We start from the raw sequence: 69,762 nt of genomic DNA, 5'->3' as shown, positions 1-69,762 counted from the left end.
AGACTAGCATCTGAAGACTAGCATCTGAAGACTAGCATCTGAAGACTAGCATCTGAAGACCAGCATCTGAAGACCAGCATCTGAAGACTAGCATCTGAAGACTAGCATCTGAAGACTAGCATCTGAAGACTAGCATCTGAAGACTAGCATCTGAAGACTAGCATCTGAAGACTAGCATCTGAAGACTAGCATCTGAAGACTAGCATCTGAAGACTAGCATCTGAAGACCAGCATCTGAAGACCAGCATCTGAAGACTAGCATGGAGGAGAAAAGCCTGCTTTGGATGAGCAAGGAAGAACAATAACAACTAGCTATATCAGATAAACATGTTCACGAAAAGCAGGGAGAGAGCAAGCTAGTAGTAGTAACATTATTTGAAACCTGACATGCGCATGTATCTGTGTTATATTTAAGCAATAAGGCACCTCAGGGGTTTGTGGTATATTGGCCATATACCACGGATTGGGGCTGTTCTTCTGCATGATGCAACGGAGTGCCTGGATACAGCCCATAGCTGTGGTATATTGGCCATATACCACGGATTGGGGCTGTTCTTCTGCATGATGCAACGGAGTGCCTGGATACAGCCCATAGCTGTGGTATATTGGCCATATACCACGGATTGGGGCTGTTCTTCTGCATGATGCAACGGAGTGCCTGGATACAGCCCATAGCTGTGGTATATTGGCCATATACCACAAAACCCAGAGGAGCCTTATTGCTATTAAAAACTGGTTACCAACGTAATAATCAAGTAATATTGACTCATACACCATGGCTTGCTATCTGTCTCATGTTGTACCGATCATCAACAAGACTGAATTCTGTTGAATTGTCAACTGGTCTAAATTCCTGTTAGGAAGATGTTGCTGTTCAGAATGACATGTTTATGATGATGTTCACAGGAATCTCCAAATGCTATGTTGAACGAGCACCACGGATGAAGGAGGGGGAGGAAAACAGACTGCTTCTTTCTACCAACTTCACCAAGTCATACAATGTTTGCGTCATGAACAATTGTTACATCAAATAAATATAGAATTATTTTAGTTTATTCTGTTTTTTTTATGCTGGATGTAATTTAGCAGGTCTATAGTATAATGTATTGTTTTTAAATGTTTATTAAATATCTATTCAGTCAAATTATTTTATGTTTGCTAAAATAATGGTTTTGTACTGTTACTTTTTACATACTGAAAGTCTCATTAGTTTTGAGCTAGACTATGATCGGGGAAATGTCTACTGCCCTTTTTTAAAATGTTGATGAATGAAATTAGCACCGTTTCTAATAGTTTGTTGCTACTGTCTGGTGAGGAAGTGGGCAATATGGAATTAATGAGAAATCAGAACTTGGACAACGTCAGGGAATAAGTATACACTGAACAAAAATATAAATGCAACATGTAAAGTGTTCTCATGTTTCATGAGCTGAAATAAAATAACCCAGATATTTTCCATACGCACAAGAAGCTTATTTATCTCAAATGTTGTGCACCCTGGTCCTTTCTCCGCTGCATCGGTAACAGTTTATAAAACATTGGAATTCAGCCTTTGTGGTTTGGAAAGTATAGTGACTACTATTGCTTTAATTTATTCATCAAACAAATGGGGTTTTGGAAAAGTAGGTGCTTAGCTTAATACTTCAGACAAGGACAAATTATGGCTAGCTAATTGAAAATAAAAAATACCTTTGTGCAATACAAATGCTTAAAATATAAAAATCATAAAATGTGACGTTAGCTACCAAATAAGTTTTCGGCAATTATACAAAAACTACAAAAACGCCATTCCTTCCCAACAGGCTGAACAGGTGTAATGAACGCATGTAAAAATGCCCATAAGTGTTCAAATCGCCCGTAAACAGACACTGCACAGGTAAAAAAATAAATCACGTGTACAAAAAAAATACATTTGACACGTGAAACAAGCAAGTGAAAAATTATAATTTCAAGTGTTAAGACGTGTTCCGGTAAAACGATTTGAAACTCTTGGCCTTCAATATCTGACAGCTCGAGTTCTCACGTCTGTGGTTCGAAAACATGGCATCATAGTTCTGTCAAGCCGCTTTGCTGACAACTAACCATCTCGCGACCCGGGTATTCAGCCAATCAGCCGCTGCAGTTGAGAGTAACTTTGGGCAAAACAAAAGATTAAAGTGCCTTTGCACGGGGTATGGTAATAGGTGCCGGGCACATCCAGCCAACTTGACAATACTAGGAAGCATAGGAGTCAACATGGGCCAGCATCCCTGTGGAACACTTTCGACACCTTGTAAAGTCCATGTCCCTACAAATTGAGGCTGCTCTGAGGGCAAAAAAGGTGCAACTGAATATTAGGGTGTTATTAATATGAAATACCTGTTATGCTGATGACATAGCATAAACACTACCATGGATACCTGCTATGCTCATGAGGAAACGTTATAATCATTACCATAGCCACAGGAAGTAGAGGTGCTGGACTCAAGTCACAATAAGGACCCAGTGACTGAGGTTTGGATGAGAGAGGTAGGCTGGGTTTGTCCTCACTGTCAACCTGTAAACTCTGGGTAGAATCCCAGTTCTAAATAGAAGTCTGAGATCAACCTCCTGGTCCTCCCCTGTGCAGGCCACACCCCCTCCCATTGTTACTGTGTGTATGAACATATTTTGAACAATGGCTTCCTAAAATGCTGTGGTGCTGACTAACACACTAGGAAAGGTTGTGGTAGATGTGGGCCGTCACAGGAGAGTTCTCAGCTCTTACACTCTGGAAAGGGTAACACAAGCTTCCTCTCTGGTTCCATTCCCCAATAGTAAGTGGATCATACTTGAATTGTGGTAGTAATATTTTCCCTGGACTTTGGCACCATAGAAAACACATTACAATTATACATTGACAAAATAAAATGTTATTCTATTTAAATATGAAAACATGTCCTTTATACTGCAAAACATTATTTGTATGTATTGTAGAACATACAGGGGGCTAGCTAATTGGCATGTAGAGGTGAAGTGACATGTAATTGAGTAGATACATAGACATTTAAATTAGTTTGAATGACATCAATTAAACAAAAACATTGCATTGTCTGTATAGATAACCCAAAGTTTGACCAGCACAAATTCATGTAGAATATTTATTTTCAATTAGCACATTAAGTTCAATGCAGTCAACCAAATACTAGATGTGTTATTTTCGTCATTGAATGTAAGACAATTTAATAAACACGTAGTTGTTTCAAAGTATGTGTATCATTAAACAAAAGTTATAGTAGTAAAAAAAAATCCACCCAAACTAATGACGAAAACTGATCATCACATCATCTCTATCTGATACATGTTGTATCTACTAACTCATTCCCACAGAAAACTGATCACACAATCTCTATCTGATACATGTTGTGTCTACTAACTCATTCCCACAGAAAACTGATCATCACACCATCTCTATCTGATACATGTCGTGTCTACTAGCTCATTCCCACAGAAAACTGATCATCACATCATCTCTATCTGATACATGTTGTATCTACTAACTCATTCCCACAGAAAACTGATCATCACACCATCTCTATCTGATACATGTTGTGTCTACTAGCTCATTCCCACAGAAAACTGCAGAGGGATGCAGTACCACCCAGTCAGCCATCAGACTCCATTGTTACAATGTGAGAAGCCTCAGAGGGCATTCAACCCTAAGGGCAAATTCAAGGTACTCTCAATATCTTTACAGTAGAAGCTAACAAAACACACCAAAACTGACAAGGTGCACACTGATCAGTAAAGTAAAGAGAGGCGAACATTCTATAAAACGCCCTTTCCTCTGCACAGTTCTCTTACAGTGAGAAACAATAGGATCCCAATAGTGTTTTATTCTTTCTTAAACGTTATCAAATTCACTGTTACCACTTCCTTTATGAGATGAGAAGGAAGTGATGGTGACTTTAATCTTAGCTTGTTTGAGAGAACTGATGAGGCTTCTCTCCTGTATGTATACGCTGGTGACATTTTAAGGTATCCAATCGGGTGAAACTCTTCCCACAATCAGAGCAGAAGTAAGGCTTCTCTCCTGTATGTATACGCTGGTGACATTTTAAGGTATCCAATCGGGTGAAACTCTTCCCACAGTCGGAGCAGAAGTAAGACTTTTGGTCTGTATGTATTCGCTGGTGACATTTTAACTTCTCCAATTGGGAGAAACTTTTTCCACAGTCAGAGCAGAAGTAAGGCTTCTCTCCTGTGTGTGTTCTCTGATGAACTGTTAGCTCAGATGATGTTGTGAAGCATTTTCCACAGTCAGAGCAGGAGTATGGCTTCTCTCCTGTATGTACACGTTCATGTACTTTTAAGGTATCCAATCGGGAGAAACTCTTTCCACAGTCAGAGCAGAAGTAAGGCTTCTCTCCTGTGTGTGTTCTCTGATGAACTGTTAGCTCAGTTGATGTTGTGAAGCCTTTTCCACAGTCAGAGCAGGAGTAAGGCTTCTCTCCTGTGTGTATACGTTGGTGTTTTTTGAAGTTGCTCTGTTGAGAGAAATTCCTCCCACAGGCCGAGCAAGAGTAAGGCTTCTCTCCTGTATGTATACGTTGGTGTTTTTTTAAGTTGCTCTGTTGGGAGAAACTCTCCCCACAGTCAGAGCAGGAATAAGGCTTCTCTCCTGTGTGTACTCTCTGATGAACTGTCAGAGGCCTTGATGTTGTGAAACTCTTCCCACAGTCAGTGCAGGAATACAGATTTTCTTCTGTGTGTATTTTTAGGTGTATTTTTAGCTTTGATAGAATTGGGAAAATCTCCTCACAATGTGGGCAGTGGTGAGACCTCTTAGCTCTGTGATCTTCCTGCTGTTGCTCTCTGGATGTAGAGAATGTCTCAACATGGTCTCCTGTGTGAACAACAGAAAAACCAATCAGTTGGTGTGATATACACTGAGAGTCAAAACATTAGGAACACCTGCTCTTTCCATGACAGACTGACCATGTTAAAGCTGTGATCCCTTATTGATGTCACTTGTTAAATCCACTTCAATCAGTGTAGATGAAGAAACAAATTAAAGGATTTTTACGGCTTGATACAATTGTGACATGGGTTGTGTACGTGTGCCATTCAGAGGGTGAATGGGCAAGACAAAATATTGAAGTGCCTTTTAACAGGGTATGGTAGTAGGTGCCAGGCGCACCGGTTTGTGTTAATAAATGAAATGCTTCTGGGTTTTTCCATGCGCAACAGTTTCCTGTGTGTGTGTGAAGAATGGTCCACCACCCAAAGGACATTTAGCCAACTTGAAACAACTGGGAAGCATTGGAGTCAACATGCGCCATCATTCCTGTGGAAAGCTTTCCACGCCTTGTAGATTCCATGCCCAAACGAATTCACGCCGAGGGCATAAGGGGGGTGCAACTCAACATTTGGAAGGTGTTCTTAATGTTTTGTACATTCATTGTACATGTCAAACAAATACATTTGATGCACTTTTTACATCAGCAGTTGACACAAAGTGCTTATACAGAAATCCAGCTTAAAACACCAATAAGCAAGCAATGCATATAACCACAGTGGCTAAGAAAAACACCCCAGAACGCTGGAACACTAGGAAGAAACATAGAGAGGAACCAGTCTGAGGGGTGGCCAGTCCTCTTCTGGCTGTACCGGGTGACATACAGTGCATTCGAAAAGTATTCAGACCTCTTCTCTTTTTCCACATTGTTATGTTACAGCCTTATTCTAAAATGGATCTTTATTTTATTTTTTATTTTTTTTTACAAATCCTCAAATCTACACACAATACCCCATAATGACAAAGCTAAAAACAGGCTTTTCGAAATGTTTGCAAATGTAAAAAAAAAAAAAAAAAACAGAAATTCCTTATTTACATAAGTATTCAGACCATTTGCTATGAGACTCAATTGACCTCTGGTGCATCCTGTTCCCATTTATCATCCTTGAGATGTTTCTACAACTTGATTGGAATCCACCTGTGGTAAATCCAATTTATTGGACATGATTTGGATAGGCACACACCTTTCTATATAAAAAGGTCCCACAGTTGACAGTGCATGTCAGAGCAAAAACTAAGCCATGATGTTGAAGGAATTGTCTGTAGAGCTCCGAGACAGGATTGTTTCGAGGCACAGATCTGGGGAAGGGTACCAAAATATTTCTGCAGCATTGAAGGTCCCCAAGAACACACTGGCCTCCATCATTCTTAAATGGAAGAAGTTTGGAACCACCAAGACTATTCCTACAGCTGGCCGCCTGGCTAAACTGAGCAATCTGGGGAGAAGGGCCTTGGTCAGGGAGGTGGCCAAGAACCCGATGGTCACTCTGACAGTGCTCTAGAGTTCCTCTGTGGAAATGGGAGAACCTTCCAGCAGGACAACCATCTCTGCAGCACTCCACCAGTCAGTCCTTTATTGTAGAGTGGCCAGACGGAAGCAACTACTTAGTAAAAGGCACATGAAAGCCCGCTTGGAGTTTGCCAAAAGGCACCTAAAGGACTCTGACCATGAGAAACAAGATTCTCTGGTCTGAGGAAACCAAGGTTGAACTCTTTGGCCTAAATGCCAAGCATCACGTCTGAAAGAAATATGGCACCATCCCTACGGTGAAGCATGGTGGTATCAGCATCATGCTGTGGGGAGGTTTTTCAGCAGCAGGGACTGGGAGACTAGTTAGGTTCGAGGGAAAGATGAAAATAACAAAGTACAGAGAGATCCTTGATGAAAACCTGTTCCAGAGTGCTCAGGACCTCTGACTGGGGAGAAAGTTCACCTTCCAACAGGACAACAGCCAAGACAACGCAGGAGTGGCTTCGGGACAAGTCTCCGAATGTCATTGAGTGGCCCAGCCAGAACCCGGACTTGAACTTGATCAAAATTTTCTGTAGAAACCTGAAAATAGCTGTGCAGCGATGCTCCCCATCCAACCTGACAGAGCTTGAGAGGATCAGCAGAGAATAATTGGAGAAACTCCCAAAATACAGGTGTGCCAAGCTTGTAGCATCATCCCCAAGAAGACTCTAGACTGTAATCACTGCCAAAGGTGATTCAACCAAGTACTGAGTAAAGGGTGTGAATAGTTAATATATATATATATATATATATATATATATAAAAAAGCTGAAATCACATTTGCACATATACACATTTTCAAAAATGTATCAAAACCTGTGTTTTTGTTTTGTCATTATTGGATATTGCATGTAGATTAATGGAGGGGGGGACAATTGAATCAATTTCAGAATATGGCTGTAACATAACAACATGTGGTAAAAGTCAAAGGATCTGAATACCTTCCAAATTCACTATATTTATTCATATCAGTAGGCTGTACAATACAGGGGAATAAAACTACTCTAAAAGTCGATAAGACTTGAAAGCTAAAAAAGGTACAAAAGGGTTACTACACTCAGAACTTTAAAACACTGGCAGATTGTCTACTTCACTTTAGTCTCCTCTCTGAAAACTCCAGATACCCCTGTGAATAAAACAAATGCTGGCAATACTGGTGTCAAACCATGCAAGTCTGAGTAGCATGAAATAATATCTACCTTCTCATTGAAACAGTTCATAATGAAACATTTCTTCTGCAACTTTTCATACACAGTGGGAAGTTGGAATGAACAATAAACTTAGTTAGATAAAACCTGCTCTTACCATGAGAAAGAGATTTCCCAATCTTCTCCTCCTCTTCTTCATCTTTAATGTTGACATTCAGCTCCAGTGTTTGACTGCAGTCTTCCAGCTTCACTGATGCCATCTCTGGATCCTCCAGTGCAAACTGGGCTCCACTGTCACAATCAGGACCCAGTGACTGTAGGTTTGGACTCCGTGTGGAAGGAGAGAGGCAGGCTGGGTCTGTCCTCACTGTTGATGTTACCGGCCTCAGACTTAATCCGAGTTGGCCTGTAGTAACAAAGAGAAACGGACACAAAAGTTAGTCTTGACAGTTCTGGCACTTACTTTATTCTCTTAAAAATATGTAGTTTTTTACTTCTTCAATTATCGAATTTCAATAAATCAGGTTGCTATGCATTGACAACAAAACATTAATTCACATTAGACGAGTGCACACTTTAAATTACACAACGTAAGTGCACTTAACCTATAGTAGATTTCCTACATTTACATAAATGCATAAATTACTCAAGCCATTAACGTTGCAGTGTTTGAGGAAGCACTATGAACAATTTTCTTGAATAACGTCGTCTTCACTGTATTATTTCACCCACAAAAAAACGATTGTTTCTATCTATGATGTGAATGGGAAATACAATGTGTCTGAATATTATTACACATGTAAAAAAAAAATACAAAAAAAAAAGATAAACATTGTATTCAGCCTCACAACCGTAGGGCAACGTGAAATTGTCGCTCTCTGGTGCATATATATATATTTATTTATTTTCGCTCTCTGGTGCATCTGCACTGCCGGCACTGAAGTCCGTTGACGCGGACAGAGCTGGTGCCGCCATTTTACAAGCTCGCGAATTTTACACAAAACCAATAACATGTAAAAGGAGCTCAGAAATCGCAAATAAATAATTTATTAAAAAGGTAATTTCATAATCTATGTTCATTGACTCAGACAAACCCAAAGTCTCTAGCTGTCGACGTATAAATTGTTTTTAGTCACGTTTTCCACTCACTCGGTTTGAAGCAAAAGAACACAAAACCTTTACCAAACGTGATAATTTGTTACCTAGCACGTTATGACATGTTATTTTGATATTAGACAGTTTAAAACGTGCAATTGCATACCTGTAGTAATACATTTAAAAACGGACACAAAAGGTATCTTGACAACACAGTTCTAGTTCCGGAACTTCTTGTTCCCCCACTACAACCAAAGATGTTTTAAGTTAAGTTGTAACGTCACAAGCACAGTGAAATGCCTTTCTTGCAAACTCAAAACCAAATAATGCAATTATCAATAAGCATATATTACTAGAAAAAACACACAAGAAATAAGAATAGGAAATACACAAATAAGTAAGCATACTATATATACAGCAAATAGTTAAAAAGTCAGTTCCAATACCATATTTAGATGTGCAGGGATACTGGAGTGATTGCGGTAGATATGTATAGGGGTAAGTGGCCTAGGCAACAGGATAAGATAAACAGAATAGCAGCAGCTTGTATGTGAGTGGGTGTGCGGGTGTGTAGTCAGTATAAATGTATGTGCATACTATGTGTGAAAGGAGAATGTGAAAATCTAAAATTGCACCATCTATTCCTGCACCTATACACTATCCCCCAGAACCCACCACTTTAGCCCTAAATGATCCTACAACAGGCTATCCGCCTTGGAGGATGGAACCCCTTTCCTCAAAACTGACTGTAGATCTTCTGTACTAAAATCTCACACTCAAATATTCCTCTGCTGCTGCAACTATCACATGTACCTTCTGTGGTTTCCACTCCACCAGTGCAGTGCAGTTCATCACCATGGCTATAAACGCAACATATCCAACCTTACTAAAGCTCATCCTCTCGGGATCTTTCTCTCTTCAGACCTACTCACTGGGAGGCTCCGTTGCCCTTGGGCTACCCTCTACTCTCTTTATTGTCTCAGCATAGGAAACGTTCTGCCCCACTCAAACTGACCATTTCAACCTGTCTTCCTCACAAGGCATTTCAGATCCTCAGCTGCATTGGCAACCTCACTGTTGACACACAGTGCTTTCTGTATCCCAACTGTACACTCCCTCTGACTTTGCCCTCCTGCACTTTCCTCACATCGTGGGATCCCTCTTCTACACACTGCTGCAACATGTCCAAATCCTTGGCACCTAAAGCACCGTAGCGGAGCGGATTCAGAACATAGGCCCTCACGGAATACCTAATCTAACCTTATCAGGTAGCAACTCTGTCAAAGCTCAACAAGACAGACATGCTTTTCTGAGTCTCACCATTGCCACCGGGTCTACGTCTTACCAAACGGCTGGCAACACAAACACTAGGAATATTCCTTTTCATTTGATCCCCCTCTAACCCACTGATCACCCCTTTGAGGGGGCCATACTCCGGAGAGCAAAGCACGCCACAGGTTGAGACCCGAGTCGCGTGACTTGAAGCACCCACTTCCTCTGGGTGGTGGATAAGCAAAAAAAATCTAATCAATTCCACTTATCGAGACTTTGTAACACAGATATAACCATTCCCAGTTTGTTCTTTACACAACTTGACAAAACGTATGGGTGGGCCAAAAAGCAAGAATCGACGCCTTCCAAAAGTCTCACTCCTACCTGTCTAAAATCATCTCTGGTAGGATTCTCAGGGCAAATGTTGGAAGTCTCAACTACACCCTGTGGTGTAAAGTATTATTATTTTTTACAACTTTTACTTCACTACATTAAAGAAAATTAGGTACTTTTTACTCCATACATTTTCCCTGACACCCAAAGTACTCGTTACATTTTGAATGTTTAGCAGGACAGGAAAATGGTCTAATTCCCACACTTATCAAGAGAATATCCCTGGTCATCCCTGCTGCCTCTGATCTGACAGACTCACTGAACACAAGCTTTGTTTGTAAATGGATGTCCAAGTGTTTAAGCGTGCCCCTGGCTATCTGTAAAAAAATAAAACAAACAAGAACATGAGGCCTGGTTGGCTTAATAAGGAATTTTAAATAATTTACACTTGTACTTTTACTTCTGATACTTAAGTATATTTAAAACCAAACACTTTTACTCAAGTACTATTTTACTGGGTGACTTTCACTTGAGTCATTTTCTATGAAGGCATCTTTACTTTTACTCAAGTATCTCAATTGGATACTTTTTCCACCACTGACTACACCTGTCTACCGCAGGTAGGCCCACTTAATCCTGGACTGGCTCAACCTCCGTTTCGAGATCATCAAGGTTCTCAAGAGAGCATGTAGACCTATAAATATGATTACTCAGTTTGTATTCAGGAGACAAAAGGTGCAGTTGAAGTCGGAAGTTTACATACACTCAGGTTGGAGTCATTAAAACTCGTTTTTCAACCACTCCACAAATTTCTTGTTAACAAACTATAGTTTTGGCAAGTCGGTTTGGACATCTACTTTGTGCATGACAGGGAATTTTTCCAACAACTGTTTACAGACAGATTATTTCACTTATTGTACTCACTGTATCACAATTCCAGTGGGTCAGAAGTTTACATCCACTAAGTTGACTGTGCCTTTAAAAGCTTGGAAAATTCCAGAAAATTATGTCATGGCTTTAGAAGCTTCTGATAGGCTAATTGACATTTGAGTCAATTGGAGGTGTACCTGTGGATGTATTTCAAGGCCTACCTTCAAACTCAGTGCCTCTTTGCTTGACATCATGGGAAAATAAAAATAAATCAGCCAAGACCTCAGATTTTTTTTTGTAGACCTCCACAAGTCTGGTTCATCCTTGGGAGCAATTTCCAAATGCCTGAAGGTACCACATTCATCTTTACAAACAATAGTATGCAAGTATAAACACCATGGGACCGCGCAGCCGTCATACCGCTCAGGAAGGAGATCCGTTCTGTCTCCTAGAGATGAACGTACTTTGGTGCGAAAAGTGCAAATCAATCCCACAACAACAGCAAAGGACCTTGTGAAGATGCTGGAGTAAACAGGTACAGAAGTATCTATTTCCACAATAAAACGAGTCCTATATTGAAATAATCTGAAAGGCCGCTCAGCAAGGAAGAAGCCACTGGCCCAAAACTCCCAGAAAAAAGCCAGACTATGGTTTGCAACTGCACATGGGAACAAAGATTGTACTTTTTTGAGAAATGTCCTCTGGTCTGATGAAACAAAAATATAACTGTTTGGCCATAATTACCATTGTTATGTTTGGAGGAAAAAGGGGGAGGCTTGCAAGCCGAAGAACACCATCCCAACCGTGAAGCACAGGGGTGGCAGCATCATGTTGTGGGGGTGCTTTGCTGCAGGAGGGACTGGTGCACTTCACAAAATGGATGGCATCATGAGGAAGGGGAATTATGTGGATATATTGAAGCAACATCTCAAGACATCAGTCAGGAAGTTAAAGCTTGGTTACAAATGGGTCTTCCAAATGGACAATGACCCCAAGCATACTTCCAAAGTTGTGGCAAAATGGCTTAAGGACAACAAAGTGAAGGTATTGGAGTGGTCATCACAAAGCCCTGACCTCAATCCTATAGAAAATTTGTGGGCAGAAATTAAAAAGCGTGTGCGAGCAAGGAGGCCTTACAAACCTGACTCAGTTACACCAGCTCTGTCAGGAGGAATGGGCCAAAATTCACCCAACTTATTGTGGGAAGCTTGTGGAAGGCTACACAAAACATTTGACCCAAGTTAAACAATTTAAAGGCAATGCTACCAAATACTAATTGAGTGTATGTAAACTTCTGACCCACTGGGAATGTGATGAAAGAAATAAAAGTTGAAATAAATCATTCTCTCTACTATTATTATGACATTTCACATTCCTAAAATAAAGTGGTGATCCTAACTGACCTAAAACAAGGAATTTTTACTAGGATTAAATGTCAGGAATTGTGAAAAACTGAGTTTAAATGTATTTGGCTAAGGTATATGTAAACTTCTGACTTCAACTGTATGTATACACCTTTGTTCGAGGTGTCACTCGGGACACAAATCTCTGAAGCGCCATTCTTACGCTTTCGCATCATTGCACTACATCTCAGCTCCAGGTCAGATTATCTCCTGGTTGAATAAGTTGGTGTCTTTTTTAAGTCCCCAGTTGAGCAGCGGCGGTTCGCCCAATAGGAGAAGGGGGTAGCGGCATCTCAATACGGCGACCGGAGTATGAGCGAGTGGGTGTGTCGAAAGGAAAGTAGTGGGCTTGTGGAAAGGAGTGAATCGAAAGCGCTGTGCTATAGGTTAGACTGAGTCGAAAGCGCTGTGCTATAGGTTAGACTGAGTTGAAAGCGCTGTGCTATAGGTTAGACTGAGTCGAAAGCGCTGTGCTATAGGTTAGACTGAGTCGAAAGCGCTGTGCTATAGGTTAGACTGAGTCGAAAGCGCTGTAGGTTAGACTGAGTCGAAAGCGCTATAGGTTAGACTGAGTCGAAAGCGCTGTGCTATAGGTTAGACTGAGTCAAAAGCGCTGTGCTATAGGTTAGACTGAGTCGAAAGCGCTGTGCTATAGGTTAGACTGAGTCAAAAGCGCTGTGCTATAGGTTAGACTGAGTCGAAAGCGCTGTGCTATAGGTTAGACTGAGTCAAAAGCGCTGTGCTATAGGTTAGACTGTTTGATTGCACTGTGGGGGGTTTCTCTCTTCCTTTTCTTACCACACAACTACCATACATTCAGGGTTGGGGACTAACAAATTACATGTTATCCGTTACATGTAAAGGGATTACAAAAAACGGTAACTGCAATAAATTACCAGCAAAAATATTGTAATCAAATTACCGATAGTTTTGAAAAACTAGAGGATTACTTTTAAATTCAGAAATTATTTTTGCTGGAAGAAAAAAATAAAATTTTCTCAATGACATTCAAATCAGCATTGGAAAAAAAGGCGCATGTTTAAGTTTATTCCACCTGAGTGAGTCTGACCACAAGTCAGAGACCACTATGATGACACACCAAATTATCCAATTTGAATAAACGCTTGGAGGTAAGGATGACAGTAGTGGTGTAGTCTACAGTGATACGGATATCACTTATTATTGTTATCTACATAGCGCATTGATGTGAATCACACTGCTGCTCTCTCATTTAGCTATTTGCGCCTTACGGATTGTGGTTGTTGAGGATGACTGTTCACAAATCTAAATGTGTATTTGAATCCAATAATGGTTTAATTCAAGAAGTTTAAGCTGCCTATCAATCATTGATTTTGAAACCAGTGGACAGCCAGTGAAAAATTCACTCTTGCAACAGCAGCATAGTGTGGATCCAAGCCTATGGAATAAAAGTGGGGCTTTTAATGCTCAATCTAATTCATGCTGATAAATAAAAAATCCATAGGCCTAATGGACACATGCTCAAACTTGCACACTTGTGATAGACTTAAAAAGGGGCTATCTGTTTAGGGACTTATACATTCTATATACACAGTACCAGTCAACGTTTGGACACACCTACTGATTCAAGGGTTTCTTTATTTTTACTATTTTCTACATTGTAGTATAATGAAGACATCAAAACTATGAAATAACACATAAGGAATCATGTAGTAACCCCCCCAAAAATGTAAATAAATAAGTGTTAAACAAATCTAAATATATTTTATATTTTTCAAAGTAGCCACCCTTTGCCTTGACAGCTTTGCACACTCTTGGCAAAGCATGCCATTCCACGAGCGCAGCATTTATTTTTCAACTCGAATCAATGAGTCCTCTGCGACAATAAAAAGTAGGGCTGGCTAATAAGTCCTTAGCTTTGGTGTCATGCTCGGGTAAAACTATTTGGCTAATCTATACTTCCATTTTTCCAAGTCCTATTCTTGAAGATCAAGGGGTATAACATTTATTGGAATGGCTGGAATTCTGATAGACTTTGGTTTTTAATGTAAAGATATAATTTAATCGTATTATTATATGTAGTAGAAAGCGATGGGTTAGAAGAAGCCTACATAACCAACCCATAAAGTAAAATTTAACATCCATATGTGGCCAGCTATGTAAACTTTAACATTGATTTATCCTGCAATAGATGTCATTCAATTGGCAACATACATTTGTATAATTCTAATGCCTCTTAAGGGGAAAGTAATCTAAAAGTAACGGAATATAATCAGATTATGTTAACGAGTTTGGGTAATCCCAAAATTAAGTTACTGATTACAATTTTGGACAGGTACCTTGTAAAGGATTCCATTTAGAAAGTAACCTACCCAACCCTGCATACAATGAGCTACCATACCGCAAGAGTTTGGACTTCTGTTTTTAAGCCAGAGGATGAGTCTGGGTTGTATTTCACTGTTAGTTTTACACAAATAATTGTACAGTTTCAGCTACAAAACTGACAACTCTTTATTTAAAAAAAAAATAAAAAAGATTGATGGTGTGCTTCATGTGCTGTTGGGCTCCCGAGTGGCTCAGCGGTCTAAGACACTGCATCTCAGTACTAGAGGAGTCACTACAGACACCCTGGTTTGAATTCAGGCTGTATCACAACCGGCTGTGATTGGGAGTCCTATTGGGCGGCGCACAATTGGCCCAGCGTCGTCCACGTTTTGCCGGTGTAGGCGGTCATTGTAAATAAGATTGTTTTTCTTAACTGACGTGCCTAGTTAAATAAAGGTTAAAAAAAAGTGCAGCTGTCACCCTGAAAATGGCTACTAGGTAGCTACTTCATACTAGGTTGCCATGGCTACTAGGTTGCCAGAGTAGTGTTTGTCAAGCGGGAGCGAAGGGCACTGTGTCCCTTTGTTGTTGACGTTCATGTTTACCCCATTGAGTAGTAGACTGTATACTGAACAGAAATAAAAGCAACATGCAACAATTTCATTGATTTTACTGAGTTACAGTTCATAGGAGCAAATCGGTCAATTGAAAGAAATGAATTAGGCGCAAATCTATGGATTTCACGACTGGGAATGCAGATATGCATCTCTTGGTCCCAAATACCTTTAAAAAAAAATGGGCCTCACAGTGGGCTTCAGGATCTCGACAAAGTATTTTTGTGCATTCAAACTTCCATCGATAAATTGCAATCATGTTCGTTGACCGTAGTTTATGCCTGCCAATAACATAACACCACCATGGGGCACTCTGTTCACAACGTTATTAACATCAGCAAACCGCTCGCCCACACGACAGTAGCAGAATTTAACCTAGCATTAGACTGGGTCATAAATTATGGAGGTCTAATTTACGAAGATAGAGCCTGCTTTTACCATGATTAACACATTTCCCAATCTTCTCATCCTCTTCTTCATCTTTAATGTTGACGTTCAGCTCCAGTGTTTGACTGCAGTCTTCCAGCTTCACTGATGACATCTTTGGATCTTGCGGTGCAAACTGGGCTCCACTGTCACAATCAGGACCCAGTAACTGCACGTTTGGACTCGGTGTGAAAGGAGAAAGGCAGGCTAGGTTTGTCCTCACTGTTAATCTGTCAACTCCGGATTGGATCCCAGTCCTAAATAGAAGTCTGAGATCAACTTCCTGGTCCTGTGCATGCCACGCCCCCTCCCATTGTACTGTATGTATGAACAGACTTTGAACAATGGCTTCCTAAAATGCTGTAGTGATAACTAACCCGATAGGAAAGGTTGTGGTAGACGTGGCACATTACAGGTGAGTTCTTCGATTATGTTGAACGGCTGTTGGCATACAATAAATGTTGCACTACCGCCACCTACTAGACTGGAGTATAACTCTTATACATTGCTTGAAAATTATTTCATAGTTTTGATGTCTTCACTATTATTCTACAATGTAGAAAATAGTACAAAATAAAGAAAAACCCTGGAATGAGTAGGTGTGTCCAAACCTTTGACTGGTACTGTACATTTATGTTAATCCAGTAGCATGAAATAACAACTTTTCATGCACAGTGGGAAGTTGGAATGAACAACATGCATTTAGTTAGATAGAACCTGCTCTTACCATGAGAAACAGATGTCCCAATCTCCTCCTCCTCATCTTTAATGTTGACGTTCAGCTCCAGTGTTTGACTGCAGTCTTCCAGCTTCACTGATGCCATCTCTGGATCCTACAGTGCAAACTGGACCCCACTCTCACAATCAGGACTCAGCAACTGTAGGTTTCTACTCAGTGTGGAGGGAGAGAGGCAGGATGGGTTTGTTCTCACTGTTGACGATACCGGCCTCAGACTTAATCTGAGTCGGCCTGTAGTAATAATGAGCAACGACACAAAAATTGTCTTGACAGTTCTGCCGCTTTCTTTATTCTCTAAAATTCTATTTTTTCTTGTTCAATGATCTAATTTCAATAGGTCAAGTAGCTAAGCATTGACAATAAAACATGAATTAATTCACACTAGACACAAATTCCACACTAAATCACAACGTAGATACACTTAATCTAGAGTAGATGTCCTACATTTACATAAACGCATAAAAGACCCAAAACCATTTAGGTTGCAGTTGTTGTTTTAAGCAGCACAATGAACTATTTTCTGGAATAACCTTGTCTTCACTGTATTATTTAAATCACAAAAAAACTATTGTATTTCCCGTTCACACCATAGTAACAATTATAGATATAGATAGAAAGAACTGAATGTGTCTGAATATTGCTACACATGTGAAAAACGGATAAACATTACATTCATCTTCAAACCAGTAGTGTAGCTGTGAATTTGTCTCTCTCGGATGCACGAGCACTGCCTGCACCGAAGTCCGTTGAAGCAGACCGAGTGGGCGCCACCATTTTACCAGCTTGTGAATTTTACACAAAACCAATATGTCAAACGCACTCAGAAATATCAAATACTTGTATTTTTTATTAAATTACCTTTACGAAATGATGTACAGTCACTCAGACAAACCCAGTCTCTAGTTTATGTGACTTGAAAAATAGATTTGATCACGTTCTTCACTCACTCGGGTTGACACAAAAATAGCACATAAAACCTTTACCAAACGTGATACAACTTCAAGTTATTTGTTACCTAGCATGTTATGACATGTTCTTTTGATATTAGAACGTTTAAATGTGCTATTACATACCAGTAGTAATACATTTGAAACCGACACAAAAGTTATCGTCTTGACAACACAGTTAAGGCGCCTGCCCGGAACTTCCTGTTCTCCCACTACCACCAAAGATGTATATGTGATACCACCGTGCAAATGTGACGTCGAAGATCTTTACAACTAAACTAAGATATACCACAGCCTGTCGTTTCCAACGGGAACAAATGAGTAATAGAGGGCAGAACAGGGAAAGAGAGTTGACCAGAGCCAAGCATGAGCTAGCGAGATCCTATTGGCGCGTTCTAGCACGCATCTGCAGATTTCCTTTAGGGAACGCCTACTCTATGAAGTGCGCGTGTGCAATAACTCACTCTTTCTAAACAACGCGATTTTTTAAAACGTTGCAAAGGGTCAAGTCTACACAACTTAGTCCACTCTGTTCATAACATATTCTAGTTTTCGGAACAGAAAACTGTATCGAAATCAAATATTTCATCGATGAGGAAATGTGCAGAATTTCGGCCAAAATCCATCTCGTTCCATCTTCTCCCACTGCCGGCCAATGGGCTTGTGGAAACGCAAAGCAGATGCTTCACATTTTTACATCCGGTGAAATATCTGTCTCATTGTTCTATCTGTGGCGATATCTTATTCTTCATGTACATTTCGGGCAGACTCTGTGTTGCGTATTGCTGCTTTTCGCAGGTCGGATTGTGGATTTTGGTCACAAACAACAAAAAACAGGGGAAAATCTTAAATGAGATATTTTGATATTAGAAAGTTTAAATGTGCTATTACATACGTAGTAATACATTTGAACCCGACACAAAAGTTATCTTCTTGACAACACAGTTAAGGAGCCTTACTTTGTCCCTAAACGATCCTACAGGCCTTCCACCTGGGAGGATGGAACCCCTTCCCTCAAAACTTCCTGTAGATCTTCTGCACAAAAACCTCTCACAATGTTTTACCTGTTTTATTTTTTCCGTGGTTCGCAGGTAGCCTAATGGTTAGAGCGCTGGGCCAGTAACCGAAAGGTTGCTGGATCAAATCCCCAAGCTGACATGGTAACAATCTGTCGTTCTGCCCCTGAGCAAGGCAGTTAACCCACTGTTCCCCGGGCGCCGAAGACGTGGATGTCGATTAAGGCAGCCCTACGCACCTCTCTGATTCAGTGGGGTTGGGTTAAATGCGGAAGACACATTTCAGTTGAACCATTTCCCTGTTTCTCTGCAGCTGCCACATGTACTTTCCGCTCCATCGGTGCCGTTGATCAGAAATCCAACCATACTTAAACCCATCCTCTCTTCAGGCCTACTCACTGGGAGGCTCTCACCCGACTCTCTCACCCTTGGGATACCCACTTCACTGCTTCAGCGTGCTTCAGCCCCACTCGTACTCTGGCAATCTCAACCTGTCTCTCTCACAAGGCACTTTGGGTCCCCTGCTGCATGAAAACCCCCAGTTGACACACAGTGCTTTCTGTATCTCAACTGTACACTCCCTCTTACTATGCCCTCCTGCACTTTCCTCACATAGCGGGATCCATCTTCTACACACTGCTGCAACATGTCCAAATCCTTGGCACCTAAAGCACCGTAGCGGAGCGGATTCAGAACATAGGCCCTCACGGAATACCTAATCTAACCTGACCTTATCAGGTAGCAACTCTGTCAAAGCTCAACAAGACAGACATGCTTTTCTGTCTCGCCATTACCACCGGTCTCTGTCTCACCAAATGTCAGGTGTCACAAACACTAGGAATATTCCTTTTCATTTGATCCACTTCTACACTCAACCCCATTTATTAACCCCCATTGATGACCCTTTTTTTGTCCTTTACCCAGCTTTACCCCGACGTATGGGTCGGCCAAAAAGCAGGAAGCAGGAATCCACTCTTTCCAAAATGATCTCCGGTAGGAGTCTCAGGGCATACTTTGGACGTCTCTACCACACCTGTCGCCTCAGGAAGGTCCACCACATCCTGGACAGGCTCAACTTCAGAGCCCTCACAACTGCCGACTGACTCCATTTTGAGATCATCAAAGTTCTCAACAGCGCATGAAGACCTATACGTTAGATTACTTGGTTTGTATTCAGGAGATGCAGGTATGTACTCAATATTAGGTATGTACACAGGAGACGACAGTGGCAATCAGTGCCGTTTAAGATGAGGAAGAATTATCATTTTAATTGTATTTCTATGACAACATATTGGATGACTGTCATTCATATTCCATTCACCCATCTCAATGTAACATCAATAGGTGTAGGCTACTACATGATACTAACATTTTCCCTGTACCCATCATGTGGCTGCTACAACCTAGCCTATGAATGAAAGTTTACAATGTAGGTACACAGGTTGAGATAATTTTGAGTAATCCAGGTGTCAGATAGTGACACATTCAAAACCGCCTTGCACACTCTTGCCTGCATCTAGCTGATCTAGGGTGTAATTAAGACCTTTACATACGTATATTTATCATACCTATCTAACTAATTCTACTTAAGCGATTGTGCTCCATGAAACACTCCCCTAACTTGTTTATACCTGTCAGCGACTCACAGTGATGGAACAAAATGGAGTAGCATGCTAAGACGTGTCCATCTCCATTCCTTTCAACTCTCCTCCTCTGAAACGGTTGGGAGTAATATTCAAACAAACCCATGACATTTTATTTGATTACAAGCAAATGTTAGGATACACGATATACCAGACTCACACACGATATACCAGACTCACACACGATATACCAGACTCACACATGATATACCAGACTCATAGATGACATACCAGACTCATGGGCTCCACGTTCTGATACACAGCTAGAATTCTCATTCTTACACAGAAGTGAGGAATATTCTCTAATTAAGGCAGTTGTAGTAAGTCTGGATCACATGCCAGTATATTGGACAACCACATGCATATTATCTGACACACTTACAGTATATAATGCAGTGTAAAATATACACTGAGCTTACCAAACATTAGTACTTGTACTGAGTTAAAAATCCTTCTTTAAATCTGTCATCTACTGATTGAAGAGACGTCAATAAGGGATCATAGCTTTCACCTGATCCGTCTATGTCATGGAAATATTTTGTATACTCAGTGTATATTCATACCCAAGGCACAAGACAAAAGCTATTTTAAGAGTACTACAAGCACCTTCTCATCTCTTTAAGACAGTGTGCAAGTATTTTATTAGATGTCATTAACCCTTTATAATGCTGTTCATTTGGTCCGCTCGTGGCCAAACTAGATCAGACAGTTATATGCATTATTTCTTAACAATATCTAAATGCATTTCACCCATCGTTTTTCCCCCTCCATGCTTTCATAGGTCATTGTCAGGCAGAATGAGGTTCTATATTGTTTGAATAAGACTGGACATCTGGAAAACAGCTCCACATGCAAAAAGCCACTTGCACAAAAATAATCAATTAAAAAGTGAGAAAAGATTAACACGTTATACTGAGTACCCGAGGACGTCAAAGACTAAAATACTGGAACAGACAGTATTTTGAGTCTGACACATTTATACGATTAATTTGGGCACTTGTTAAGGTTAATATCGGTTTCAGCGTTGCTCGTCGGGCTGCAAACCTCCAGTAACCTTCTGAAAATAACAGGTTTCTAGAAACCCAGAAATGGAAGATCCCCAGAATCAATAGGGAATAAGCAGGACATCCGGAGAGCCAGGGAATTTTCCAGAGTTTCTGGAACTTTGGGAAAGCTACTGGACATTTTGTTGAGTGTCGCCCCCTTGGTACTCGGAGGTCTACTTGCGTCCGACAGTCTCAGCCAGTTTCTTCAGTCTCTTCTTCAGTTCCAGAGGAAACTTCTCATAACATTTCTTACACACAGGCTTCATGTCAAACTCCACAAACTTGTTCCTGTCAACAGAGGACAGGGGAGACACAGTCAGTATTTTGTAATTCATTTTGGGCTCCATTGTGTATGAAATGTGCTTTACGAATAATTATTTTAAATGTTTTTGTATTCTCATGAACAGCAGCACATGCAGGTTTCTATCCTTAGCAAGTTACACTATGATCACACAACTAGCATGACAGGACAGAAATACAGTCAGATGTACTGAAGTGGAACCAACACTAAATATTGTATTTTTAAAGGGAAATGACCTCCATATCATATGAATGTGGAAGATTACACATTACACCTTTGATCACAACGTGTGCATCCCAAATGGCACCCTATTCCCTTTATAGTGCACTACGTTGGACCAGGGCCCACAGGTTGTCATTTGGGACGCAGCCATTGTCACATAACAGAGCAATGACAGAACAATGACAAAACAGATCAAGCAAACTAGAGGAGAAAACAACAAGAGGAAAGACAATAAGGAGGAAAAGATAAATGAAGAGTGACTTGGAAGTGGAATTACTAACCAATAGATGGAAATGAGAGAGGATAGTGAAGAAGACAGGAAGTGGAATTACTAACCAATAGATGGAAATGAGAGAATAGTGAAGATGACAGGAAGTGGAATTACTAACCAATAGATGGAAATGAGAGAATAGTGAAGATGACAGGAAGTGGAATTACTAACCAATGGATGGAAATGAGAGGATAGTGAAGAAGACAGGAAGTGGAATTACTAACCAATAGATGGAAATGAGGATAGTGAAGAAGACAGGAAGTGGAATTACTAACCAATAGATGGAAATGAGGATAGTGAAGATGACAGGAAGTGGAATTACTAACCAATGGATGGAAATGAGAGGATAGTGAAGAAGACAGGAAGTGGAATTACTAACCAATAGATGGAAATGAGGATAGTGAAGAAGACAGGAAGTGGAATTACTAACCAATGGATGAAAATGAGCGAGAGGAGGATAGTGAAGATGAAAAGAAGAGGACTGGAAAAGTCTACAGACAGATAACAGGTTTCTTTTTGCGGTCTTTTGAGGCGTCCCTCTCGCGTCGGGCCAGTCTGCGTTTCAGCTCCTCAGGCATCCGCTCGTAACAGTGCTTACATACAGGCTTCAGATCTACCTCTACAAACTTGTCTCTGTTACACCACAGGAAGGGGAGGGAGAGAGAAGAGAAAACAGAGGATGGAAAAAGCACAGGGTGGAGAAGTGAGAAGACTAGAGAAATAAGAGGAAAAACAGATTGTGTCCAATAGGAGGAAGGTTAGAGAAAACACAGTACTTTATAGGGAATAGGGTGTCCTTTGGGACGCACACAGATTGAGAGGAAGGCAGGACAACGACAGACAGGAAGAGCCAAAGGGTTAGGAAAGAGCCCAGTATAATACCACTGATATATAATAATGTAATAACAACATACTTGAGGGTGAGCTTGGTGTTGCAGGTGGCGCAGGAGAAGCAGTTCACACACCATGCTTTGTTCAGGGCTGACACCACTACAGGAGGAACAGAAAGTCCATTATGGCTTTAGATCGTTCTAAAACAATTCATTAAACATGAAAAACAGTTGATGCTTACCATCTCCTTCTATCACTCTGTTGCAGTGGTAGCACACATCACCAAAGAGCTAGAGGGTTGAGACACAGGCAGAGATGAGCATTTCATTCACCAATCATACACTACTTGATTTAACCATTATCAAACTTTACATTTCAGTCAGTGCCAGCCAGAGAAACATGCAATAACTGTGTTACTCAGCAACCCTATCCCATGACCGTTGAGGGACATGAGCCCCATGGGACCTGTCAAACATAGTGCATTACATAGGGTACCATTTACCTGGTTGTAGTGGGTCTCACAGTCAGATCATAGCTTTATTACCTGGTTGTAGTGGGTCTCACAGTCAGATCATAGCTTTATTACCTGGTTGTAGTGGGTCTCACAGTCAGATCATAGCTTTATTACCTGGTTGTAGTGGGTCTCACAGTCAGATCATAGCTTTATTACCTGGTTGTAGTGGGTCTCACAGTCAGATCATAGCTTTATTACCTGGTTGTAGTGGGTCTCACAGTCAGATCATAGCTTTATTACCTGGTTGTAGTGGGTCTCACAGTCAGATCATAGCTTTATTACCTGGTTGTAGTGGGTCTCACAGTCAGATCATAGCTTTATTACCTGGTTGTAGTGGGTCTCACAGTCAGATCATAGCTTTATTACCTGGTTGTAGTGGGTCTCACAGTCAGATCATAGCTTTATTACCTGGTTGTAGTGGGTCTCACAGTCAGATCATAGCTTTATTACCTGGTTGTAGTGGGTCTCACAGTCAGATCATAGCTTTATTACCTGGTTGTAGTGGGTCTCACAGTCAGATCATAGCTTTATTACCTGGTTGTAGTGGGTCTCACAGTCAGATCATAGCTTTATTACCTGGTTGTAGTGGGTCTCACAGTCAGATCATAGCTTTATTACCTGGTTGTAGTGGGTCTCACAATCAGATCATAGCTTTATTACCTGGTTGTAGTGGGTCTCACAGTCAGATCATAGCTTTATTACCTGGTTGTAGTGGGTCTCACAGTCAGATCATAGCTTTATTACCTGGTTGTAGTGGGTCTCACAGTCAGATCATAGCTTTATTACCTGGTTGTAGTGGGTCTCACAGTCAGATCATAGCTTTATTACCTGGTTGTAGTGGGTCTCACAGTCAGATCATAGCTTTATTACCTGGTTGTAGTGGGTCTCACAGTCAGATCATAGCTTTATTACCTGGTTGTAGTGGGTCTCACAGTCAGATCATAGCTTTATTACCTGGTTGTAGTGGGTCTCACAGTCAGATCATAGCTTTATTACCTGGTTGTAGTGGGTCTCACAGTAGGCCAAACCCTTCCTCTCATAGTGGCGGTGTCCAAGGAACGGCTTCTCACACTTAGCACACACAAAATGCTGCAAACACAGGCAACATCACATGTTAGCATGGCTAATGGCTAACTAGTCACAGGGAAGTAGCACCCCAAGTTAGCATGGCTAATAGCTAACTCTTGTCACAGGCAGACACCACTACACAGGCGTTAACATATTGCTAACTCTACTTACAGGCACAAGCAGTTAAGTAAGCTAACTTGGCTAACTCTAGTCAGCTGCCATCAGGGCACATATTCACAAAGCGTATCAGTGAAGGAGTGCTGATCTAGGATCAGGTGATCTACCTATACATATGTTATTCATTATGATCTTAAAGGTCATGAACAGTCAAATAAAAATCCATGTTTTTCATGAAACTGGATGATATTTGAATGAAACCAGGTCAAAGTATGAAAAATGACTGTTGCTCCTACATTGATAAAGTCATAAAGATACTGGTCCCCTCCCCCATGTCAAACACTTGGATTCATTGTTAAGGGGTTAGGGTGACATCACCCTAACTCATTTTAATACACCAATGGTAAAATGATATTCTCTTACCTAATTTAAAATAAGTACCGCTTTGTAACCAACATCGGAGAAGGCGTGTTTGTGGAGGGGCGTGGTTTATACAGCTACTCTACTGGTGCCAAAATTGGACTGTAAGGTGTCATCAAATATAATTAAAAGTTTTCACTATTCATCTATGGTAAAGACACTTGTGTCCCCTTTTATCTGTGCCTGGTGCTAGCTAATTACTGGCTAGCTGGGTCTTCATCTGTGTCTGGTGTTAGCTAGGTCTTCATCTGTGTCTGGTGTTAGCTAGTTACGGGCTAGCTAGGTCTTCATCTGTGTCTGGTGTTAGCTAGCTGGGTCTTCATCTGTGTCTGGTGTTAGCTAGGTCTTCATCTGTGTCTGGTGTTAGCTAGTTACGGGCTAGCTAGGTCTTCATCTGTGTCTGGTGTTAGCTAGTTACGGGCTAGCTGGGTCTTCATCTGTGTCTGGTGTTAGCTAGTTACGGGCTAGCTAGGTCTTCATCTGTGTCTGGTGTTAGCTAGGTCTTCATCTTTGTCTGGTGTTAGCTAGTTACGGGCTAGCTAGGTCTTCATCTGTGTCTGGTGTTAGCTAGTTACGGGCTAGCTAGGTCTTCAGCCAGCATGGAACGGGGGTTGTTAGAAACTCAGACGCCGTTGTCATGTCAACACATCCGTCAGTGCTGCTGTGAACCACATAACAGACATGCCAAATGGGAGAGGTAGTAAAATGTATCACCACATTTGCTTGAGATGATTTTACTGCAACACTGTATCCAAGTTGCTTGACATAGGGGTTTCAAAGAGCTGTCAGTCAAGGAGAGCTCACAAGTATAAGCTCCCCACTCAGCCTGTCTTTTCAAACTTCCTGGTAGTTTAGACCACATTGAGCATTTCTATCCAAAACAAATATTATGGGGGATATTTTAGTCACTTAAAATGCTATTTTACATGGGAATCAGAATGACTGTTTGGGACCTTTAAAGACTAAACTAACCCTATATCAGCCCTACTCTGAGAGCTTTATGAATACAACTGGCCCAAGTAACTCAAGGGGGCTTGGTCAGAAAGATGCATGACACACACACAGCAGTCATTCAGGACAGACAGCGGAACAATGGCCTCTAGTGGAGAGAATGTCAACTGCAGGCAGGCCAGGCACTGTAGACTACTTGTAGTGTAATCATCAGTACTGTAAAGCTGTGAGAGATTAAAGTGCAACAATGTGTTTAGGCACCCACACCCATGTATTTCTGGGTAAGAACTTATCTGTGAATGCGGTAATGGTATGCCTCTTGTTTCTATTGACATATGACGGGTGTATGTGGCTGAAGAGTGTAGTTGCGTAGCTCGCTATGCAATGTTGTTTCCTGCAGTGCAGTTTCTATGTGTGGGAGGAGAAAGCCCTCCCTTCTCCTGGTATCTGTCCCAAATGGCACCCTATTCCCTACATAGGGCCCTAACTCTGACCAGAACACTATGGGCTCTAGTTAAAGTAGTGCACTACATAGGGACTACTGCCATTTGGGACATAACCCCTTCTCACCATGTTAAAGTGCCACTCGCAGTAGGCATAGCCCTTACATTCATAGTAGGGATGGCCCTGGAACGACCGCTCACATACACTACACCCAAAGTGCTGGGAGAGGAGGAGGGGGGAAGGAGGGAGGAAGAGAAGAGAGGGATAAAAGAGGCCACAAAGATGAGGATGTAGAGAAAAATAAAGTATGAAGGAATGTGTTGGAAGGAAAAGAAGTGTCACAGGATGGAGAGTATAAAAATTATAAAAATGTAACATATCATTTCTTTGTAAAAGCTTACTCAGCAAACATCTGACTAAACCATCACATTGGAGTCCAAATATGTCTAAAATACCACGAGAGCCCATCATGTCATTTCCGACCACACACCTCGACGTGCCACTGCTTGCCCATGGCGTTGACCACGCGTCCCTCGATGGGCCTTCTGCAGGCGCCACAGATCGGCACCCCCATCTTATCATGGCAGGGCAGACAGTACAGCTCTCCCTTCAGCTCCCTGGCATCTGCTGTCAGCTCCTTACTACAGGAAGAAAGGAGGAACAAGTATTACTACAGCTCCTTACTACAGGGAGAGGGGAGGGACAAATATTACTACAGCTCCTTACTACAGGGAGAGGGGAGGGACAAATATTACTACAGCTCCTTACTACAGGGAGAGGGGAGGGACAAATATTACTACAGCTCCTTACTACAGGGAGAGGGGAGGGACAAATATTACTACAGCTCCTTACTACAGGGAGAAAGGAGGAACAAATATTACTACAGCTCCTTACTTCAGGGAGAAAGGAGGAACAAATATTACTACAGCTCCTTACTACAGGGAGAAAGGAGGAACAAATATTACTACAGCTCCTTACTACAGGGAGAGGGGAGGGACAAACATTATACACCATTATATTACACAAAACACACACAAACAGTGCTTTTGAAGCAGGATAAATGGTAACATCTTAAACACTCTTGCTTTCATTATTCTAAATAGTGACTGACCCACATAATGGAATCAGGAACACATCATGTCAGATATCAGGGGGGAGCTGTGAAGTGTACTGACCCACATAATGGAATCAGGAACACATCATGTCAGATATCAGGGGGGAGCTGTGAAGCGTACTGACCCACATAATGGAATCAGGAACACATCATGTCAGATATCAGGGGGGAGCTGTGAAGTGTACTGACCCACATAATGGAATCAGGAACACATCATGTCAGATATCAGGGGGGAGCTGTGAAGCGTACTGACCCACATAATGGAATCAGGAACACATCATGTCAGATATCAGGGGGGAGCTGTGAAGTGTACTGACCCACATAATGGAATCAGGAACACATCATGTCAGATATCAGGGGGGAGCTGTGAAGCGTACTGACCCACATAATGGAATCAAGAACACATCATGTCAGATATCAGGAGGGAGCTGTGAAGTGTACTGACCCACATAATGGAATCAGGAACACATCATGTCAGATATCAGGGGGGAGCTGTGAAGTGTACTGACCCACATAATGGAATCAGGAACACGTCATGTCAGATATCAGGGGGGAGCTGTGAAGTGTACTGACCCACATAATGGAATCAGGAACACATCATGTCAGATATCAGGGGGGAGCTGTGAAGTGTACTGACCCACATAATGGAATCAGGAACACATCATGTCAGATATCAGGGGGGAGCTGTGAAGTGTACTGACCCACATAATGGAATCAGGAACACATCATGTCAGATATCAGGGGGGAGCTGTGAAGTGTACTGACCCACATAATGGAATCAGGAACACATCATGTCAGATATCAGGAGGGAGCTGTGAAGTGTACTGACCCACATAATGGAATCAGGAACACGTCATGTCAGATATCAGGGGGGAGCTGTGAAGTGTACTGACCCACATAATGGAATCAAGAACACATCATGTCAGATATCAGGAGGGAGCTGTGAAGTGTACTGACCCACATAATGGAATCAGGAACACGTCAGATATCAGGGGGGAGCTGTGAAGTGTACTGACCCACAGTTGTTGCAGTTGAAGTGGTCGGGGTGGTAGGGGTCGTTCTTAAAGATGAGAGGGCTGTCCTCGATGATGGCATGGCATTTCTGACAGATGTACTTCCCCAGACCTCGAGCCTTCTCACGGTTGTGGCAGGGCCGACATAGGTGCCTGGGCAGGGACAAAAAGCAGGATGGGTATCCAACATGTCTGGCTGGGCCAAACAAAGCAGGGAAAGGGTGGACACAGTAGAAGTTTCTCCTACGCTTTATTTACAGTGTTGGAAAAGTATTTGCCTCCTTTCTGATGTTCTCTTGTATATTGTTGATACTGAATGTTACCAGATCTTCAACCAAAACCTGATATTAGATAAAGGGAACCTGAGTTTACAAATATCAACAAACTGAGAAAATCAGAGATGGGGCAAATACTCTCACAGTACTGTATTATACAAACATACTACTGAGAGAGTTGATTTGTGATTGGTTAAATAGTCATCTACCATGGTATAATGTGCAGTGTGAACGGCTGGGGACTCCCCTGCATAATGTGCAGTGTGACTGGCTGGGGACTCCCCTGCATAATGTGCAGTGTGACTGGCTGGGGACACCACTGCATAATGTGCAGTGTGACTGGCTGGGGACTCCCCTGCATAATGTGCAGTGTGACTGGCTGGGGACTCCCCTGCATAATGTGCAGTGTGACTGGCTGGGGACACCACTGCATAATGTGCAGTGTGACTGGCTGGGGACTCCCCTGTATAATGTGCAGTGTGACTGGCTGGGGACTCCCCTGTATAATGTGCAGTGTGACTGGCTGGGGACTCCCCTGCATAATGTGCAGTGTGACTGGCTGGGGACACCACTGCATAATGTGCAGTGTGACTGGCTGGGGACGCCCCTGTATAATGTGCAGTGTTATTGGTTGGAGATTCACCTGCCAGCGTTCTTGACGAAGCCGACGTCAGCGAGCACAGCCTGGCAGATATCACAGCAGAAACAATCAGGATGCCAGCTGTTGTTCATGGCCTTGATCACACGGCCAATGATGAACTCCCCTGAGAACACCCACCCACCAATACAACATGAGAACACCGACCCACCAATACAACATGAGAACACCCACCCACCAATACAACATGAGAACACCGACCCACCAATACAACATGAGAACACCGACCCACCAATACAACATGGAGAACACCCACCCACCAATACAACATGAGAACACCGACCCACCAATACAACATGAGAACACCCACCCACCAATACAACATGAGAACACCGACCCACCAATACAACATGAGAACACCCACCCACCAATACAACATGAGAACACCGACCCACCAATACAACATGGAGAACACCCACCCACCAATACAACATGAGAACACCCACCCACCAATACAACATGAGAACACCGACCCACCAATACAACATGGAGAACACCCACCGACCCACCAATACAACATGAGAACACCCACCCACCAATACAACATGAGAACACCCACCCACCAATACAACATGGAGAACACCCACCCACCAATACAACATGAGAACACCCACCCACCAATACAACATGAGAACACCCACCCACCAATACAACATGAGAACACATACACACACAGTGGACAGTTTACAAAGAGATTTGGTGTGTGTATGTATGTGTGTGTGTGTGTGTATATATGTGTGTGTGTATATATGTGTGTGTGTATATATGTGTGTGTGTGTGTGTGTGTGTGTGTACTCACCACACTGGTGGCAGCAGGGAGCGAAGAGCATCTGAAAGTCATGTTCACAGTATTTCCTGCCTTCAAACTGTCAGGAGAAAACTATGACATTTAACAAGGGTGCTTCACTCACACAATAAACCCAAACATTGAACAGTTTGACATTTGAATAGCGGCAACTTTCCTCAAATTCCCCAGTTTACCAGATATCCTGGAGGGAATAAACCGGAAATCCAGAATCCTCCCACCATGATTTTTGGAAAACCTGGGAATTTGTGGGGAAATGACTGGAATTGTGCATCCCTACATGTGATGCCCTGTGTTAGTCTACCTCATAGAAGAGCCCCTCGGGGAACTGCTGGAAGCACTGCGCGCAGACGAAGCAGCCCTCGTGGTACAGCTCCCCGTTGCTGTTGACGATCTTCTCTGCCGGGGCGAAGCCGCTCTTACAGCGCTCGCACGACGCGTTTGCCAGGGCGTTCGCCATGTTGCTATGGTGACAAAAATGAAAGTATGAAGATCAGAACAGACGACAACTCCAGAATTATTTGCTGCTGTTCTGTTGATCCTGACACAGCAATCCCTGTGAAATTAGCCCAAATCTGTTTGTGGTCTTGCGCAACTCAACTGACTGCAGTAATTGGCAAGGAGTTGGCACAATAACAACAAGAAACTGGCACTCTGGCTACCACACAGCAGCAGATTCTCCTGCAGGGGGCTTGAATAGGGGAATGCAATGTGAAAGAAATCCAAAGAGAAAGTTATTCCAACAGAGAACTGCTGGGCTGTTGGAGATCTGCCTTGAGTGTCTACAGAAACAACACTGGCAAAGGTCAATATATTTTCCTCTCTACTACAGATCAGTGTTTTACAGAGTGGGGGTGTTCATCCCAAATGGCACTCTATTCCCTATATAGTGGACTAATTTTAACCACATCCCTATGGCTGGTTAACGGTAGTGCACTACATAGGTAATAGGGAGCCTTTTGGGACAGAAAGACAAGCCTGGTTTTAGGGGCGGGGCCTTGTCCCTCAGACAGTCCCTTACTCAAATCATATTACTCACAGCACCGCTGTCCCCATGGAGACACACACGTTGCTCAGGGTCTGTCTCCTAATTTGGTCATCTGAGAGCAGTCAGAGAGACATGATAGATCATAGCTGTCTGATGGTATTCAGTGTTGGTTTATCACGTAATTGATCAGAGACACGTACTGTACTGTGTCGCCTCAACACTCATTGGCTTATTCCTACACCCCAAATCAAGTGCCAAAAAATTACAACATGGTCTACAAATAGACCGTGTGTAATGATCCAAATAATCAAACTTGTTTACATTTTAAAATAGATTGAATGTTTCGACCTAAAAGTGTTATAGAAACTAAGCAACTAAGAGGCGAACGTTACCAAGCTAGAGAGAAAAACAGAGTTTGAAGTAGCTAACGTTAGCAAGTTCACAACACACACGTCCACTCACTTGACGTTACTAGCCTACTGTAGCAGTCAGGTTAGCGAACTAAATAGCTAGTTAACTTTATTTAAAAGTTATTTAATGTTTCAAGCCGATTCCCACGCCCATCATTAAAAAAAATCACTAGAGGTGTTACACTTTATCACATACTTTATCAGATACAGTACTGCACCGAACAAATTAGCTAACGTTAGCTGCCCGGCTAGCTATTAGCATGGTAACGTGCTGTGAAATTCGAGTGTTCATACTTGGATCCAAGCTCTTACCTGCCCGTCATTTCTACTACTCCCAGCATCACCTATCAACACCACCGTTTCAGAAACGTATCGACTTTTCCCCGGGGTCTTCAAATAGGACGAGTAATGGATTGATCCGAGCGGCGACTCCTAGCCAACTAGCAATTTTTTTTCCTCCAGAATCTTGGTGGAGACACCCTTTCCTTGGTAGCTGGCGTTTTCTAACGAAAAGGAACGAAATAGCGCCCTCTAACGGCTATTACACTGATAGCACTCCTGTTGCACTGACTGCAGCGCCCCTAAAGTTCTTCTGAACAAGGGGTGGACGACATACATCACCCTGGCCGGCGGGAGGTTTGAATACAAATATTAACGCTTTGGGGGGGAATTCTTTTTTTGTGGTAAAAAAACAAACACTCCAGGCAACTCGTGAACGTCTAAAACTAGATAAATAGAAATGATAATGGACCTTTACATTTTCAAATAACTGCAGTTTTTCTGAATTTTGAAATTCTGATGTGGCCCTTGAGACAAATTCCCACTCCTGTTCTAGAACCCTAACAAGCTGTTACAATACTTTAAATATGCATCACACCTCTGCAATGACTGGATAGACATGTCTGAATGAGTCAAATCAACGTTTATTGGTTGTGTACACAGATTTGCAGATGCTGCGAAACGCTTGTCACAGAAGTTTGACCATGTAAAAGGTAGTATTTGGAATTTTGGTATTTTGTTAGGGTCCCCATTAGCTGTTAACTTAAGTACTGCTCTTTCCATTATATAGACCAGCGTTTCCCAAACTCAGTCCTCGAGACCCCAAGGGGGCACTTTGGGAGTTTTGTCCTAACACTCCACAGCTGATTCAAATAGTCAACTCGTCATCAAGTTGTGATCATTTGAATCAGCTGTGTAGTGTTAGGGCAAAAACCAAAACGTGTAATCCCTGGGGTCCCGAGGACCGAGTTTGGGAAATGCTGACAGACTGAAGAGGTGAAACCAGGTGAAAGCCATGAACTTTTATTGATGTCACGTGTTAAATCCACATCAATCTGTGTAGATTAAGGGGAGGGAATGGGTTAATGAAGGATTTTTAAATCTTGAGACATGGATTGTGTGTGTGTGTGTGTGTGTGTGCCATTCAGAGGGTGAATGGGCAAGACAAAAGGTTGAAGTGCCTTTGAATGGGGAAGACAAAATATTTAAGAGCCTTTGAACGGGGTATGGTAGTAGGTGTCAGGCGCACTGGTTTGTGTCAAGAACTGCAACGCTGCTGAGTTTCACACTCGGACCGTTTTCCGTGTGTATCAAGAACGGTCCACCACCCAAAGGACATCCAGCCAACTTGACACAACTGTGGGAAGCATTGGAGTCAACATGGGCCAGCCTCCCTGTGGAACGCTTTGGAGTCAACATGGGCCAGCCTCCCTGTGGAACGCTTTGGAGTCAACATGGGCCAGCCTCCCTGTGGAACGCTTTGGAGTCAACATGGGCCAGCATCCCTGTGGAACGCTTTGGAGTCAACATGGGCCAGCCTCCCTGTGGAACGCTTGAGTCAACATGGGCCAGCCTCCCTGTGGAACGCTTTGGAGTCAACATGGGCCAGCATCCCTGTGGAACGCTTTGGAGTCAACATGGGCCAGCCTCCCTGTGGAACGCTTTGGAGTCAACATGGGCCAGCCTCCCTGTGGAACGCTTTGGAGTCAACATGGGCCAGCATCCCTGTGGAACGCTTTGGAGTCAACATGGGCCAGCATCCCTGTGGAACGCTTTTATGGGGTCAATTTTACGCCGTATGTATTGAATTCAAAATAAAATAAATCGTGAAGATGAAAAATAAAGTTGAGAATGTAAACATATTTTCGAGGACGGGTGAAATAAAGGATGTTGAAATCAAAAATCTAACAATTGAAAGCAAAATGTGTAGAATTGTAGGTCCGCTAGTTTTCGAGTGACGGTTCGTCTTAACCCAATCAATGAACAGATGTTTTTTCTATTGCCTATTTAAATAGACGGTCTGACGTCACCTCGTTTTAGCTAACGTACTTCAAAATTGTCAGTCACCGGTCAATCATGTACGGATATTAGAAGCATGTCTATCTAATACATTTAATGACAAACCATCTAACTACTGAGGTAAACATATGAATTCCCTGTTGCACAACGTTCGGCTCAGGTGTATGGAGAACCAGTTACCAACACCTGCGCCGAACTTTGTGCAACAGGTACAGTTTTTACATTTTTTAAAACATTTTATTAGTTTAGCAGCCGCTCTTATCCAGGGCGACTTACAAGATCAGTTAGGATTAAGTTCCTTGCTCAGGGGCTCTCATTGACAGAGTTTTCACCTAGTCGGAGCTGGGATTCTAACCAGCAACCTCTCCGTGACTGGCCCATCGCTTTAACTGCCAGGTGTCATGGTAAATCAACATGGAGGCCTGAACTTGCAGTGAATATCCGGCAGGGGGAGTAGTTGTATCATGAATGCACCAGTGAATAGTAAACTGGCATTTACTGTAGCCAGAAAAGTTTCAATCCCACCCATGCAATCTAAATGATGTTTTCAAACCTACATGCGAGATTTAAACTTTTTCCTAAAGAGGTTATTGCACTTTTTGGTATCAACCTTTGATTTTCATATGTATAGTAGTGGATATGTATAGTAGTGGATGAGTAGCTGGAGTGCCAGTCTCTTTGTGATATCATGCCAACTCCTTGTCACTCATTGGCTTGACAATGAGCAATGTTGCAATCCCACCCTCAGATCTGAGACCAGTGGAGGAGTATTTGTTCTGTAGTTTCTGCAACTGGACAGTTGACACAGTGGATTAGGAAAGTATTCAAACCCCTTGACATTTCCACGTTCTGTTACGTTATATTCTAAAATTGATTAAATTGTATTTTTTTCCTCATCAATCTACACACAATACCCCATAATGACAAAGCAAAACAGGTTTTTAGACATTTTTAGACATTAGTATTCAGACCATTATCTCAGTACTTTGTTGAAGCACCTTTGGCAGTGATTACAGCCTCAAGTCTTCTTGGGTATGAAGCTACAAGCTTGGCACACCTGTATTTGGGGAGTTTCTCCCATTATTCTCTGCAGATCCTCTCAAGATCTGTCTGGTTAGATGGGAAGCGACGCTGCACAGCTATTTTCAGGTCTATCCAGAGATGTTCGATCGGGTTCCAGTCTGGGCTCTGGCTGAGCCACTCAAGGACATTCAGAGACTTGTCCCGAAGCCACTCCTGCGTTGTCTTGGCTGTGTGCTTAAGGTCGTGTTGTCCTGTTGGAAGGTGAACCTGCCCCAGTCTGAGGTTTTCATCAAGGATCTCTCTGTACTTTTCTCTGTTTATCTTTCCCTCGATCCTGACTAGTCTCCATCGATTGCTCAGTTTGGCCGGGCGGCCAGATCTAGGAAGAGTCTTGGTGGTTCCAAACTTCTTACATTTTAAGAATGATGGAGTCCACTGTGTTCTTGTGGACCTTCAATGCTGCAGACATTTTTTGGTACCCTTCCCCAGATCTGTGCCTCGACACAATCCTGTCTCGGAGCTCTACGGACAATTACTTCGACCTCACGGCTCTGTTTTCGCTCTGACATGAACTGTGGGACCTTATATAGACAGGTTTGTGCCTTTAAAAATCATGTCCAATCAAAAATAATTTACAACAGGTGGACTCCAATCAAGTTGTAGAAACAGCTCAAGGATGATCAATGGAAACAGGATGCACCTGACCTCAATTTCGAGTCTCATAGCAAATGGTATGATTACTAATGTAAATAAGATATTTCTGTTTTTTATTTGTAATAAATTTGCAAACATTTCTAAAAACCTGTTTTCGCTTTGTCATTATGAGGTATTGTGTGTAGATTGAGGGAAAAAATGAATGTAATCCATTTTAGAATAAGGCTGTAACGTAACAATGTGGAAATAGTCAAGGGGTCTGAATACTTTCTGAATGCACTGTCAACCTTGGTCGACATTGATCATCCTTGAGATGATTACAGCTTGGAATGTAATCAATACATTTTTTGCAGCGAGCGTCCTTTAAAACATACCCACCTGCTATGTGGTTAAAATGTGTTACAAGTGACATCTGATCTGAGTCAACCTTTTGAGTCTCAGGTGTGACATTAACTATACAGATGGCACAGACGGAGAAGGGCAACGTCTTATGAGTTCCAAACCGACTTGCTAGTTTGTGACTTTTTTTTCATGTTCATCTTTACTTTTCTTGTACAGGGAGTTCATACCATTATCACATATGACCGCCAAGCACTACTGGACATGAGATCGACAGTTACTAACCTTCGACCTCGCAAGGCCGCCGGGCCAGATGGAACTGTTCTCAAAGCAGACCAGTTGACAGGAAGTGTCTTCACTGACATTTTCAATCTGTCCTTGTCCCAGTCTATAATCCCCCAAATTGTTTCAAGCTGACCACCATTTGCCCCTGTTCCCATGAACTCCATGGTAACCTGCATAAATGACTGTAATTATAAAGTGCTTTGAAAGGCTGGTCATGACACACATCTAGACCATCATCACAGACACCCTGGACCCACTGCAATTTGCATACCGCCCCCTACAGATCCACAGATGACGCAATCTCTATTGCACTTCACACTGCCGTCTCCCACCTGGACAAGAGGGGAAATAACTATGTGAGAATACTGTTCATAGACTACAGCTCAGCGTTCAACATCATAGTCCCCTCCAAGCTCATCACCAAGCTGGGGACACTGGGACTGAACACCTTCCTCTTCAACTGGATCCTGGACTTCCTGACGGGCCGGCCCTAGGTGGTGAGGGTAGGCAACAACACTGCTGCCACACTGATCCTCAACACGGGGGCCTCTTAGGGGTGTGTGCTTAGTCCCCTCCTGTACTCTCTGTTCACCTACAACCGCATTGCCAGGTGTAACAGTATAGCTTCCCTCTCCTCGCCCCTACCTGGGCTCGAACCAGGGACCCTCTGCACACATCATCAACTGACACCCACGAAGCATCGTTACCCATCGCACTACAAAAGCCGCGGCCCTTGCAGAGCAAAGGGAACAACTACTTCAGGTCTCAGAGCGAGTGACGTCACCCGATTGAAACGCTATTAGTGCGCACCACTGCTAACTAGCTAGACATTTCACATCGGTTACACAGGCACGACTCCAACACCATCATCAAGTTCTCTGACAACACAACAGTGGTAGACCTGATCACCGACGGCAATGAGACAGCCTACAGGGAGGAGGTTATGGATTTAGCAGTGTGGTGCCAGGACAACAACCTCTCCCTACTGACGTAAGATCAAGGAGCTGATCGTGGACTACAGGAGAAAGAGGGGAGAGCACACCCCCATTCACATTGACAGGGCTGTAGTGGAGCAGGTCGAGAGTTACAAGTTCCTTGGCGTCCACATAACTCAGAACTTAACATGGCCCACATACATCCACACAGTCGTGAAGAGGGCATGACTGTGCCTCTTCCCCCTCAAAAGATGAAAAGATTTGGCATGGGCCATCGGATCCTCAAAATGTTCTACAGCTGCACCATCGAGAGCATCTTGATTGGCTGCATCACAGCTTGGTATGGCAAATGTACTGCTCTCGACCACAAAGCACTACAGAGGGTAGTGCCAACAGCCCAGTACATCACCGGGGCCGAGCTCCCTGCCATCCAAGACGTCTATATCAGGCGTGTCAGAGAAAGGCCCCAAAAATTGCCCCAAACTTCAAGCCATAGATAGTTCACTCTGCTACCGTCCAGCAAATGGTACCGGAGTATCAGCTCTTGTACCAACAGGCTACCAGATAGTTTCTACCCTCGAGCCATTAGACTGATAAATAGTTCATTAATTGCATACACACACACACACACACACACTTACCGACACAACACAAACATACATACAAACACACTTTTACACTCATCATATGCTTCTGCTACTCTGTTCATTGTTTTATTCTTATTAGTATCTATCCTGATGCCTAGTCACTTTACCTTGTAAACCTTTACCACTTTACCACTGTACACATCTACCTCAAATAGCTTGTACCTCTGCACATTGATCTGGTACTGGTACTCCATGTATATAGCTCCACAGTGATCTGGTACTGGTACTCCTGTATATAGCTCCACATTGATCTGGTACTGGTACTCCATGTATATAGCTCCACATTGATCTGGTACTGGTACTCCATGTATATAGCTCCACATTGATCTGGTACTGGTACTCCATGTATATAGCTCCACATTGATCTGGTACTGGTACTCCATGTATATAGCTCCATTGTTGTGTATTTCATTCCTCTTGAGTTACTGTTTTAATGTGTTTTACTCTGCATGGTCAGGTTGGGTTCATAAGAAAGCATTTCAGGGCAAAATCTACACTCATTGTATTCAAGCTCATGTGACAAATACAATGTGATTTTGATTTGATTCTGCTGTGACATTGTTCCACGACCTGACTCAGATCTGGACTAACAAGTGGAGGACATGGAAGAGAGAGAGAGACAGAGAGCTGCAACCTATACTTATGTTTCTTTATTTTCCCTTCCCATTCGTACTATTTGCAATTGCGAGAAAGAGAGAGAGAGAAACATGATTTCTGAGAAATCGCAACAGACTGTGAGTCAAAAAAAATAAGTGATTAGAAAAACAAAGTAACAGAGTTCTTGGCAGAGGGTATTTGTTGCGCAAATGTGAGCCTTAACACATAGAGAGAGAGACAAGATTTCTGAGAAATCATAACAGAAAGTGAGTCCAAAAAAAATAAAGAGAAATTCCGGGGATTGATGAGAAAATGACAGGAACGTTAAGGTTTAAAATAAACTGCTGGGGAGAAAGGAGGGGGGGGGGATCTGGGTCGAGATTTAGTTTTCAACTAATGTCCCAAACAGAGGTAGATTAGGTTCAGTTGTTTAATTTAGATTAGATTATTGTTTTCTTCCTGCGCTGCAGATGGCTATTCTGGTCCGCTCATACAGAAAGTAATAAAGGCCCATTGCACTATTGTGAAATACTTAAAAATGTTGTGTTGATTTAACATGAGGTGCAGCAACAGCCTCAGCACTCCTCCTTCCCTCTACGATGTCTGGCTATCGGCTAGGTTGGAATAGTCTGCTGTACAATGCCGAGGCTACGCAAAGTCACTGCAGGTAAATGGGCAGGGGCAGAAAGACTGCAGTCACACGTAGAGAGAGAAAGCGCTCCCATAGCACTGCCGAATGGCAGAGCAAAAGCGACTCTTCATTGCTAACTCCCGCCTGCGTGCATTCGACGTAACTTTTCAAAAAGCTACTCCCCTTCGGATGTGTAGGTTGTGTCCTTTGTCCACAGTTTGGGCTACTAGCTGGGTTTATTTTACGCCTGCTACGTTAGTAGTAGCTGGGCGAACCAAACGAGATGGGAGCGAAGTAGGTGGCTCGCTAGCTAGATAAGAGTGAAGGTTGGTCTGTCTGTACTGCAGTGGCTGTGGGTAGCCTTGGTTGTGGTATGCGGACTAAGTAGTTAGCTAGGATACGATTGAAGAAGGAAAACGCTGAGTTAGGTGTAACGGCATTCTCGCCTGCTGTGAAGTGAATGTTTGAACTTGCAGTGTGTTTTATACACGACTGCTACCTGGTTGCTAGCTAGAAGCGACATTGAACAGAGAGAGGGGAAAGGATCAACTTTCCAGCCTGACGCAGAACCGCAAACATGCAGATGACAGAGCTCCTTGCTTCAGGAACCTTCCTGATCCTGCTCCTTGTCCCGTGGTCCGACAGCCGTAAGTAAACAACAAAGCCCACTAAGCTATTGTTGGTACTGCGTGGGGATAACGTTATTTAGCTTGCCAGCTAGTTAATTGTTGTTGAATAATGTTATTTTTTTCTGCTTAGCTGATGCTTTGAAACCTCACGCCCAGGACTTTTTGTCAGTAAGTTAGGGGCTGGATCATTTTAACAACTAAAATGTATTAAGATAACTAATGGGAAATTCTGTTCTGTGCTTGTGGTTATTTTCAGTTTCCTTGTCCTCGGAAGAAGCTAACCAGTTCTTGAGGAGACACAGGAGAGCGAATCACGTTTTCGAGGAGACGAAACAAGGGCACCTGGAGCGAGAGTGTGTGGAAGAGAAGTGTAGCAAAGAGGAGGCGAGAGAAGTATTCGAGAACGACCCTGAAACGGTGAGTACACTACACACTTGATCGTGTCAAATCAAATGGCACTCATTGCACTTCTTACCATTGCATATAGACACGGACTAGCTGCGCACATTGGATTTGCCTTGCCGTAATTACTGATCCTATAGCCTACTTGTTTATAACATAACGATTCTGTGTATAGTGTTCAAGCTCCAAAATATGGGTATGACTAATTACTGACAAACACTTACCAGTCCAATCAAGATAGATATGACTAATTACTGGCAAACACTCACCAGTCCGATCAATTAATTGCGCAGTAGTGTTCCCTTTGTGTTCAACTAACACATTGGGCTTTGGGAAACATGCCAGATTGCGTACATTTGCATACTACTGTAAGGTTTGTGATTATGTAAATGATCCTGCTTCTGCGTGATGGGATCATACATGGGAGTGATTATGCTAATGAGCGCTGTACTGCTGTGTTTTTGATTGGTCCTCGGGGAGGCTGCTTACAGTAAGCGGATGGAAGGTGACTAGGGGGAATGTGTTTTAATGAATTCCAGACAGAGCAACAATGCACTCACACACAGGTTTTAATCTGGTGTGTGTCTGTCACACATGGCTCCTATCCCCTCAGGGTTATATACGTTAGGTCTAGGTTCTGCCAGCTAGCTTCATGACTGTGTTGAGCAGCCTCCAGTATCCATGCTATTAATAATTCTACATCCCAAATGCCTCCCTACTCCCTATACAGTGCACTACTTTTGACCAGGGCCCATAGGGATATCCAGTATAATTCTTCCTTGGTCAGTGTCATTTGGGAAGTAGACAATATGTAGATTGGCATATTAAACAGGCTTAATGCTGATCTGTAAATGTTGTCCATATATATTGTGATTGTTATAAGAAAAACATGTTTTTGTGAGGAAAGAGCTGGGGTGAAAGTGAGAGTGGAGAGGTGCATCAGGGTGAGAGGGTTTGTAATGGGCTCAGAGAGGTGTGTGTGCGTGTGCATAGGATGAGAGGAGGATGTGTGTGGTACTAGTGGTGGTGAGATCGGGGGGGTTGTAATGGGATCAGAGAGGAGGATGTGTGTGGTACTAGTGGTGGTGAGATCGGGGGGGTTTGTAATGGGATCAGAGAGGAGGATGTGTGTGGTACTAGTGGTGGTGAGATCGGGGGATTTGTAATGGGATCAGAGAGGAGGATGTGTGTGGTACTAGTGGTGGTGAGATCGGGGGGGTTGTAATGGGATCAGAGAGGAGGATGTGTGTGGTACTAGTGGTGGTGAGATCGGGGGGGTTGTAATGGGATCAGAGAGGAGGATGTGTGTGGTACTAGTGGTGGTGAGATCGGGGGGGGGGGTTGTAATGGGATCAGAGAGGAGGATGTGTGTGGTACTAGTGGTGGTGAGATCGGGGGGGGGTTGTAATGGGATCAGAGAGGAGGATGTGTGTGGTATTAGTGGTGGTGAGATCGGGGGGTGTAATGGGATCAGAGAGGAGGATGTGTGTGGTACTAGTGGTGGTGAGATCGGGGGGTTTGTAATGGGATCAGAGAGGAGGATGTGTGTGGTACTAGTGGTGGTGAGATCGGGGGGTTTGTAATGGGATCAGAGAGGAGGATGTGTGTGGTACTAGTGGTGGTGAGATCGGGGGGTTTGTAATGGGATCAGAGAGGAGGATGTGTGTGGTACTAGTGGTGGTGAGATCGGGGGGGGGGTTGTAATGGGATCAGAGAGGAGGATGTGTGTGGTACTAGTGGTGGTGAGATCGGGGGGGGGGGGTTGTAATGGGATCAGAGAGGAGGATGTGTGTGGTACTAGTGGTGGTGAGATCGGGGGGGGGGTTGTAATGGGATCAGAGAGGAGGATGTGTGTGGTACTAGTGGTGGTGAGATCGGGGGGTTTGTAATGGGATCAGAGAGGAGGATGTGTGTGGTACTAGTGGTGGTGAGATCGGGGGGGGGGGTTGTAATGGGATCAGAGAGGAGGATGTGTGTGGTACTAGTGGTGGTGAGATCGGGGGGGGGGGGGTTGTAATGGGATCAGAGAGGAGGATGTGTGTGGTACTAGTGGTGGTGAGATCGGGGGGTTGTATCGTGACAGGACTGCAGCCTCATTCACAGATCCATTATTCATTTTAAACGTGCCTATCTCTGACTCTGCAGTTCTCTCACAACGCTGCAGTTCCCTGGCTCTGCAGAGGGAGTGTTCCTGGTTACCATACCCCTAACCTAGTCTCCCTAGCAACGAAGAGTCTTCAATTGCAGCCTTAGTCTCTCTCTCTGCAGCAGTTGGAAAGTTTCTGCCTGTTCCCCTCCCTCTATCACACTCTACCTCTCAGATGAGATGTAGAAGGATAATGACGTTTTCGAAGTGTCTCAGTAGAACGACACACTGTCAGGAGTCTCTTATCTAAATGACCTTCCATTTACTGTTCTTCATCTTTCTCTTTCAGTGCAGCAGAACTCTCTGGAGAATCATGTCATTGTCCCATCAAGTCTTGTTCTAATTTTAAGTTTCCCCAGTTACCTCCATGTACTCTACTGTAGGCAGGAAGGAAGGAAGGAAGGAAGGAAGGAAGGAAGGAAGGAAGGTAGGCAGGTAGGCAGGTAGGCAGGTAGGCAGGCAGGCAGGCAGGCAGGTAGGAAGGCAGCTCGGTCCCAGAACTGTTTGTGCTCTAGCTAACTCCATTGCTGTCATAGTGAAACCAAAGACATGCTAACGAGTGACAAGGAGTTTATCATAATAGCACAAACAGACTGGCACCCGGGCTATTCTGCAGGAGAGAGAGTTGTAGAATGTAGACACATGTAGAACGTTCCCAGGAAGCCCTGGAGGGGCTACTAGTCTGTGATGCCACACCCCGTTAACATGAGATGACATGATGCATATCTATCATCAGACATACATTTAGTCTCAATCTGTCATGTTTGACCTCATAGTATTAAGAATAGACTGTTATCAAACATCACTAACAGCCTCTCTCCTTCTGTCCTCTCTCTGTCTGTCCTCTCTCCTTCTGTTCTCTCCTTCAGGACTACTTCTTTCCAAAGTACTTAGGTAAGTTTGGTTCCTGTTCCCAACCTCTTCAGCGTTGGGTGAGATTGTTATTTCTTGATTAGGATATTAGCATCTGTTGTATGGTGTTTAACTATTTTCTCTGCCCTGTCTCTCTCTCTCTGCCCTGTCTCTCTGCCCTGTCTCTCTCTCTCTCTCTCTCTGCCCTGTCTCTCTCTCTCTGCCCTGTCTCTGTCTCCCTCTCTGATTAGCGTGCATGGAGAAGTTCGGAGACACGGACAAGAAGAAACAAGACCTGATCACCTGTGTTCACAGTGAGTTCCTCGTCTGTCTGTCCTCCTGACTAGGGCTGCAGACAGACAAACTGACTCACGTACAGTAGATATGAGCATGTAGCTCCTCTCTCTCTCTACACCACTTTTATTTTACACCTCTTTCTATCATACTCATTTACCCTCTCTCTCCTCTCTCATTCACCCTCTCTCTCTCTCTTCTCTCCTCTCTTCTCTCATTCACCCTCTCTCTCTCTTTCTCCTCTCCTCTCTTTCACCCTCTCTCTCTCTCTCTCCTCTCTTTCACCCTCTCTCTCTCTCTTCTCTCCTCTCTCATTCACCCTCTCTCTCTCTCTCTCTTCTCTCCTCTCCTCTCTCATTCACCCTCTCTCTCTCTCTCTCTCTCTTCTCTCCTCTCCTCTCTCATTCACCCTCTCTCTCTTTCTCCTCTCCTCTCTTTCACCCTCTCTCTCTCTCTCTCTCTCTCCTCTCTTTCACCCTCTCTCCTCCTCTCTCATTCTCTCTCTCTCTCTCTCCCCCTCTCCCCTCTCTCCTCTCCTCCTCTCTCTCTCTCTCCTCCTCTCTCTCTCTCATTCCCTCTCTGTGTGGTTTATAAATGGTGCCTATGAGGAGCAGTGAGCACATAGTTCCTTCTGTTGGGCAGGGCAGGCTGCACTGCACCACCTCACTACTGCAGAACACTGAGAGAAAGTTATCTGATTTAAGGTGGAGAAGATGAGGAGGAATGTCTCTTCATGTCTATGGGTCAGTGTCTACTGGGCGTCAGCCAGCATGACGCGGCTAAACTGCTGCTGTGACTTTGAGACGGAGGGAGAGATGCGTGTGGAACTCTGCAGTAGTAACCAAGTGTGCGTGACACACCTCCTTTCAGCCTCACGCACTCCGTGACTGCAGATCTGAGATCAGTGACGTGAGCAGGCTGTGACGCCAGTGAGGGTGGGGGGGGGGGAAAGAGGAGGAGAGAGAATGGATAGAGTATTCTGCTGCATCAGGGCTGCTGAGACCCGGAGTGAGGGGGCCTGCCCATCCTGTCTGCTGATTGGTTGTTGGAACTATAGTCAGTCAGCCAGGGAGTTGCTATGACTCAGCCGTGTGTCCAGGACAGAGAGATTGTCGTCCCCCCCGTCAGCACACCGTCAGCAGTAATGGAAGGAGAAAGAACTGCAGGAACTACTAGTTTATATATAACACTCCAGGATGGAGAGACTGGGGAGGAGAGAGCGAGAGACTGGGGAGGAGAGAGCGAGAGACTGGGGAGGAGAGAGCGAGAGACTGGGGAGGAGAGAGCGAGAGACTGGGGAGGAGAGAGCGAGAGACTGGGGAGGAGAGAGCGAGAGACTGGGGAGGAGAGACAGGCAGTAGGGCTATTTATGCTGTCCTCAGAGATCCTGGGAGGGGGAAATTACTTTCTCTTTTTTTCAATGGCATCACAGCAGGCATTTTAGTCTGCCACAAATGGCACCCTATTCCCTATATAGTGCACTGCTTTAGATCAGGGCCGTTATCAATGGCATCACATGAGGCATTATATAGTAACATAGCGCTATGTACCTGCCTGGAACAGCCTGGCTAAGCACTTCACATTATATAAAGTTGAAGTCGGAAGTTTACATACACCTTTGCCAAATACATTTAAACTCAGTTTTTTACAAGTCCTGACATTTAATCCTAGTAAAAATTCCCTGTCTTAGGTCAGTTAGGATCACCACTTTATTTTAGGAATGTGAAATGTCAGAATAATAGTAGTGATTTATTTCAGCTTTTATTTCTTTCATCACATTCCCAGTGGGTCAGAAGTTTACATACACTCAATTAGTATTTGGTAGCATTGCCTTTAAATTGTTTAACTTTGGTCAAACGTTTCGGGTAGCCTTCCACAAGCTTCCCACAATAAGTTGGGTGAATTTTGGCCCATTATCCTGACAGAGCTGGTGTAACTGAGTCAGATTTGTAGGCCTCGCACATGCTTTTTCAGTTCTGCCCACAAATTTTCTATAGGATTGAGGTCAGGGCTTTGTGATGGCCACTCCAATACCTTGATTTTGTTGTCCTTAAGCCATTTTGCCACAACTTTGGAAGTATGCTTGGGGTCATTGTCCATTTGGAAGACCCATTTGCAACCAAGCTTTAACTTCCTGACTGATGTCTTGAGATGTTGCTTCAATATATCGACATAATTTTCCATCCTCATGATGCCATCTATTTTGTGAAGTGCCCCAGTCCCTCCTGCAGCAAAGCACCCCCACAACGTGATGCTGCCACCCCCGTGCTTCACGGTTGGGATGGTGTTCTTCGGCTTGCAAGCCTCTTCCTTTTTCCTCCAAACATAACGATGGTCATTATGGCCAAACAGTTCTATTTTTGTTTCATCAGACCAGAGGACATTTCTCCAAAAAGTACGATCTTTGTCCCCAAGTGCAGTTGCAAACCGTAGTCTGGCTTTTTTATGGCGGTTTTGGAGCAGTGGCTTTTTCCTTGCTGAGCGGCCTGTCAGGTTATATTGATATAAGACTCGTTTTATTGTGAATATAGATACTTTTGTACCTGTTTCCTCCAGCATCTTCACAAGGTCCTTGCTGTTCTGGGATTGATTTGCACTTTTCGCACCAAAGTACGTTCATCTCTAGGAGACAGAACGCGTCTGCTTCCTGAGCGGTATGACGGCTGTGTGGTACCTTCAGGTGTTTGGAAATTGCTCCCAAGGATGAACCAGACTTGTGGAGGTCAACTATTTTTTTTTCTGAGGTCTTGGCTGATTTCTTTTGATTTTCCCATGATGTCAAGCAAAGAGGCACTGAGTTTGTAGGTAGGCCTTGAAATACATCCACAGGTACACCTCCAATTGACTCAAATTATGTCAATTAGTCTATCAGAATCATTTTCTGGAATTTTCCAAGCTGTTTAATGGCACAGTCAACTTGGTGTATGTAAACTTCTGACCCACTGGAATTGTGATGCAGTGAATTATAAGTGAAATAATCTGTCTGTAAACAATTGTTGGAAAAATGACTTGTGTCATGCACAAAGTAGATGTCCTAACCGACTTGCCAAAACTATAGTTTGTTAACAAGAAATGTGTAGAGTGGTTGAAAAACACTTAGGTTGGAGTCATTAAAACTCGTATGTAAACTTACAGCTTCAACTGTAGTAACATAGAGCTATGTACCTGGCTAAAACACTTCACATTATATAGTAACATAGTGCTGTGTACCTGCCTGGACCAGCCTGGCTAAAACACTTCACATTATATAGTAACATAGAGCTATGTACCTGGCTAAAACACTTCACATTATATAGTAACATAGAGCTATGTACCTGGCTAAAACACTTCACATTATATAGTAACATAGTGCTATGTACCTGCCTAAAACACTTCACATTATATAGTAACATAGTGCTATGTACCTGCCTAAAACACTTCACATTATATAGTAACATAGAGCTATGTACTTGCCTAAAACACTTCACATTATATAGTAACATAGTGCTATGTACCTGCCTAAAACACTTCACATTATATAGTAACATAGAGCTATGTACCTGCCTAAAACACTTCACATTATATAGTAACATAGTGCTATGTACCTGCCTAAAACACTTCACATTATATAGTAACATAGTGCTATGTACCTGCCTGGACCAGCCTGGCTAAAACACTTCACATTATATAGTAACATAGTGCTGTGTACCTGCCTAAAACACTTCACATTATATAGTAACATAGAGCTATGTACCTGGCTAAAACACTTCACATTATATAGTAACATAGTGCTATGTACCTGGCTAAAACACTTCACATTATATAGTAACATAGTGCTATGTACCTGCCTAAAACACTTCACATTATATAGTAACATAGTGCTATGTACCTGCCTAAAACACTTCACATTATATAGTAACATAGAGCTATGTACCTGGCTAAAACACTTCACATTATATAGTAACATAGTGCTATGTACCTGGCTAAAACACTTCACATTATATAGTAACATAGTGCTATGTACCTGCCTAAAACACTTCACATTATATAGTAACATAGTGCTATGTACCTGCCTAAAACACTTCACATTATATAGTAACATAGTGCTATGTACCTGGCTAAAACACTTCACATTATATAGTAACATAGTGCTATGTACCTGCCTAAAACACTTCACATTATATAGTAACATAGTGCTATGTACCTGCCTAAAACACTTCACATTATATAGTAACATAGTGCTATGTACCTGCCTGGACCCGCCTGACTAAAACACTTCACATTATATAGTAACATAGTGCTATGTACCTGCCTGGACCAGCCTGGCTAAAACACTTCATATTATATAGTAACATAGTGCTATGTACCTGCCTAAAACACTTCACATTATATAGTAACATAGAGCTATGTACCTGCCTGGACCAGCCTGACTAAAACACTTCACATTATATAGTAACATAGTGCTATGTACCTTCACATCTATGACTTGCTGTACTGTAGGATGTTATTTCTCTGACAGGATGACCTCTAATGCTCTCTTTCTTTCTCTCCTCTCTCTCTCTCCCTCCCCTCTCTCTCTCTCTCCCCCCTCCCCTCTCTCTCTCTCTCTCCCCCCTCTCTCTCTCTCTTTCCCCCCTCTCTCTCTCTTTCCCTTCCCCCTCTCTCAGATATTCCAGACCAGTGCTCTCCGTCTCCCTGTAATCCTCGAGGTACGGTGCGCTGTGAGGACAAAAAGGGTGACTTCCTCTGCCACTGCTTCACTGGCTGGACAGGAGTCCATTGTGAGAAAGGTACTGTGCCATGATCTTCAGAAACACAGTGGACTTGTTCCACGTTGCAGCCCACTGGCTGATCTACAAATCACCTGGCATCATAAATAACTACTCCTTACTAGTTAGAGATCAGTCAGTCACAATTTACCCACAATACATCCCTGTGTATTGTGATGCTGAGGAATACGGCCAGTGTATTGGGTACATAGAGCCTGGCCACATGGTCAGGGAGAAGTCCTAGGGCTACTGTGTATTGTTTGTCAGGCCAACTTGTCACACATACAAAGTGACAGAGGTGGGGGACAGAGAGGATTTTCTGCAGTGTCACATTGTCTCCAGCATGTGACAATGATCGGTACAGGGTGTGTCCTGTCTGACCTTGATTTGGATAGACAGTGACTAAGCCACTAAGCTATCTCCATCCACACAGACACACACACGCCATCCCTGGAATGCCACTGGGTTGTGGTTGGGCTCTGTGTGAGTTGTCTATATGTCTCTGCCCGCTGTCTGTCTCTCCCTCCCTTTCTCTATATGTCGGTCAGGTCAATATGGACTGGATGTGCAGGAAGTGAACCGGTCACATGTAGAGCAGGCTGAGAAGTCACATGACCCTGCGAAGAGAAGGTCAGCGCTGGGCTGGTGACCTGTCTCTACAGAGGGGGCTGGTGACCTGTCTCTACAGAGGGGGAGGGGGCTGGTGACTGGTGACCTGTCTCTACGGAGGGGGCTGGTGACCTGTCTCTACAGAGGGGGAGGGGGCTGGTGACCTGTCTCTACAGAGGGGGAGGGGGCTGGTGACCTGTCTCTACAGAGGGGGAGGGGGCTGGTGACCTGTCTCTACAGAGGGGGAGGGGGCTGGTGACCTGTCTCTACAGAGGGGGAGGGGGCTGGTGACCTGTCTCTACGGAGGGGGAGGGGGCTGGTGACCTGTCTCAGTGTGAATGCCTCCTGCACTGCTGCTGTCTGTTTCCCAAATGACCCCTATTCCTGATTATAGTGCACTACTTTTGACCAGAACACCATGGGAATAGGGAGCCATTTGGAATGCAGACTCCATGGCTCACTTTTCTGTGGTGACTCATCCTGCCACCGAGCTGTTGGTCTGCGGGGGAAAACACAACGTGTCTGACTGACTCTGAGGCGGAGGCTTTTCCACTGGCCAACCACAAGTACACAGAAACCATTCAGCTCATCAGAGCTGTCACTCAGGACTAACGGGTCCCAAATAAGTGGCGTTTTTCTAAATATAAACCGGCAAAAAGAGACGTGTGTGTGTGTGATTTATTTAGTTAAGACATGGTCTTTCATCGTGTGTATAAACGTTGATTGACGTGTACAAACGTTTTGATCAGAACTCACATTAAAGTGTCATGCGACACTTAGCTATGTTCAATGTAGTTGTTGGATAAAATGATTGGTTCATATTGTCACATGTCCTCTGTCTCTCCTGTGATTGACAGATGTCAACGAGTGCAACAAGAGGAATGGAGGATGTGACCACGAGTGTAACAACACTATGGGTAGCTACCATTGCTCCTGTCGCCGCGGTTACATGCTGGTCGGACGCCAGATGTGTAACGGTAAGACACACACACACACACACACCTTACCTGAAGGAAGTATTGAACTGTCCTCACTGTGTGTGTGTTTCAGACGTGGATGAGTGCCAGGATCCAGGTACGTGTGGGACAGCGAGGTGTGTGAACCAGGATGGAGCCTATGACTGTCTGTGTGAGACGGGATACGTTTACGACAACAACACCAAGACCTGCCTAGGTGAGCAGTACACCAAAAACACATTACTCAGTACTGACACATTATATACAAGTAATACATATACATACTATAATGTATAGAATACATTATATACAGTGCATTCAAAGTATTCAGGTCCCTTGACTTTTTCCACATTTTGTTACGTTACAGCCTTATTCTAAAGTTGATTAAAAATAAACCGTATGTCATCAATCTACACACAATACCCCATAATGACATCACAATACCCCATAATGACATCACAATACCCCATAATGACATCACAATACCCCATAATGACAAAGCAAAAACAGGTTTTTAGAAATGTTTGCAAATGTATTGAAAATAAAAAACAGAAATACCTTATTTACACAAGTATTCAGACCCTTTGCTATGAGACTCAACATTGAGCTCTGGTGCATCCTGTTTCCACTGATCATCCTTGAGATGTTGCTACAACTTGATTGGAATCCACCTGTGGTAAATTGAATTGATTGGACATGATTTGGAAAGTCACACACCTGTCTATATAATGTCCCACAGTTGACAGTGCATGTCAGAGCAAAAACCAAGCCATGATGTCGAAGGAATTGTCCGTAGAGCTCCGAGACAGGATTGTGTCGAGGCACAGATCTGGGGAAAGGTACCAAAACATTTCTGCAGCATTGAAGGTCCCCACGAACACAGTGGCCTCCATCATTCTTAAATGGAAGAAGTATGGAATCACCAAGAATCTTCCTAGAGCTGGCTGCCCGGCCAAACTGAGCAATCGGGGGCGAAGGGCCTTGGTCAGGGAGGTGGCCAAGAACCCGATGGTCACTCTGACAGAGTTCCTCTGTGGAGATGGAAGAACCTTCCAGTAGGACAACCAACTCTGCAGCACTCCACCAATCAGGCCTTTATGGTAGAGTGACTAGACGGAAGCCACTCCTCAGTAGAAGGCACATGACAGCCCACTTGGATTCTCTGGTATGATGAAACCAAGATTGAACTCTTTGGCCTGAATGCCAAGGGTCACGTCTGGAGGAAGCCTGGCATCATCCCTACGGTGAAGCGTGGTGGTGGCAGCATCATGCTGTGGGGATGTTTTTCAGCGGCAGGAACTGGAAGACTAGTCAGGATCGAGGGAAAGATGAACGGAACCAAGTACACAGAGATCCTTGATGAAAACCTGCTCTAGAGTGATCAGGACCTCAGACTGGGGAAAAGGGTTCACCTTCCAACAGGAAAATGAGTCTCTGAATGTCCTTGAGTGGCCCAGCCAGAGCCCGGACTTCAACCCAATCAAACATCTCTGGAGAGACCTGAAAATAGCTGTGCAGCAACACTCCCCAACCACCCTGACAGATCTTGAGAGGATCTGCAGAGAAGAATGGGAGAAACTCCCCAAATACAGGTGTGCCAAGCTTGTAGCTTCATACCCAAGAAGACTTGAGGCTGTAATCGCTGCCAAAGTTGCTTCAACAAAGTACTGAGTTTTTTTTTAAAGTCAAGGCGTCTGAAGACATTCCTTAATGCAGTGTGTGTATATATATGTCACACAGCCAGCTAGCTAGTTTAGTGGTGCAGCCAGCTGTGTTGTAGAGCCAGCTAGCTGGTCTAGTGGTGCAGCTAGCTGTGTTGTAGAGCCAGCTAGCTAGTCTAGTGGTGCAGCCAGCTGTCATTCATAATTACCAACACACGCACACTGTCATACACACATACATATGCCAGTGGAGGCTGGTGGGAGGCGCTATAGAAGGACCGGCTCATTGTAATGGAACGGAGTCCAACGTGGTTTCCATACGTTTCATGTTTTTGGACCATTCCAGTCATTTACAATGAGCCTGTCCTCCAATAGCTCCTCCTACCAGCCTCCACTGACATACACAATCTCTCTCACACACACTCTGAGACACACACACACACAGACGACTGCCTCGACTGCCAAAGTAAGCTGTTAGCGCGTCATCTTTTTATTTATAGTCAAAACATTCAGTTTCTTTTTTTTTTGAAGACCGATCTCTATCTGCACGACATCCTCTCCTGCCAAACGCTCAATGGTCCTTTTAAAATGTCATTGGGAAATGTAATCCTAGTCTTTTATTGGTTAAACAAGTTTGTTCCTGTCTTGCATTCTACTTACTGAGAGGGAGGGAGGGAGGGAAAGCGGGGGAGGGAAGAGAGGGAGGGAGGGAAAGCGGGGGAGGGAAGGTGGGAGGCGGTCACACAGTCACTCTTTAGAAGAACTAACATTTATCCATCCGTATCATAATAAACCTCATGGCCTTCTAAGGTCATTCAGACACAGGGACAGACGTTCTGGCTTCATCCCAAATGGTTCCCCATTCCCTATGTAGTGCACTACTTTAGACCCCGGCTGTAGGGGAATAGGGTGCCATTTGGGACATGGTTCGGTTGACATCAGGAGAAATCTAAGTCAGGAGTTGTTCCTCCATCTGTTGATGCTGATAACATTTTAGAGATGTTGTTTTTCACTTCAGCGGTTTTCTCCCCCAGCCTTGTCTGGGGGGTTGTAGTTCCAGAGATGGACCAATGGACACCCTTCTCTCTCTGTTTTTTCCCTCCCTCTCTCTGTCAGATGTGGACGAGTGTGAGCAGGGAGTGTGTGAGGAGTGTGTGAACACACCCGGTAGTTTCCGGTGTTTCTGTGACGGTCGGCAGGGCAAGAAGTTGAGCCACGACCTCAGGAGCTGTCAGGTAAAAAGTCCCCACTCACATTATCAAGACCTGTAGGAAACATTATCAAGACCTGTAGGAAACATTATCAAGACCTGTAGGAAACATTATCAATACCTGTAGGAAACATTATCAAGACCTGTAGGAAACATTATCAAGACCTGTAGGAAACATTATCAAGACCTGTAGGAAACATTATCAAGACCTGTAGGAAACATTATCAAGACCTGTAGGAAACATTATCAAGACCTGTAGGAAACATTATCAAGACCCGTAGGAAACATTATCAAGACCCGTAGGAAACATGATCAAGACCTGTAGGAAACATGATCAAGACCTGTAGGAAACATGATCAAGACCCGTAGGAAACATTATCAAGACCTGTAGGAAACATGATCAAGACCCGTAGGAAACATTATCAAGACCTGTAGGAAACATGATCCCGACCCGTAGGAAACATGATCAAGACCCGTAGGAAACATTATCCAGACCTGTAGGAAACATTATCCAGACCTGTAGGAAACATTATCAAGACCTGTAGGAAACATTAAGACCTGTAGGAAACATTAAGACCTGTAGGAAACATTAAGACCTGTAGGAAACATTAAGACCTGTAGGAAACATTAAGACCTGTAGGAAACATTATCAAGACCTGTAGGAAACATTAAGACCTGTAGGAAACATTAAGACCTGTAGAAAACATTATCAAGACCCGTAGGAAACATTATCAAGACCCGTAGGAAACATTATCAAGACCTGTAGGAAACATTATCAAGACCTGTAGGAAACATGATCAAGACCCGTAGGAAACATTATCAAGACCTGTAGGAAACATTATCCCGACCCGTAGGAAACATGATCAAGACCCGTAGGAAACATTATCCAGACCTGTAGGAAACATTATCCAGACCTGTAGGAAACATTATCAAGACCTGTAGGAAACATTAAGACCTGTAGGAAACATTAAGACCTGTAGGAAACATTAAGACCTGTAGGAAACATTAAGACCTGTAGGAAACATTAAGACCTGTAGAAAACATTATCAAGACCTGTAGGAAACATTATCAAGACCTGTAGGAAACATTATCAAGACCTGTAGAAAACATTATCAAGACCCGTAGGAAACATTATCAAGACCCGTAGGAAACATTATCAAGACCCGTAGGAAACATTATCAAGACCTGTAGGAAACATTATCAAGACCTGTAGGAAACATGATCAAGACCCGTAGGAAACATGATCAAGACCTGTAGGAAACATGATCAAGACCCGTAGGAAACATTATCAAGACCTGTAGGAAACATTATCCCGACCCGTAGGAAACATGATCAAGACCCGTAGGAAACATTATCCAGACCTGTAGGAAACATTATCCAGACCTGTAGGAAACATTATCAAGACCTGTAGGAAACATTAAGACCTGTAGGAAACATTAAGACCTGTAGGAAACATTAAGACCTGTAGGAAACATTAAGACCTGTAGGAAACATTAAGACCTGTAGGAAACATTAAGACCTGTAGGAAACATTAAGACCTGTAGAAAACATTATCAAGACCTGTAGGAAACATTAAGACCTGTAGGAAACATTATCAAGACCCGTAGAAAACATTATCAAGACCCGTAGGAAACATTATCAAGACCCGTAGGAAACATTATCAAGACCTGTAGGAAACATTATCAAGACCTGTAGGAAACATGATCAAGACCCGTAGGAAACATTATCAAGACCTGTAGGAAACATTATCCCGACCCGTAGGAAACATGATCAAGACCCGTAGGAAACATTATCCAGACCCGTAGGAAACATTATCCAGACCTGTAGGAAACATTATCAAGACCTGTAGGAAACATTAAGACCTGTAGGAAACATTAAGACCTGTAGAAAACATTATCAAGACCTGTAGGAAACATTAAGACCTGTAGGAAACATTAAGACCTGTAGGAAACATTATCAAGACCTGTAGAAAACATTATCAAGACCTGTAGGAAACCTTATCAAGACCTGTAGGAAACCTTATCAAGACCTGTAGGAAACCTTATCAAGACCTGTAGGAAACCTTATCAAGACCTGTAGGAAACCTTATCAAGACCTGTAGGAAACCTTATCAAGACCTGTAGGAAACATTATCAAGACCTGTAGGAAACATTATCAAGACCTGTAGGAAACATTATCAAGACCTGTAGGAAACATTATCAAGACCTGTAGGAAACATTAAGACCTGTAGAAAACATTATCAAGACCTGTAGGAAACATTAAGACCTGTAGAAAACATTATCAAGACCTGTAGGAAACATTAAGACCTGTAGGAAACATTATCAAGACCTGTAGGAAACCTTATCAAGACCTGTAGGAAACCTTATCAAGACCTGTAGGAAACCTTATCAAGACCTGTAGGAAACCTTATCAAGACCTGTAGGAAACATTATCAAGACCTGTAGGAAACATTATCAAGACCTGTAGGAAACATTATCAAGACCTGTAGGAAACATTATCAAGACCTGTAGGAAACATTAAGACCTGTAGAAAACATTATCAAGACCTGTAGGAAACATTAAGACCTGTAGGAAACATTAAGACCTGTAGGAAACATTAAGACCTGTAGAAAACATTATCAAGACCTGTAGGAAACATTAAGACCTGTAGAAAACATTATCAAGACCTGTAGGAAACATTAAGACCTGTAGAAAACATTATCAAGACCTGTAGGAAACATTATCAAGACCTGTAGGAAACATTATCAAGACCTGTAGAAAACATTATCAAGACCTGTAGAAAACATTATCAAGACCTGTAGGAAACATTAAGACCTGTAGAAAACATTATCAAGACCTTACCTGTAGAAAACACCCCCCATTTATTAGTCCGCGATTCAATCAAAGGTTCATTATCGACAAGCAGCACTGTACTCTAGACCAGGGCTGCCCAACCAGGGCTGCCCAACCAGGGCTGCCCAACCAGGGCTGCCCAACCCTCTTCCTGGAGATCTACCGTCCTGTGGATTTTCAGTCTACTAGCTACTTCCAGACACAAATGGGAGAACACCTCACTCTGAGCATGTTACTCATCGTAGACACTAATGGGAGAACACCTCACTCTGAGCATGTTACTCATCGTAGACACTAATGGGAGAACACCTCACTCTGAGCATGTTACTCATCGTAGACACTAATGGGAGAACACCTCACTCTGAGCATGTTACTCATCGTAGACACTAATGGGAGAACACCTCACTCTGAGCATGTTACTCATCGTAGACACTAATGGGAGAACACCTCACTCTGAGCATGTTACTCATCGTAGCAGAGCTGGTTAGGCTGTTTTCATGTTATCCAGAGCGTTGGTGACTGTAACTGTGCTGCTGGCAACAATTTAATTATGTTTTTTTGCCGACATTTACTGACACTGGTTATATTCAACGCTGTAGCGCGTTCCTAAATTCCTCAGTTATTCTGCGCTCTGAAATCGGAGTAGATGGCCAGAGCGAATTTACGGCTGCATCACTAGACTCTCTTCCCCCCCCCCCCTCTCTCTCCTACCCCTCTGCAGGAGATCACAACATGTGTCTCTCTCACCATGAAGAGGAACTCCCGTTCCCTCTACCTGGGCCGGATGTTCAGCGGTGTCCCAGTGGTCAGGCTACGCTTCCGCAGGAGAGTCCAGACTGGGTAGGCCTTACCTTTGACCTCTAACCTTTTAACCTTACCAGTCTCCTGAGGTGTCAACCTCTTTTCCAAGAGAGACCTGGAAAGATGCCAGCAAGGCAAAAGCATTTTAAGGGTTTGTAGTTCCAACCATAGTCTTGTACCATTGTAGAATTATATTACATTCTGTCTTTATCTCTCACTCCCTCCTCTAGCTTCTCAGCTGAGTTTGACCTCCGTACCTTTGACCCGGAGGGGGTCATCTTCTTCGCTGGTGGTCACCTGAACAGTTCCTGGATTGTTCTGGCAATGCATCATGGGAAACTGGAGCTGCAGCTGAGGTACGGGGCGGTCAGCCGGGTCACCAGCAGCGGGCCCGTCGTCAACGACGGACAGTGGAGAAAGGTCAGAGGTTATTCCGGGGTTTACAAAGGGGGGGAGGGGTAACTTATGGGTTGGGTCTCAATAGTCTAAAGTGGCATCTCCTCTCCAGAGGGGTCGTTGACTCAGGCTTGCATCCCAAATGCCCCCTTATTCCCTATGTAGCGCACTACTTTTTGGAGGAGGTGTTACTGGTGACCTGGTCAGAATGTATAGGAAATAGGATATAATTTAGGATATAATAGGATATAATTTGGGACTGAGACACTAGGATAAGAACGTGTCAAATGTTTTTTTAACAATTTGAGCTCCTGTCTTTTCTGATTGGTCTGTAGATCTCAGTGGAGGAGCAGGGGCGGAGTCTGGTGATAAAGATTGACAGGGAGGCGGTGATGAAGATAGCTGTGAATGGAGATCTGTTCACCCTGAAGAAAGGCTTGCATGAACTCAACCTGACTGTAGGGGGCGTCCCTTTCAAAGAGGACAGTCTCATCAACCAGGTTAGGGGGGTGGGGTATGTTCTCTCTAGAATCTCTGTTATGGGGAGATGTGTGTGTTGGGTTCTCTGCCTAATGTGTGTGTGTGTGTGTTGGGTTCTCTGCCTAATGTGTGTGTGTGTGTGTTGGGTTCTCTGCCTAATGTGTGTGTGTGTGTGTTGGGTTCTCTGCCTAATGTGTGTGTGTGTGTTGGGTTCTCTGCCTAATGTGTGTGTGTGTGTTGGGTTCTCTGCCTAATGTGTGGGTGTGTGTGTGTTGTGTTCTCTGCCTAATGTGTGTGTTGGGTTCTCTGCCTAATGTGTGTGTGTGTTGGGTTGGGTTCTCTGCCTAATGTGTGTGTGTGTGTTCTCCAGGTGAACCCGAGGTTTGATGGCTGTATGCGCGAGTGGCGCTGGTTAACAGGAGAGGATACGTCCATTCAGGAGACCATCAAGTCTAATGACAACATGCAGTGTTTCAGTACAGAAAACCCCGGAACCTATTACCCTGGGACAGGCTTCGCTCTGTTCAACATCACATACGGTGGGTCTGTTGTGTGTGTGTGTGTGTCTCTATGCATCTTCTGATTTGTATGTATGGTTTACACATTTACCTGTGTGTGTATAACCACATCTCTCTCCCCCAGCAGAGTCCCAGTCTCTGAGTATCCAGCTGACTCTGAGACCAGCCTCCACTGTTGGGGTTCTATTGGCTCTGGTTTATCAGGACAGCGTGCCTCTCTCCATCTCTCTCTCCGACTACCACAGAGACAACCAGGAGTGGCGGGAGGTGAGATGTTACTTTGGCCCCACGTTGTCGGTCTGTCTGACTCTGTGTCTGACTCAGTTTGCTTTATTGGCATGATGTGACAATGTAGATATTGCCAAAGCTTACTTTGGAGATTTACTATATAACAGAATTCAAATAATAATAATCAATATTGTCAGGGACAACAGTAACAACAATCAAGGGTCAAAATAACCATTGAATGATAACAGTAGAGGACATGTGCAGGTTGGTTGGTCAGTCAGACACTGTCCCTCATCTTATGGCAGGCAGCAATGTAGTGCGCTGCCAACCCACAGATATCTGCGTCCTCCCTCAACAGGACGGGTAGCCTATCCTCAGCAGAGAGGTCTTTGAAACCTTGAATAAGGGTTTCATATTTGGGGAAATGACACTCTCTAATTGTTTTATATTTTTTACATTTTGTCAGAAAATGCAGCTCCGTTTCAGGTTCTGCTGTTGTGCAGTGGTTGCACAGCCTTTCCTCTACTGGGAGCCAGGTTTTCCTGTGTCTACCCTTCTCAATGGCAAGGCTGTGCTCACTGAGCCTGTACTTTGTCAAGGTTTTTCTAAGGTTTTGATCAGTAACCATGGTCAAATAGTTAGCCACAGTGTACTGTCGATTTAGGGCCAGATAGCACTGCATTTTGGTTTGTTTGTGCTTGTGTTTCCCAATAAGCAATGTAGTTTTGTTTTGACTGTGTTGTAATTTGTTTTATTCTGATTGATTGGATGTTCTGGTCCTGAGGCTTCAGTGTGTTAGTAGAACAGGTTTGTGAACTCAGGATCAGCTGGATGAGGGGACTCTCTTCTTTGGTCAGCTCTTGGCATTGCAGGGCTTGGTAGTGATATGTGTCACTGTATGTTTCCAAAACTGAATTGCTCTTTTTTTAGTTTTTATTATTAATGGATATTGGTCTAATTCTGCCCTGCATACATGGCTGTCTGACTCGCTGTCTGACTCGCTGTCTGACTCCGACTCTGTCCGTATTAATTCATGTTTTGTTTGTCTCGAGTGTGATGTCTGTCTGACTGTCTCTTTCTCTCTCCCCCCCAGTATGTTCTGGTTGCTGTGGGTGATGTGATCGTGGCCAGCGCCCCGGCCTTCCTGTGTGATGCAGAGGTTCATGAGGTCAATGTGACGGTCAGTGGGAACCTGACCATACTAGAGGTGGACGGTCAGCCTGGACAGAGTCACACCACACCTGGACAGGAGACGGTTGACCTCAGTCTGCCTTCAACCACCTTTATAGGAGGGCTCCCCGGTGAGTTAGACGGGTATAGAAGGGCTCCCCGGTGAGGTAGACGGGTATAGGAGGGCTCCCCGGTGAGGTAGACGGGTATAGGAGGGCTCCCCGGTGAGGTAGACGGGTATAGGAGGGCTCCCCGGTGAGTTAGACGGGTATAGGAGGGCTCCCCGGTGAGTTAGACAGGTATAGGAGGGCTCCCCGGTGAGGTAGACGGGAATAGGAGGGCTCCCCGGTGAGGTAGACGGGAATAGGAGAGCTCCCCGGTGAGGTAGACGGGTATAGGAGGGCTCCCCGGTGAGGTAGACGGGAATAGGAGGGCTCCCCGGTGAGGTAGACGGGTATAGGAGGGCTCCCCGGTGAGGTAGACGGGTATAGGAGGGCTCCCCGGTGAGGTAGACGGGTATAGGAGGGCTCCCCGGTGAGGTAGACGGGAATAGGAGGGCTCCCCGGTGAGATAGACGGGAATAGGCAGAGAGAGACATGCAACAACACACACTCATTACTACTGTACTCTAGACAAACACCCAGTTACAAACAAAGAGCCTCACTGACACACACACACAGTTTCGCCATTACCATTAAAACCACTTCAACTGGTGTCATTAATTTCAGTTCTGACCCCTGACCCTGTGACCTCTAACCCCTGTACCAGACGTGCCCCTGGTGTCGACCCTGGTGTCGTCTTTCTACCGCGGCTGCATGGAGGTGACGATCAACGGCCTGGCTCTGGACCTGGACGAGGCCTTCCACAAACACAACGACATCCGCTCCCACTCCTGCCCTCTGCTGGGGGGGGCCTTGTGACCGCTGCAGTCCCCTTCAGCCCCGTCCTCACTGGAGTCGGGGGAAGTTGCCCCTAGACACTGATCTTGGGTCAGGTTGACATTTCCCCCCACAAATAGTTAAGGTTAGGATTAGGGGGAGTGGAAGCTGATCCTAGATCTGTAGCAAGGGGAAACTTCCCCCCTGTCCACTACAGTCCACCATAACCCACAGGGCCTTAACCTAAGCAAGGAATGAGTCCCAAATAGCACTCTATTCCCTATATGACCCCTATGGGTTCTGGTCAAAACTAGTGCACTATTTAGGGAATAGGGTGCCATTTGGGATGTACCCAGGAGCTGGCCGAGTGGCCAACCCTTCTCCCGGCCAACCCTTCTCCCGGCCAACCCTTCTCCCGGCCAACCCTCAGTCATTCTACTCTCAGCGTGATTGAATGTAGGAGCAGCACTCTCACATCCGAGGTTACAGATGCCTTGCAGAATTCAGTGATATCTTGAAAAGTAAAATCCAATATCTCACACTGCTCTTGCCAGTATCTTTTAGTGTAATAAGCTTATGTATCGGCCTCACGGCTTTCGTCAGAGCTAACGGTGATCAAACTGGATCCATAAGTGGAATAGCTGGCAGTACTCCAGAAGAGGTTTGGTAAACTGACCCAGTCCCTTGTGGAACAAAACCTAATAAGGTGTGTGGGGGTGTATTCAGTAGCACAAGGCTTTGTTGTTGTAAAACTTGCACACCATCGCAGGTAAAAATGGACTGAGTTTAATAAAAACATCTGTTCGGTGCTTTCCAAATTAATGCAAACTTAGTTTACCTGCAATTTAGCTCTGCACACTGCCTACAGATTACAACATAGGGCTAGGCCTTCTCTTAATATGACCCCATTAAAAAAAACTTCCTTACCCTCCCAAACCATGCTTCTAGTCCTCTACAGTTACATCCACCCACCCTCAGCCAATGAAACACTCCATAATGTCCCCCTGTCACATGCCCCTCCCTCCTTCCCTCAGTATCACCAATCAGCACACGCCAGGAACACACTTTAAGCCAATCAGATGAGGCTAATTAACATGCAGTAACCAATCAGACACACAGGGGGAGGGAGCACTGCTTCACCACACTGAGCTACTGAGAGAATAGGAGTGTAAGCGCTGTAATATACTGTATGTGTAAATAATGTGACTAAATGCTTTTTAGAAAAAATACGAAAGAAAGAAGAAAAAAAACGACCTCAACGCATCGAGATAGTCATCCAAAACGGTTTCACTTCTCTAAAGAATGTCAGAAGAACAAAGAACATAATCTTTCATTATTTCATTAGGCCAGAAAGGGCTGCGGTATTTCCTCCTCTGGGATCTAGAGTTTCTGATGAATTTCACAATGGAGCGGTCGATGGAGGTTTTCTCTTCTGTGTTATTATACTATAGGTTTGTTTGGCTGGTGATTTGTTCACCTGTCTTTTTAGTCTTTACATCCCTGATCACATCAATTCAGTCTGTTTGAAAACTTAATAAAGATGATGGCATGGAGTTTTAAAACTGGTTGTGGAGAGATTTATTTTTAGTATATTTTTTTCATTGTGCTGCTCATTATGTCTTAGCCCAGTTTGACCATGATAATGTCCCAAATGGGACCCTATGTAGTGCACTAGTTTTGAACAGGGCCCTGGTCATCAGAGCTGAACACTGCAACTACATCACATGACCACTAGGTGGAACCAGAAGCGTAATAACAAATCGCATGCTTCAGTCAGTATTTTTATAATGTAAAACATTTTAATACCGGGATCCCACCACAGTGAGAGAAGTTGGTTCACATTTCAAACATTTGGTTCTCTCAATTTATGTTCCAGTTCATCTCTGACCCAAGCCCTTCCTACTGTCTGACCCAAGCCCTTCCTACTCTCTGACCCAAGCCCTTCCTACTCTCTGACCCAAGCGCGTCCTTCTCACTGAACCAAGCGCGTCCTTCTCACTGAACCAAGCGCGTCCTTCTCACTGAACCAAGCGCGTCCTTCTCTCTGAACCAAGCCCTTCCTACTCACTGACCAAGCCCTTCCTTCTCACTGACCCAAGCCCTTCCTACTCTCTGACCCAAGCCCTTCCTTCTCACTGACCCAAGCCCTTCCTACTCACTGAACCAAGCCCTTCCTTCTCTCTGACCCAAGCCCTTCCTTCTCTCTGACCCAAGCCCTTCCTACTCTCTGACCCAAGCCCTTCCTACTCTCTGACCCAAGCCCTTCCTACTCTCTGACCCAAGCCCTTCCTACTCTCTGACCCAAGCCCTTCCTACTCTCTGAACCAAGCCCTTCCTACTCACTGAACCAAGCCCTTCCTACTCTCTGACCCAAGCCCTTCCTACTCTCTGACCCAAGCCCTTCCTACTCTCTGACCCAAGCCCTTCCTACTCTCTGAACCAAGCCCTTCCTACTCTCTGACCCAAGCCCTTCCTACTCTCTGACCCAAGCCCTTCCTACTCTCTGACCCAAGGCCTTCCTACTCTCTGACCCAAGGCCTTCCTACTCTCTGACCCAAGCCTGTCCTACTCTCTGACCCAAGCCCTTCCTTCTCACTGACTCAAGCCCTTCCTACTCTCTGACCCAAGCCCTTCCTACTCTCTGACCCAAGCCCTTCCTACTCTCTGACCCAAGCCCTTCCTACTCTCTGAACCAAGCCCTTCCTTTTCTCTACAGCAGTGTGTATCTCTCTCTCTTCTATTTTAGTATCAGTCAAAAGTTTGGACACCTACTCATTCTATTTATTTTTATTTTTAATTCTTCCTATTTTCTACGTTGTAGAATAATAGTGATGACATCAAAACTATGAAGTAACACATATGGAATCATGTAGTAACCAAAAAAGTGTTAAACAAATCTAAATACATGAGATTCTTCAAAGTAGCTACCCTTTGCCTTGACAGCTTTGCACACTTTTGGCATTCTCTCAGCCAGCTTCATGAGGTAGTCACCTGGAATGCATTTCAATTAACAGGTGTGCCTTAAGTTAATTTGTGTAATTTCTTTCCCTCTTAATGTGTTTGAGCCAATCAGTTGTGTTGTGACAAGGTAGGGGTGGTATACAGAAGAGAGCCTTATTTGGTAAAAGACTGAGTCCATGTTATGGCAAGAACAGCTCAAATAAGCAAAGACAAATGACAGTCCATTACTTTAAGACATGAAGGTCAATCAATGCGGAACATTTTATAGAACTTTGAACGTTTCTTCAAGCGCTATGATGAAACTGACTCTCACAGGAAAGGAAGACCCAGACTTACCTCTGCTGCAGAGGAGAAGTTCATTAGAGTTACCAGCCTTAGAAATTTCATCCCAAATAAATGCTTCAGAGTTCAAGTAACAGACACATCAACATCAACTGTTCAGAGGAGACAGGCCTTCATGAAATCAAATTTTATTGGTCACATTCACATGGTTAGCAAATGTTAATGCGAGTGTAGCGAAATGCTTGTGCTTCTAGTTCTGACCGTGCAGTAATATCTAACAAATTCACAACGACTGCCTTATACACACAAATGTAAAGGGATGAATAAGAATATGTACATATAAATATATGGATGAGCGATGGCTGTGAGCCATAGGCAAGATGCAGTAGATGGTATAAAATACAGTATATACGTATGAGATGAGTAATCGAGGATATGTAGACTTTATTATAGTGGTGTTATTTAAAGTGACTAGTGATTCCTTTATTACATCCATTTATGAAATGTATTAAAGTGGCTAGAGATTTGAGTCTGTTTGTTGGCAGCAGCCACTCTATGTTAGTGATGGCTGTTTAACAGTCTGATGGCCTTGAGATAGAAGATGTTTTTCAATCTCTCGGTCTCAGCTTTGATGCACCTGTACTGACCTCGCCTTCTGGATGATAGCGGGGTGAACAGGCAGTGGCTCGGGTGGTTGTTGTCCTTGATGGTCTTTTTGGCCTTCCTGTGACATCGGGTGCTGTAGGTGTCCTGGAGGGCAGGTAGTTTGCCCCCGGTGATGCGTTGTGCAGACCGCACTACCCTCTTGAGAGCATTACGGTTGTGGGAGGAGCAGTTGCCATACAGGATGCTCTCAATTGTGCATCTGTAAAAATTTGAGTGTTTTAGGTGACAAGCCAAATTTCTTCAGCCTCCTGAGGTTGAAGAGGCGCTGTTGCGCATTCACCACGCTGTCTGTGTGGGTGGACCAATTCAGTTTGTCTGTGATGTGTACACCGAGGAACTTAAAACTTTCCACCTTCTCCACTACTGTCCCATCGATGTGGATAGGTGGCTGCTCCCTCTGCTGTTTCCTGTAGTCCACAATCATCTCCTTTGTTTTGTTGACGTTGAGTGAGAGTTTTTTTTCCTGAGACCACACTCCGAGTGCCCTCACCTCCTCCCTGTTGGCCGTCTCGTTGTTCTTGGTAGTCAAGCCTACCACTGTAGTGTCGTCTGCAAACTTGATGATTGAGTTGGAGGTGTGCATGGCCACGCAGTCGTGGGTGAACAGGGAGTACAGGAGAGGGCTGAGAACGCACCCTTGTGGGGTCCCAGTGTTGAGGATCAGCGGGGTGGAGATGTTTCCTACCCTCACCACCTGTGGGCGGCCCGTCAGGAAGTCCAGGACCCAGTTGCACAGGGCGGGGTCGAGACCCAGGGTCTCAAGCTTAATGACAAGTTTGGAGGGTACTATGGTGTTAAATGCTGAGCTGTAGTCAATGAACAGCATTCTTACATAGGTAGTCCTCTTGTCCAGATGGGATAGGCAGTCTGTGGACCTACTGGGGCAGTAAGAAAATTGGAGTGGGTCTACGGTATCAGGTAGGGTGAAGGTGATATGATCCTTGACTAGTCTCTCAAAGCACTTCATGATGACATAAGTGAGTGCAATGGGGCGGTAGTCATTTAGTTCAGTTACCTTAGCTTTCTTGGGAACAGGAACAATGGTGGCCATCTTGAAGCATGTGGGCACAGCAGACTGGGATAGGGAGCGATTGAATATGTCCGTAAACACACCAGCCAGCTGGTCTGAGCATGCTCTGAGGACGCGGCTAGGGATGCCGTCTGGGCAGGCAGCCTTGCAAGGGTTAACACGTTTAAATGTTTTACTCACATTGGCCACGGTGAAGGAGAGTCCGCAGGTTTTGAGTCCGCGAGCAAAGAAGTTGTTTAGTTTGTCTGGGAGCAAGACATCTGTGTCTGCGACGAGGCTGGTTTTCTTTTTGTAATCCATGATTGACTGTAGATCCTGCCACATACGTCTCGTGTTTGAGCCGTTGAATTGCAACTCTACTTTGTCTCTATACTGACGCTTGTTTGATTGCCTTGCGGAGGGAATAGCTACACTGTTTGTATTCGGTTATGTTTACAGTTGCCTTGCCATGATTAAAAGCAGTGGTTCAAGCTTTCAGTTTTGCACGAATGCTGCCATCAATCCACGGTTTCTGGTTAGGGAAGGTTTTAATAGTCACTGTGGGTACATCACCGATGCACTTGCTAATAAACTCACTCACCGAGTCAGCGTATACATCAATATTATTGTCGGAGGCTACCCGGAACATGATCGAAGCAATCTTGGAGCGTGGAATCTGATTGGTCAGACCAGCATTGGATAGACCTGAGCCACGGGCATTTCCTGTTTTAGTTTCTGTCTATAGGCTGGGAGCAACAAAATGGAGTCATGGTCAGATTTGCTGAAGGGAGGGCGGGGGAGGGCTTTGTATGCATCGCGGAAGTTAGAGTAGCAATGGTCCAGAATACTACCAGCCCGTGTCGCGCATTCGATATGCTGATAGAATTTAGGGAGCCTTGTCAAATTGGTCAAATTGCTACAAAGAAACCAATACTAAATGACACCAATAAGAAGAAGAGACTTGCTTGGGCCAAGACACACGAGCAATGGACATTAGACCAGTGGAAATCTGTCCTTTGGTCTGATGAGTGAACATTTTCGATTTTTGGTTCCAACCGCTGTCTTTGTGAGACGCAGAGTAGGTGAACGGATGATCTCCACATGTGTGGTTCCCACCGTTGAACTGTCTGTGATTTATTTAGAATTCAAGGCACACTTAACCAGCATGGCTACTACAGCATTCTGCAGCAATACACCATCCCATCTGGTTTGCGCTTAATGGGACTATCATTTGTTTTTCAACAGGACAATGACCCAACACACCTCCAGACTGTGTAAGGGCTATTTGACCAAGAAGGAAAGTGATGGAGTGCTGCATCAGATGATCTGGCCTCCACAATCACCCGACCTCAACCCAATTGAGATGGTTTGGGATGAGTTGGACCAGAGTGAGGGAAAAGCAGCCAACAAGTGCTCAGCATATGTGGGAACTCTTTCAAGACTGTTGGAAAAGTATTCCAGGTGAAGCTGGTTGAGAGAATACCAAGCGTGTGCAAAGCTGTCAAAGGCAAAGGATGGCTATTTTGAAGAATCTAAAATATATTTAGATTTGTTAAACACTTTTTTGGTTACTACATGATTACATATGAGTTATTTCATAGTTTTGATGTCTTCACTATTAGAAAATAGTAAGAAAATAAATAAAGAAAAACCCTGGAATGAGTAGGTGTGTCCAAACTTTTGACTGGTACTGTATATGCACTTTATGAACTATATATGAAGATAAAACAAGACTGATAATAACCATCATAGGAGATACAGTATGTCTCAGTTACTGGGATCACTAGTCTGGTGGTATATTATATCATAGGAGATACAGTATATAGTTAGAAGACTCTAAAAGCTACTGGTTCAGTTTAATAATTGCACGTGATGGTTTGATAAATACTGTCTACAATCAGCCTGGAAGACTAGAGACAGAAACTGTTGAAAGGTAAATATATGTATGACATCCACAATAAAGGCAATAGGTCAATAAATTATTATTATAACAATGTTATAAGCATTTCAATATTGCTATTAACAGATTGATAAATAACATGCCAAAATACCAAAGTCAACATCGTAGCCACGCAGTAGGGCATTTAAAACGTGTTCAAACCTGCAGGGCAGAGTGGGGTGGTTGGGGTCTAACCTACAGGGGCAGAGTGGGGTAGTTGGGGTCTAACCTGCAGGGCAGAGTGGGGTAGTTGGGGTCTAACCTACAGGGGCAGAGTGGGGTAGTTGGGGTCTAACCTACAGGGGCAGAGTGGGGTAGTTGGGGTCTAACCTACAGGGGCAGAGTGGGGTAGTTGGGGTCTAACCTACAGGGGCAGAGTGGGGTAGTTGGGGTCTAACCTGCAGGGCAGAGTGGGGTAGTTGGGGTCTAACCTGCAGGGGCAGAGTGGGGTAGTTGGGGTCTAACCTGCAGGGGCAGAGTGGGGTAGTTGGGGTCTAACCTGCAGGGCAGAGTGGGGTAGTTGGGGTCTAACCTACAGGGCAGAGTGGGGTAGTTGGGTCTAACCTGCAGGGCAGAGTGGGGTAGTTGGGGTCTAACCTGCAGGGCAGAGTGGGGTAGTTGGGGTCTAACCTGCAGGGGCAGAGTGGGGTAGTTGGGGTCTAACCTACAGGGGCAGAGTGGGGTAGTTGGGGTCTAACCTACAGGGGCAGAGTGGGGTAGTTGGGGTCTAACCTGCAGGGCAGAGTGGGGTAGTTGGGGTCTAACCTGCAGTGGGGTAGTTGGGTCTAACCTACAGGGGCAGAGTGGGGTAGTTGGGGTCTAACCTACAGAGGCAGAGTGGGGTAGTTGGGGTCTAATCTGCAGGGCAGAGTGGGGTAGTTGGGGTCTAACCTACAGGGCAGAATGGGGTAGTTGGGGTCTAACCTGCAGGGCAGAGTGGGGTAGTTGGGGTCTAACCTGCAGGGCAGAGTGGGGTAGTTGGGGTCTAACCTACAGGGCAGAGTGGGGTAGTTGGGGTCTAACCTACAGGGCAGAGTGGGGTAGTTGGGGTCTAACCTGCAGGGCAGAGGGGTAGTTGGGGTCTAACCTACAGGGACAGAGTGGGGTAGTTGGGGTCTAACCTACAGGGCAGAGTGGGGTAGTTGGGGTCTAACCTACAGGGACAGAGTGGGGTAGTTGGGGTCTAACCTGCAGGGCAGAGTGGGGTAGTTGGGGTCTAACCTGCACTACATTAATAGATTATTATTAAAGTCCAGAGGTCTTCTCTCTGTCATGGCTTATCTGTCTGTGGGTGTCTTCTGCTACATTCTCTGGCCTGGTCCAAAAACACGCCCTAGCGCCTTCTCCTAGCCCCTTGTCTTCTAGCACATAATCTCTTAGTCCCTAGTCTCCTAGTCCCTTCTAGTTCTTACCTCGTTGTTGTGTGGAGTTCTGGAGGAATCTGATAGCTGGGTAAGAAGCAATGATTGGAAGGGTAAATGGAAGCCATATCTGATTGATTGGAAGGGTAAATGGAAGCCATATCTGATTGATTGGAAGGGTATATGGAAGCCATATCTGATTGATTGGAAGGGTATATGGAAGCCATATCTGATTGATTGGAAGGGTAAATGGAAGCCATATCTGATTGATTGGAAGGGTAAATGGAAGTCATATCTGATTGATTGGAAGGGTAAATGGAAGCCATATCTGATTGATTGGAAGGGTAAATGGAAGCCATATCTGATTGATTGGAAGGGTATATGGAAGCCATATCTGATTGATTGGAAGGGTAAATGGAAGCCATATCTGATTGATTGGAAGGGTAAATGGAAGCCATATCTGATTGATTGGAAGGGTATATGGAAGCCATCACACCATCTGGTTCCTTCAGGTCTGTGCTAACTGCTAACCAGGTAAGAGGCTAGGGGCTGTTTCTGGACCTCTTCCCGTTGATTTATTCTGCAATAAATGTTGTTCAATTGATAGTATGCCAGTTTATCTTCTTCAAATGCCTCTAATCTAATTGCAACAGTAAAAGTAATCAGATTACTTTACTGTGTTTGTGTAATCCAATAATTACCATTTTGGACAGGTACATTTTAAAAGTAACCTACCCAACCCTGCTTGTGCTACATTCTCTGGCCTAGTCCAGAAATAAGCCCTAGTCCTTTATCCTAGTCCCTTTTCCCCTAGCCCCATGTATCCTAGTCCCTTTTCCCCTAGCCCCATGTCTCCTAGTCCCTTATCCCCTAGCCCCATGTCTCCTAGTCCCTTATCCTAGTCCCTTTTCCCCTAGCCCCATGTCTCCTAGTCCCTTATCCTAGCCCCATGTATCCTAGTCCCTTTTATTCCCTAACTCGTTGTTGTGTGCAGATCTAAAGGAATCACATAGCTGGCCGTAAGAAGCAATGATTGGAAGGATATATTTGTTATATGGAAGCCATATCTGATTGATTGAAAGGATATATGGAAGCTGTCACACTTAGCTGATTCCTTCATGTCTGTGCTGACCAGGTGACAGAGGCTAGGGGTTGTTTCTGGACATAAGCCTCTCTTACCCTGGCCTAAAGGTCAAAGGCTAAAGGTCAGGTTGGCATTCAGCATGCATAAGGAGGGGGCTTCTCGAAGCCGGAGGGCCCGTAGACGGGGCCAGGGTAGAGGGCAGGGGCGTTGGGTGTTAGCATGTAACCCTGACCAGGGTCCTGGGAGCCAGTCTGGAAGGTGGGCTGGCTGGGGGCCTGGGAGGAAGGCTGGCTCTGGCTCTCCTCTGACGGAGAGGAGGGGGTCAGGGTCATCTCCAGGCCGGGCTGGGGGGTGGAGGGGGCCTGGTAACTGCTGTGGTGCTGAGAAAGACAGAGAGAGAGGAGAGAAGAGAGAGACAACAGAGGAGAGAGAGAGAGACCGAGGTCGAGAGAGAGACAAAGAGAGAAGAGAGCGAGGAGAGAGACAACAGAGAGGAGACATTCATATCACTGGATGACGAGAAGCTTTGGAAATACTATTGTAGTTGGGGTCTAACCTGCAGGGGCAGAGTGGGGTAGTTGGGTTATTTTTTACCTGCATGGGCAACGCGGGGTAGTTGGGGTAGGCGGGCAGGGCCTGTCCGTTGGGGCAGAAG

At 44.1% G+C, this 69,762-nt stretch overlaps 4 protein-coding genes across 9 annotated transcripts in view; 1 reads left to right on the top strand and 3 right to left on the bottom strand.

Annotated features, from left to right (window-relative positions):
• Window positions 1–3,105: 3,105 nt before the first annotated feature.
• LOC139533072 (zinc finger protein 79-like) lies at window positions 3,106–16,208 on the bottom strand. Of its 2 annotated transcripts, none has more exons than XM_071331301.1 (3): window positions 15,807–16,208; window positions 7,635–7,883; window positions 3,106–4,864 (listed from the first exon to the last, which is right to left on the bottom strand). In XM_071331301.1, the coding sequence occupies exons 1-3, from the start codon at window positions 15,907–15,909 to the stop codon at window positions 3,933–3,935; spliced, it is 1,284 nt and encodes a 427-aa protein (XP_071187402.1). In that variant the 5' UTR covers window positions 15,910–16,208; the 3' UTR covers window positions 3,106–3,932. The 2 variants fall into 2 exon arrangements, with proteins under 2 accessions (XP_071187402.1, XP_071187403.1); XM_071331302.1 differs by lacking the exon at window positions 15,807–16,208 and adding an exon at window positions 8,739–8,844.
• Window positions 16,209–20,230: 4,022 nt separating this feature from the next.
• LOC139532821 (LIM and senescent cell antigen-like-containing domain protein 1) lies at window positions 20,231–32,141 on the bottom strand. Of its 4 annotated transcripts, none has more exons than XR_011666655.1 (11): window positions 31,900–32,134; window positions 30,494–30,653; window positions 30,184–30,250; window positions 29,370–29,490; window positions 28,455–28,604; window positions 26,815–26,965; window positions 26,451–26,543; window positions 23,052–23,100; window positions 22,894–22,969; window positions 22,410–22,612; window positions 20,231–21,473 (listed from the first exon to the last, which is right to left on the bottom strand). XR_011666655.1 is itself a non-coding variant. In XM_071330915.1 (11 exons), coding segments are annotated over exons 1-11 (1,032 nt in total). In that variant the 5' UTR covers window positions 31,929–32,134; the 3' UTR covers window positions 20,231–21,471. The 4 variants fall into 4 exon arrangements, 2 of the variants coding, with proteins under 2 accessions (XP_071187016.1, XP_071187017.1); XR_011666654.1 differs by lacking the exon at window positions 26,451–26,543 and adding an exon at window positions 24,321–24,413; XM_071330915.1 differs by lacking the exon at window positions 26,451–26,543 and adding an exon at window positions 24,321–24,413 and having other exon boundaries at window positions 22,479–22,612.
• A 6,818-nt stretch (window positions 32,142–38,959) lies between these two features.
• On the top strand, window positions 38,960–61,367 carry gas6 (growth arrest-specific 6). Of its 2 annotated transcripts, none has more exons than XM_071330913.1 (15): window positions 38,960–39,643; window positions 39,882–40,042; window positions 43,043–43,067; window positions 43,277–43,339; window positions 47,966–48,088; window positions 49,534–49,653; window positions 49,727–49,849; window positions 52,410–52,528; window positions 56,056–56,174; window positions 56,366–56,555; window positions 56,867–57,031; window positions 57,382–57,550; window positions 57,657–57,796; window positions 58,851–59,058; window positions 59,696–61,367. In XM_071330913.1, the coding sequence occupies exons 1-15, from the start codon at window positions 39,574–39,576 to the stop codon at window positions 59,845–59,847; spliced, it is 1,947 nt and encodes a 648-aa protein (XP_071187014.1). In that variant the 5' UTR covers window positions 38,960–39,573; the 3' UTR covers window positions 59,848–61,367. The 2 variants fall into 2 exon arrangements, with proteins under 2 accessions (XP_071187014.1, XP_071187013.1); XM_071330912.1 differs by having other exon boundaries at window positions 39,063–39,643; window positions 57,654–57,796.
• Window positions 61,368–67,606: 6,239 nt separating this feature from the next.
• The window catches only part of LOC139532818 (transmembrane protein 255B-like), a 19,537-nt gene continuing 17,381 nt past the window's right edge, over window positions 67,607–69,762 (bottom strand). The window contains exons 8-9 of the mRNA XM_071330911.1: window positions 69,702–69,762; window positions 67,607–69,487 (exon numbers count right to left, since the gene is read on the bottom strand). The exon at window positions 69,702–69,762 is cut by the window's right edge and continues 86 nt beyond it. Of these exons, the coding sequence (XP_071187012.1) occupies window positions 69,242–69,487; window positions 69,702–69,762 (307 nt within the window). The 3' untranslated portion in view covers window positions 67,607–69,241. The remainder of the gene's footprint in view (window positions 69,488–69,701) is intronic.

Source organism: Salvelinus alpinus, chromosome 10 (genome assembly GCF_045679555.1).
Source record: "Salvelinus alpinus chromosome 10, SLU_Salpinus.1, whole genome shotgun sequence".
NCBI classification, from domain to species: Eukaryota; Metazoa; Chordata; class Actinopteri; order Salmoniformes; family Salmonidae; genus Salvelinus; species Salvelinus alpinus.
The sequence above is the reverse complement of the archived record's forward strand: the minus strand, read 5'-3'. Positions and strand labels throughout refer to the sequence as shown.

Excerpts from the sequence above, each read along its gene's own strand:
- LOC139533072 (XM_071331301.1), bottom strand. The coding sequence starts at position 15,909 with ATGTCATCAGTGAAGCTGGAAGACTGCAGTCAAACACTGGAGCTGAAC. Across the intron at positions 7,884-15,806 it reads TGGGAAATGTGTTAATCATG|GCCAACTCGGATTAAGTCTG; the intron begins GTAAAAGCAGGC and ends TTGTTACTACAG. Across the intron at positions 4,865-7,634 it reads TGGGAAATCTCTTTCTCATG|GAGACCATGTTGAGACATTC; the intron begins GTAAGAGCAGGT and ends TTGTTCACACAG.
- gas6 (XM_071330912.1), top strand. The coding sequence starts at position 39,574 with ATGCAGATGACAGAGCTCCTTGCTTCAGGAACCTTCCTGATCCTGCTC. Across the intron at positions 56,175-56,365 it reads CGCAGGAGAGTCCAGACTGG|CTTCTCAGCTGAGTTTGACC; the intron begins GTAGGCCTTACC and ends TCCCTCCTCTAG. Across the intron at positions 57,032-57,381 it reads AGGACAGTCTCATCAACCAG|GTGAACCCGAGGTTTGATGG; the intron begins GTTAGGGGGGTG and ends TGTGTTCTCCAG.
- LOC139532821 (XM_071330915.1), bottom strand. The coding sequence starts at position 31,928 with ATGCTGGGAGTAGTAGAAATGACGGGCAG. Across the intron at positions 28,605-29,369 it reads TTCGTCAAGAACGCTGGCAG|GCACCTATGTCGGCCCTGCC; the intron begins GTGAATCTCCAA and ends GTCCCTGCCCAG. Across the intron at positions 24,414-26,814 it reads GCAAGCAGTGGCACGTCGAG|CATTTTGTGTGTGCTAAGTG; the intron begins GTGTGTGGTCGG and ends CTGTGTTTGCAG.